Raw genomic sequence first — 72,089 nt, 5'->3', positions numbered from 1 at the left:
CCAAATATCTCATCAAACGAAAAAACTACAAAGAACGAAACTCGTCTAGCTTGAATGGAGAAACCAGATGGCTCTGTGGTTGGCCTGCTGCATTTTTTAAATAGGAACCCCCATTTTTATTACGTAAAGAAATGTAAATGTTTTAGTTGGACCACTTTTTTCGCTTTGTGATAGATGGCGCTGTAATAGTCACAAAGTATAAGTACGTAGTATCACGTAACATTCCGCCGTGCGGACGGTATTTGCTTCGTGATACATTAACCGTGTTATAATGGACCGTTTACCAATTGCAGAAAAGGCCGATATCGTGCTGATGTATGGCTATTGTGATCAAAATACCTAACGGGCGTGTGCTATGTATGCTGCTCGGTATCCTGGATGACATCATCCAAGTGTCCGGAACGTTCGCCGGATAGTTACGTTATTTAAGGAAACAGGAAGTGTTCAGTCACATGTGAAACGTCAACCACGACCTGCAACAACTGATGATGCCGAAGTAGATGTTTTAGCTGCTGTCTCGGTTAATTCGCACATCGGTAGCAGACAAATAGTGCGAGAATTGGGAATCTCAAAAACGTCGATGTTGAGAATGCTACATCAACATCGATTGCACCCGTACCGTATTTCTATGCACCAGGAATTGAATGGAGACGACTTTGAACGTCGTGTACAGTTCCGCCACTGGGCACAAGAGAAATTTCGGGACGATGAGAGATTTTTTGCACACCTTCTATTTAGCGACGAAGCGTCATTCACCAACAGCGGTAACGTAAACCGGCATAATATCCACTATTGCGCAACGGAAAATCCACGATGGCTCAAGTGGAACATTACCGACATTGGAGTGTTAATGTATGGTGCGGGATTATGGGAGGATGGATAATTGGCCCCCATTTTATCAATGACAGTCTAAATGGTGGAATGTATGCTGATTTCCTACGTAATGTTCTACCGATGTTACTGCAAGCTGTTTCTCTGCATGACAGAATGGCGATGTACTTCCAACATGATGGATGTCCGGCACATAGCTCGCGTGCTGTTGAAGCGGTACTGAATAGCATATTTCATGACAGGTGGATTGGTCGTCAAAGCACCATACCATGGCCCACACGTTCACCGGGTCTGACATCAACTGATTTATTTCTGTGGGGAAAGTTGAAGGATATTTGCTATCGTGATCCACCGACAACGCCTGACAACACGCGTCAGCGCATTGTCAATGCATGAGCGAACATTGTGGAAGGCGAACTACTCGCTGTTGAGAGGAATTTCGTTACACGTATTATCAAATGCATTGAGGTTGACGGACATCATTTTGAGCATTTATTGCATTAATGTGGTATTTACAGGTAATCACGCTGTAACAGCATGTGTGCTGAGAAATGATAAGTTCACATAGATACATATAACACATTGGAACAACCGAAATAAAATGTTCGAACGTACCTACGTTCTGTATTTAAATTTAAAAAACCTACCCGTTACCAACTGTTCGTCTAAAATTGTTAGCCATATGTTTGTGACTATTACAGCGTCATCTATCACAAAGCGAAAAAAGTGGTCTAACTAAAACATTCATATTTCTTTACGTACTACACGAATGTGAAATAAAAAATGGTGGTTCCTATTTAAATAAAAGCAGTTGATATCCGTTTGACCTATGGCAGCGCCATCTAGCGAGCCAAGCGTAGCGCCATCTGGTTTCCCCCTTCAAGGTAGACAAATTTCGTTATTTGTAGTTTTTTCGTTTGACGCTTATTTCATGAGTTATTTGGCCTGGTCACGATCCATGGACCACCATGTATATACATCACACATATTAGAGACCTGGAAAGGTCTTTTGAACCATATAGTTTCATTTGATTAAAAGCACGAATGCCTGGACGTTGAGGAGCTGTTCCATGACACTGGAGAGCCTGTCCAGTGCTGTCCGAGTTTAGCGGGAATACTAAAGTGGGCTGAATCGTGAATTCGAATTTGGCCTTAGGAGGGAAGCGTGTTAGGGTAGTCACTGCAGCTATCCGAAGATGCTGTGTCAGGGTGGCGTAGTGGTTATCGCATCTGCCTAGTGACCAGAAGCCACGCGTTCTAACCCTGGCCTTGATACTAATTTTCATTTCTCGCTTCAGTCGGCATACATAATTCTTTGTGCACTATAGAAGTAAAATGGTGACACGCACATTTGACAGGTTGCTTTTATCAGTAAGTGCCTAAATTTCCTTTGCTTAAATTCGTTTGATAAGGGTCTCAGTATTAAAGTAGCTTTAGGCTAATGACTATTACTAACTTCATTCGTTTACTTGCAAAGTTTGTAATGTAACGTTGAAAAGGAAGTCATTCAAAACATTGTTAGTTTCATTCTGGTCGAAAAACAATAATTGCATTTAATAAAAATAAAATGAACAGGCTTAATTTTAAAATATGTCTCTACCTGACTTAGCGACTGGTATTGGCAAGTAGAATTGCTGGGAGCGAAGCTCTCAAGGTGAGTTAGTATTGGTTCCTGGCTCAGTGCTAATGCTGACACTGTGCTTCGGTGGAAAACATTATCGGAACGATAACTGACGGTAAGAAGAGAAGTGTTTATTCTTATTCTTGATAGAACCCCCTAACTTGTCCACTAAATACTCTGGGGGAATGGAGGTGGCCGAACTACCATTCAGGCATGTACAAACGCAGTTGACATTACTCAGGCAGTTAAGTTTATTCTGAAACACAAAGTGTTAATGTTATGGCTTATATTAGAGAGCCCAAAGTAAAATGTCTGAAAGAGAGCCGAAGTTGTGGCAACGTCTCGCATCTTAACTGGTACGACCAGACGCTAGTAATAAAAGACGATAAAAGACTTATTTTCAATAAATGAAAAGCACCATTTGGCTTTTGTTCTACAATATTACTTTTATTGTTAACCGGTTTTTGGCTTACTAGGCCATCTTCAGACATTTACTGAGTATTGTCACCAAAGAAGTTAAATATTAGCAAACAACTTTGGATGAGAAGTAACACATCTAGACTGAAGTAGAAACATACAGTAAGTAACATCTTTCCAATGAAAAAGTAAAAACTGAACTGTACATAAATAACAATGGAGTAGACAGGAAAACCTTTAGCACAAAATAGGAATAGCATTCCTACATAACAGTTACTATTAATACACAAAACTAATAAATTTAGTACTAGACAAGGCTGCATCAGGAGGTATGAAGTATGGAGTGTGATACACAACCATTTAAAGAGACAGTTATCAATGTAACTATAGAATACATAAGGAACTTAAGCAATATCAACAAGATAAACTGAAATAAATAAATGTAGGAAAATGGAGGTGTTTTTGAGGGAACCTACAGTTTAAGAGTGTGGTGGTATTGCATTTTAACATAAACATTATAATCAAAGCAGTGGTTGTGTAACAGTTTTCATTAAATAAATGAGCAAAGTAAAATATGAACAGCATTTGACGAAGCAACTACAAGGGGTGTTCAACATGGGCAGTAATACAAGTACCAATTAAAAGAAAGTCTTAACTATTGAAACTACAGTCTATGTGGAATACAAAGGCAACTTCAACAAAACAAAAGAACTTAATGATTACAGGAAAATGGAATACGTTGAAGAGAGAGTGTGGGAAGTAATGAACAACAAAGATGATTATATCAAGATTAGGAGAAGGGAAGTGTATCACTCTCCATTTTTCATACCTCCTGATGCAGCCTTGTCTGGTACAAATTTTATTTTATTAGTTTTGTTTATTAATAGAAACTGTTACGTAGGCATGCTATTCCTATTTTGTGCTAAAGGTTTTCCTGTCTACTCCATTGTTATTTATGTACTGTTCAGTTTACATTTTCATTGCAAAGATGTTACTTACTGTATGTTTCTACTTCAGTCTAGATGTGTTACTTCTCTTCCAATGTTGTTTGGTAACATTTAACATCTTTGGTGATTATACTCAGTAAATGTCTGAAGATGGCCTAGTAAGCGGAAAACCGGTTAACAATAAAAGTAATATTGTAGAACAAAAGCAAACTGGTGCTTTTCATTTATTATAATGTTGTTCTACCAAGAACCGACGGAAGATTCTGTTAGTATGACTTTTTTTACGTATAGAGAAGAGGGTGTACGGTTTTTGGAAGACCACAGGTCAGCTCCCACTCCGACATTATTCCCTCATGCCGTACCTGGGTATCACAAAATAAATTCCCAATGTTCCTTGCCATTCATAATGTAGTTATGGTAATTGTACGCTGCCAGCATTTCGCATTAATGCATTGTAATTACGTGAGATGCTGGAAATTAATTAACAAATAGCTGGAACAGATGGTGAGTTAAAACATTATGCACCAATTACATCGCAGTAGCGAGTAACTCAAACAGCCAGCAGTATGATATCTCACTGCTCCTCAACGTAGCCGGCACCTGAATGTCGAAGTAAGTCATTATTATCGGAAATCTGTGTACGGAAATCGCTAATGATTCGGGTAGAAGAATTTAAAACAAGATTGCATAATAAGGTGTGTTTATATTAAAAATAAAATGTTTTGTATGCAGTAATCTTACACCTCCAAAACGGTTTTCAGTCCGAAACCGCGCTGCTGCCACGCTCGCAGATTCTAATCCTGCCTCGGGCGTGGATGTGTGTGATGTCCTTAGGTTAGTTAGGTTCAATTAGTTCTAAGTCTAGAGGACTGATGACTTCAGATGTTAAGTCCCGTAGTGCTTAGAGCACTTTGAAACATTTGAACCATAACGGTTGCGCGAGGTCTATTTGCCTCAATCTTCTAAGTACTTAGTAGAAGAGCTCACTATCATCGGACAAGCAGTTTGACTAAATATTCTTTTAGTTTTCAGCATAGTTTAATTGTAATTGTTTCCTTTCGTTGGAATTAAGGAACATAACTTACTATCATACTATACATAGACTACTTCATGATCGGATGAAGGTCATGTAGAAACTTGCTTGATCCTCAAGTAAAGGGTACTAACGAGAAAGTAGCCTTCAGTTGCGAACGGTGTCTATGTATGGTGCAAACTCGTTGATTACCCAGGTTTTTATTTACTTGTGTAGTGTTTTTTTTTTTTTACATAGGCCGTCTATTAGCTAATAATAAAGACTAATGTAGCCACGTTGTAGTTGCTGGACGCTAACTCCAGGGTACGGATTCGATATCCAGTGACTACTTTGAATTATTCTGTGGTGGTGAGGCGGAAATTCCTTGGTACATCACATGACAAGTTGTTTGAATAAACCCACTGAGGTTCAAGCACAAGACACCGATGACGTGAATTCTAAGGCTTGTGCAGGCTGGAAGATGTGCGATATTTTTTGTTTATTGGAATACACAAAAACGTGAAGAAAAGACATATCTAGTGCCAGTATGATGCTGTAAGAAATTTTTGAAATTCTTGTAAGTAATTGTACGTTGTGATCTAACAAACAAAATTATCTAAGAAACAAAATGATCTAAGAAACAAAATTCCTTTTAGCTCTCATGGACTTCTTCAAGTATTAATACAATTACTAAACAAACACACACACACACACACACACACACACACACACACACACACACACACTGTAACACTTGCATCGATTTGGAGTAGATTTAATTTATGTAACTGTGTATCTGCAATTTATGAAGCGTATATTCTGTGTTGTTTAAAATCGTTGATGTGAGGCAAGAAAATTAGAGGTTTGTAATGTTGATATGAAAAAAAGAAAAAATATGTTAAATTGTTCGATTATTATAATATGAATATGTTTATAAGAAACAGTATGTTTGTCAAAAGCTGGTTCACGCTTAGGGCCCCTGTATTTGTAACATGTAAACGCTGTAGGGAAGACTCTCCGCAACGAAAATGGCATGGTGCAATGTAAAAGGTGGCTTTAGCAGTCGAACTGACCGGCTTCTCTGTGTGAACGACACGCCGTGTGTGGCTAGCCTTAGCACGGTACATATCGACTGTGCTAAGAGAGGCAGTTGGAAGCTGCATTAGAAGGGATTTGCCTCGGATGTGGATCTGGCTATTGTTCGATATTCACGGAATAATAAAATGGTTCTAATGTGTTGAAAATCCGACGCCAAGAGGAGAATTATAGAGCATTCGCATATCACGAGCCGTGAGTACAATTGGCCGCCATTGTGCTTGCCACCAGTCTTCTTCCTTCCACAAACTTCATACATTCACTTAAGTTACGTACGAGGGTGTTTTGAAAAGTACTCGGAACGGAATAGGAAAAAAGTACTTACATCACTGAACTTTTTTCATTTTTCAATGTAGTCTCTTTGTAGATTGATGCACTTGGTTCAACGATCTTTCAGTGCCTTGATCCCACCTCGAAAATGAGTTTCCTCCAGGTCTGCAAAATAGTTGTCAACTGCGGCTATCAATTATTTGTTTGAAGTGAATCTTCGTCCAACAAGAAAAATTTTCAGTTTTCGAAAGAGATGGAAGTCTGACGAAGCCATATAAAGTGAATACGGCGGCTGTGGCAACAATTCATACATTAGTTCGTGTAATTTTGCCGTAGCGACCGCACGTAAGTTTTCGATCCAGCGTCAAGTGTAGCGGACCCATCTTACAGATAACTTTTTAGTTTCTAATTCTTCAGTTAAAATGTGATATACCTTTCAGATGACATCTGGCCACCGTGAGAAATTTCACGCATTTTCAATTGGCGACCCTCCATGACCATTTTGTGCACTTTTGCAATGATTTCTAGAGTAGTGACACATCCGACCACTGCGCGAATCATCATCTAAGCTCTACCGAACAATTTAAACTCATTTGTCCACTTGACAACATTTCAGTATGAAGGAGCAGAGTCCCCCAATGTCTTCAGGAAACCACCATTAACGTCCTTTGCTTTCATACCTTTCTTTACGAAGTACTTAATCACTGAAACTTCCTGGCAGATTAACACTGTGTGCCAGACCGAGACTGGAACTCGGGACCTTTACCTTTCGCGGGCAAGTGCTCTACCAACTGAGCTGCCCAAGCACGACTCACGCCCCGTCCTCACAGCTTTACTTCTGCTAGTACCTCATCCCCTACCTCCCAAACTTTACAGAAGCTCTCCTGCGAACCTGCAGAACACTTCGCCATCCCTTCCTCTCCCTGCGACGGAAACTGCGTATCCCATCTGTATCTAATCCATTTGGAAGTGCGAGAACTATTAGAAATGTTTGTGAATCGTGTAACTGCGGTGGGACGTGGGGACCAGCCCAGTATTCATACAATCGGATGTGAGAAACTGCTTAAACAACACCTCCAGGCTGGCCACGACACCGATCCGCTGGGCGAATTTGATTGGAAGTCGGCGCGTCACCCTGAATCCCGGAAGCAGCGTGCTAACGCTACTGGCTGTCTAGGAGGGCCTGCCATTTAAAAAAATACTTTTAGTATTAAAAGTTTCATTTCTAAATTCATCTAACAATCCTGTAATGGAACTGGAATCCTATGACCAGACCTTTTCTGCTTGGATGTTATCTCGTTATATAAGGAAAATTGGTAAATAAAATTGTTAAATTATTAGTAGCTGCCTCCGGTCTCGTGGAATCTGAAAGGAAGTTAATTGTCCTAACCGACGGCACGTCTCTTAGTTGAGCTAAAAGAAAAATGTTAAAGATTTTTCTAAGATGACGCCTAACAATGAAAATTCTCTGTTAAGGCCCATATCTACAGTCTAGGTACCAGACGATCAATTAATTGACCACATACACAAATTCTTTTGACAAAATAACCATTATACACTCCTGGAAATTGAAATAAGAACACCGTGAATTCATTGTCCCAGGAAGGGGAAACTTTATTGACACATTCCTGGGGTCGGATACATCACATTATCACACTGACAGAACCAAAGGCACATAGACACAGGCAACAGAGCATGCACAATGTAGGCACTAGTACAGTGTATATCCACCTTTCGCAGCAATGCAGGCTGCTATTCTCCCATAGAGACGATCGTAGAGATGCTGGATGTAGTCCTGTGGAACAGCTTGCCATGCCATTTCCACCTGGCGCCTCAGTTGGACCAGCGTTCGTGCTGGACGTGCAGACCCCGTGAGACGACGCTTCATCCAGTCCCAAACATGCTCAATGGGGGACAGATCCGGAGATCTTGCTGGCCAGGGTAGTTGACTTACACCTTCTAGAGCACGTTGGGTGGCACGGGATACATGCGGACGTGCATTGTCCTGTTGGAACAGCAAGTTCCCTTGCCGGTCTAGGAATGGTAGAACGATGGGTTCGATGACGGTTTGGATGTACCTTGCACTATTCAGTGTCCCCTCGACGATCACCAGAGGTGTACGGCCAGTGTAGGAGATCGCTCCCCACACCATGATGCCGGGTGTTGGCCCTGTGTGCCTCGGTCGTATGCAGTCCTGATTGTGGCGCTCACCTGCACGGCGCCAAACACGCATACGACCATCATTGGCACCAAGGCAGAAGCGACTCTCATCGCTGAAGACGACACGTCTCCATTCGTCCCTCCATTCACGCCTGTCGCGACACCACTGGAGGCGGGCTGCACGATGTTGGGGCGTGAGCGGAAGACGGCCTAACGGTGTGCGGAACCGTAGCCCAGCTTCATGGAGACGGTTGCGAATGGTCCTCGCCGATACCCCAGGAACAACAGTGTCCCTAATTTGCTGGGAAGTGGCGGTGCGGTCCCCTACGGCACTGCATAGGATCCTACGGTCTTGGCGTGCATTTGTGCGTCGCTGCGGTCCGGTCCCAGGTCGACGGGCACGTGCACCTTCCGCCGACCACTGGCGACAACATCGATGTACTGTGGAGCAATTCTGCAGTACGTCCACCCGGCCTCCCGCATGCCCACTATACGCCCTCCCTCAAAGTCCGTCAGCTGCACATACGGTTCACGTCCACGCTGTCGCGGCATGCTACCAGTGTTAAAGACTGCGATGGAGCTCCGTATGCCACGGCAAACTGGCTGACACTGACGGCGACGGTGCACAAATGCTGCGCAGCTAGCGTTATTCGACGGCCAACACCGCGGTTCCTGGTGTGTCCGCTGTGCCGTGCGTGTGATCATTGCTCCGGAGCAAGTATGGTGGGTCTGACACACCGGTGTCAATGTGTTCTTTTTTCCATTTCCTGGAGTGTATTTTTCGGGTCTTAAGTACAACTTACATTATTAGGTGGTACAGCAAGATGAGCTTTACACAAGAACTTCCTCTTAGATCCGAATCCAAGCAGATAAGCGAATGACAAAAGAAAGATAGAAGCACAAGAGTCCATGGAATAACATGTCCATTGTAGTTCTATCTCTTCTTCTTCGGTGTACTTGTGGTTTATTTACAAAATTTATCGTAATATTTAGTTTAAATTTTTTTGAACCCAAGGCCACCCATGGAGAAACGGTACAGAATGTTGAAGATTAGTTTCTCAGGTCAAGGTTTATCAGTTGTCTTTCCCTCCTAGAGCACGAGAAGACGCATGCCAGGGCAGTTGCGCCTGAAGGTCGAGTTTCCGGCTCGAGACGTGCTCCCTCCTCTGTGGTCGCCGTTTCGTGTCTGGTGGCCGGAATGATTGCTGTGGTTCGGCGCCTTCCCTTCAGCTGCACCGTCAGCAGAAGCAAGGGCGGACCGAAGGGTTGCCGCCGTCTCCGCCAGAGCGGTACGTGGCCGCGCTGTCCAGGGCTGAGCGAGGATTCCTCGCGAGCTCCTTCATCCGAATGCCCTCCGCCGACGTAAATCAGAGTTATCTCCTCGCGGCGCGCCGGCCAGAAGTGGAAAAACTTGTAGCCGTCCGCAGCGCCGGCGTAAGGGCTGCGCTGCAGGTCCGCGTAAATCCGGGGGTTGCGCTCGCTATCTGCACGCGGCCCTTCGGAGCAGCTTCCTGAAAAGACACTGCCAGCATTTCAGCTGAATGACCCGGGAAAAGGCATCACATCTATTCGCTGCGCAGACCGCTCCTGAGTAAATCGCTGCGATTTCGGTGAAGCATTGTTCCGTTCGCCGCTGCCCGACCAGCCTGGACGGAACGGTGCATCTAATGCTTACTGCTGATTTCGGAAAGTGGAGGACAGTGATATTTTCCCGTTCAGTTGGTGTGCCGAAAATGGTTTTCAAGCCAATAAAATAATAATCAATTTTCTGCTTAAAGTGGTGCAGATATTGTTAAGAAATTCTAATTACAAATATTTTTATTTTATTTTTCAAAGCTTTGTGCACGGTTGGAAAAGTTACCCAAATTATGATACGTTCGTATTCAGACTATCGCATTTCAGAAAACTTAGAGGTAGACGACTGCAGATTTCACTCTCCGGCAGTAGAATTTTGATCTTTCGATTGTTACCATTTCCGTAGCATAGAGCTCTCTCTACAGATAAGTTTTTGATCTGTAAGTTAGCGTTTTGAGTCTTGAGTTTCGTTTGCACCCCTTCGAAGTTTCTTGTTTATTTTTTGTTGTTTTTGTAACATAGTTTCTTCTATGTCCAAGAGTGTATGACAATTAGAAAGAAAATGGCAAGTTCCGCGGGAGTCGATTTACATACACCTTTCGTGTAAGTGATTCCGACGGGATTTCTTATCGCGCTATCAGTACAGACGTATCTCTGTAAAACTATCCTGTTGGAGTTCCTTATCGCCTGCCGGGGTGGCCGAACTGTTCTAGGCGCTACAGTCTGGAACCGCTTGATCGCTACGGTCGCAGGTTCGAATTCTGCCTCGGGCATGGGTGTGTGTGATGTCCTTAGGTTAATTAGGTTTAAGTAGTTCTAAGTTGTAGGGAACTGATGACCTCAGAACTTAAGTCTCATAGTGCTCATAGCCATTTGAACCATTTTTTGAGTTCCTTATCACCATAAAAATTACAATTAAGTCAATATATGGAGACTTGGAGCATCTTGACCATCTCACGAAATGTCTTCTAGGATGTAACTAGAACCAAAACTTGTCGTTCAATAATCTCATGCTGCCTCGTGTGTATAAGAGTGTATTTTTTTGGGATAAAAACTGTAATAGGGAGTAAGTGATACTGTTATTTCATTCAGTGATGGTAATCTGGATAGATCAAAGGTCATGAATAGGCTTAACATCGTTCGTGATGTTGACGCCATCAGAGGTCTTCAGCTAATCGACAGAGTGTTAGTAAGCAAGGCCCATTAGGCAGCTGAATTTAACACAAAGAAAGCAAGGGCAGCAAGAAGACGCAAGCTTCTAGGTGAATACGAAGAACCACAAGATGAAACTGATTATTCTACAGGACACATTTGATAGTAAAATAAAGAGATATTAGTCCATTTTCGTAAATAATTACTTTAATCGCTCTTTCTAGCATTTGAAATTTTCCGTGCTATATATGCCTTTATCTCACAAATCACTAAACCAATGAGGCCCAAATTTTTAGAAGAGCTTTAAAGTACTTAAAAGGTGGCACTGAACTAGAATCATGACAAGAACTAGCTTATTTTCTGGATTAGGGAGATTTGTATGGAATTCTTTCCCACTGAAAAATCATGTAAATGTTAAAAGTTAGTAAATATTATACCAACAAAAACAGAAACACTGATTCTAGATTTATATGGAATTCTTTCCTACTGAAAAATGATCTAGGGGTAAAAAGTTCGAAAATTTTATACCAACAAAAAATAAACATTGATTCTAGTTCAGTGAGCTACCAACTCTCAGTGAAAACAACTGTGAAAATTTCAATGTTTTAGGTATTGTTACAGAGGAAAAGAGTACATTACGTTATCAAATTTAACATTGACAAGATATTGCGTTTCGACTCCCCTCAAAGATAAAAGAAAAAAAAAAAGCCCTTCAGGTGGTACACCTTTTTTTTTGTTGTTCGGAAATTAATTTTGGAAAAAATGGGACAGTAGTGATTTTCACATCACGCACAGAGTATGTCTAGAAAAGAAGAAACCTTACAGATGAAGCTTACAACTTTCAGGTAAGGTAGCTTTGGTAAAGTTGGATAGCAGGAATACAGCAATAAATAGCAAACATACCACTGCAGAAAAATAAGCTGTTCACTAATGATACTTGAGCAGTAAATCAAATTTTTTACCGCTTTTAGACGGCGGTGGCTTATGACCTGTGTTTAATGTAGACTGACACTGAAGGACCGGTGCAGTAAGGGAAGAGAATGCTACACGATTAGACATACTAAATGTATTTTTACGCCATTTCCTTCATATTTGCGAAACACAATTTGTGACGTTAAAGAGTATCGGCATCTGCGACAGACTGCACAATGAATCTGCTGCCAAACAACATAACATGTAGTGTAAGGACCGCGAAGACAATATACGAGAAATCAGAGCTCTTACGGTAGCATATATGCAACTGATTTTCCCTCACTCCATTTAAGAATGAAATAGCTAAGGGAATGACTAACAATGTTACAAGGTACCCTCTGTCATGCAACATTTCACTGTTTGTTGAATACCTCTGTAGATGCCGATGTAAATTTTAACCACTGTTTTAAACGCTGTATATCAACATTTTGTAGTTCTACATCTCTATTTGCATGTGCAAGGATACTCTGCAACTCATATTTAAGTGCCTGGCAGAGGGTTCATGATGTCCTTCCCAAATCTTGTATTATTTCAGTTACACTCTCCCCTCTTCCACGATAACAAAAAAGGTGCTGCCCTTCTCTGAACTTTTTTGGTGTACTCCGTCAATCCATTCTGGTAAGGACCCAAGACCGCGCAGCAGTATTCTAAAAGGAGACAGACGAGCGTAGCGAAGGCAGTCTCTTTAGTAGACCTGTTACATTTTCTAATTATCCTGCCAATAAAACGCAGTCTTTAGTTAGTCTTCCCCTAAACACTTTCTATGTGTTCTTTCCAGTTTAAGTTGCTTGCAATAGTAATTCCTAGGTATTTACTTGAATTTACGGCCTTTAGTTTTTACTGATTTGTCGTGTAACCGAAGTTTAGTGGATTCCTTTTAGCACTCATATGGATTATCTCAAACTCTTCATTATTAATGGAATGGTCAATTTTTGCATCATACAGATATCATTTTTAAATCGTTTTCCAACTTTTTTTTCTTCTGGTAACTTTACTAGTCGACAAACGGCATCGTCATCTGCAAACAACCTAAGACGGCTGCTCAGATTGTCTCCAAAATTGTGCATATAGATAAGGAACAGCAAACGGCCTATAAAACTATCTTGAGAAGCGTCAGAAATCACTTCTGTTTTACTCGATGGGTCTCCGTCAATTACTGTGAACTGTGATCTCTCTGACAGGAAATCACGAATCCAGTCATATAACTAAGACGATATTCCACAAGCATGCAATTTCACTATAAGCCGCTTGTGTGGTACAGTGTCAAAGGCCTTCCGGAAATACAGAAATACGGAATCAATTTGACATTCCTTTTCAGTAACACTCAACAATTCATGCGAGTAAAGAGCTAGATCTGTTTCACGAGCATGATGTTTTCTAAATCCGTGTTGACCGTGTTTCAATACACCGTTTTCTTCGAGGTAATTCACAAAATTCAATAAATTTGAGGAAGTTGGTACTTAAATGTCTATGGTAATGTAACATAGTTTTGAAATTAAGTACAAAATAATAACAAAAACAGACACGGAAAGTGGTGTCCACTTAGGAAAAGCCCCAGTTACTAATACGACGAAATTCTCGAAAGCTGGAGGGTCCTACGTTTCTTCCTTCCACTATGTCCCAAAACACGTGGTTTTTGGCCGTTAATGCACACCTTAAAATAACCGTCGAATGCCACTCATACAGGAAGTAGAGGCAGTAAAAATTGTCTTGTATAAAGCATTCAAGCAAACGCCGTTAGCAAGCAGAGAATTCGTTGTCAACGGAAAGTAACGATACATATTCCGTACAAATTTCATCTAGCCGCTCCTGAAAGGCTCTCTAGAAAGTGAAATTTAATTCTAGCGCATTCTAATGACCCAGCTACTAACTTAACATGTTTTTACTACTGTGGGTGGAACAGCCAACGCTGAAAACACAGTGTATTTAACGTTATTAAAACATTAAAATTAAATGTCGATTAATAATGCATCAAAGCTTAACAGACTGATACCAAAACAGAGATTCGAGAGTGAATGTTCAATTATTGCTGATTACCATTCACTGAGAGTCGCGGAACGTAAGAATCATGTGGAGGTTTAGTTATCTGAACCTCCTAGAAACCCGTAAGGACTCTGCTCCGGAGAATTCATGATCCGAAATTCCACCACATGCAGCAAGAGGATTTCTTAGTGTAGCCCTAATATCAGACACTACCTGTTTGAAAAGCACTGCTTGATATCAATAGTTGAAAACAAGTTGATTGTAGTTACTTAACCCAACGTGGGAAATATTGGTAGTACTATCTAGTAATTTAAATTCTGTTAGATACAACTGAAAAACGCATTTTATGTGAAGGTAAGTAAAAAACCTTTTGTCCAATGTTTTCCTAATTTATGAAAATAGAACAAAATTGACAGTGGCTTAATTCAGTAACATAGTCATCCTGCTTTTCAATGCAGTCGGAGCATCGTTTCAAAAGCGTTCCAATATTTTCAAGAAAAAGAAGATACGGCTGAACAACAAGCCATTTTCTTACCTCTTCATCGAAAGTGAATCTACGGTCTTTCTAAGTGAAATAAACAAATGCAAACTGAAAATACCGAGAGCAGGACTGTCCGCAAGATGCTCTTCCACCTATAAATGCACATTTTGAAGAGTTTGTACGATTTTTGGTGGCGTTATGTGGACGCTTGCTGTTGGCAAAAATCGTTTCGCAGGAGACCACGATGTTGATATCAAATTTTAGACTCATTGACACTGTTACCATGTAACGTCCCAGAACTGGCCCATGTTCGTCCCAAAAAACTGTGAGCGTCACTTTCCTTGCAGAGGGCTGACTTTTAAATCCTGGGGATTCAGGAACTTTCTGTTTCCAGCTCTGGGGTTTACTGTGTCGTTGAAAATGATTACCTCAAAAACAGAACACGTTCAACAGTATGTCGGTCCCGTAGGTGAGGTGTTGATGAAGTGCGTGTCTCTTTCCCGTCTAGTATTGACTGAATGAATATTTCAGTTTCTTCTGAATGTGGCAACATAGTCAACAAGAAATCCTATACTGGAATGTATGTACAGGGTGGCAGAATTCCAAAACACGTAGTTCACGAAGTGCCCCCGAAGATAAGACTAATTACCCTTCTCTGGACTAATTATATTCTCTGGTTAGTGTGCAGAGGTGACACGAAATACAATACAGTAACACAATAAAGTGGAAAAGTAAGCCACGTGAAGAGGCCGTATTCAGTTTTTGCACAAGGTCTTGAAAGTGATATTTCCAAGAACGCCTTCCATCGATCTTCGCTGCTAAGAATTTGAAATGATCAATCCTGTTAGAGCACTGCCTTTTCAGAAAGTCTACTGCATTGCTTTTTGTAGCTGTTACGCGCTAATGTGATTCGACAAGGCTGAAACCTACCAGAAGCAAAGATAACGGTGCGTCCTGAAGACATGCGAACGCACTAAAGCATATTGTTACCCCAAGGGCGAACGGAAGTTCACATAAGCTCACTGGATACAAAATTAGTCTCTCCTAGAGAAATCGTTACAAGCATTATTTAAGGCCGCGTAATTCCACCCCTGGACTTGATAACAGCCTGGATTCGGTTAGGAAGTCACTCCATAAGGTTGTCGCATCCAAGTTGAGCCACTCACTGAGGATCTGATTGCACATTTCCACATAATTGGGGGTATGTTGATGTCAGCATTTTAACCACTGTTGCCACTTGTTCCACTGACACTCTATGTGGTTCAAGTCATGTGATTCTGGAAGTTAATCGAGATGTAATAAGGTAGAGTAGTGTTCAGAAAACCAGTCACATGCTCTTCCAGCCTGATAAACTTTGCTGTTGTCGTTCCTTTGTGCCTGGGTGAGCGATGGCCTGTTCTGAGGTGGTCAACTCCAAATGGTTATGCTTTGTCTCGGCTGGATCTACTGGTCGAAACCGGTAGCACTGAGCAGAAAAATAAACAGCTGATGGCCATCAACAATTAAATGTTACAAATATTTGTTGCATGCAGTTCCAATCGCAGTATTGCCTCGCTGTCTGAAGGGGACGGACATTTAACCACAGCCTGCAGCAGTTCCTGTCGGTTTTGGAAGTGGTTTTGATTCACAAACTATGAAACGCGTCTCCGGTTTCTCTCAGTCCTTTCCCTGGCGACGTGTTTCGTGACCACGTTTGTTGTACCACTGCACGATGAACAGTGTGCGGCAAAACACCAGCAGATCCAGCAACGTCACACACTGTACGGGCAAACAGGATTGCCTCTCTTTTGCCATCCTATCACGTCCTCACATTTTTCCATGTTATCGTACAACGTCCGCTTGAAACATAAATATCGCTAGTGCCTTGCGCTCACATAGAGGCAGTGCGTGCACGGTTGAGCACGTGACTCGATTGTTGCGACATCTGTCAAGACTTAACAATTCAGCTATGCGTGCACATTGGAGAGATCAGTTTTTGTTCAGTAACGTAACTGGTAAACTGATTGGCTGGGTGTCCCTTAAGAAGGATTTTCGGGCGTATACACTATTGGAAATGGAAAAAGAACACATTGACACCGGTGTGTCAGACCCACCATACTTTCTCCGGACACTGCGAGAGGGCTGTACAAGCAATGATCACACGCACGGCACAGCGGACACATCAGGAACCGCGGTGTTGGCCGTCGAATGGCGCTAGCTGCGCAGCATTTGTGCACCGCCGCCGTCAGTGTCAGCCAGTTTGCCGTGGCATACGGAGCTCCATCGCATTCTTTAATACTGGTAGCATGCCGCGACAGCGTGGACGTGAACCGTATGTGCAGTTGACGGACTTTGAGCGAGGGCGTATAGTGAGCATGCGGGAGGCCGGGTGGACGTACCGCCGAATTGCTCAACACGTGGGGCGTGAGGTCTCCACAGTACATCGATGTTGTCGCCAGTGGTCGGCGGAAGGTGCACGTGCCCGTCGACCTGGGACCGGACCGCAGCGACGCACGGATGCACGCCAAGACCGTAGGATCCTACGCAGTGCCGTAGGGGACCGCACCGCCACTTCCCAGCAAATTAGGGACACTGTTGCTCCTGGGGTATCGGCGAGGACCATTCGCAACCGTCTCCATGAAGCTGGGCTACGGTCCCGCACACAGTTAGGCCGTCTTCCGCTCACGCCCCAACATCGTGCAGCCCGCCTCCAGTGATGTCGCGACAGGCGTGAATAGAGGGACGAATGGAGACGTGTCGTCTTCAGCGATGAGAGTCGCTTCTGCCTTGGTGCCAATGATGGTCGTATGCGTATTTGGCGCCGTGCAGGTGAGCGCCACAATCAGGACTGCATACGACCGAGGCACACAGGGCCAACACCCGGCATCATGGTGTGGGGAGCGATCTCCTACACTGGCCGTACACCTCTGGTGACCGTCGAGGGGACACTGAATAGTGCACGGTACATCCAAACCATCATCGAACCCATCGTTCTACCATTCCTAGACCGGCAAGGGAACTTGCTGTTCCAACAGGACAATGCACGTCCGCATGTATCCCGTGCCACCCAACGTGCTCTAGAAGGTGTAAGTCAACTACCCTGGCCAGCAAGATCTCCAGATCTGCCCCCATTGAGCATGTTTGGGACTGGATGAAGCGTCGTCTCACGCGGTCTGCACGTCCAGCACGAACGCTGGTCCAACTGAGGCGCCAGGTGGAAATGGCATGGCAAGCCGTTCCACAGGACTACATCCAGCATCTCTACGATCGTCTCCATGGGAGAATAGCAGCCTGCATTGCTGCGAAAGGTAGATATACACTGTACTAGTGCCGACATTGTGCATGCTCTGTTGCCTGTGTCTATGTGCCTGTGGTTCTGTCAGTGTGATCATGTGATGTATCTGACCCCAGGAATATGTCAATAAAGTTTCCCCTTCATGCGACAATGAATTCACGGTGTTCTTATTTCAATTTCCAGGAGTGTATTTGCAAGTTCTTCTGCCATGTAAATGGAACCTGTAGCTAAACTTGGAATCTGAAGCAAGTTTCGTCGCTTTATATCTCAACACTGATAGGTGAATGCTAGCGTAAAAAGAGCACGATTTGACTACAAGACTTCTCGTTTAGAAGCACGCATCTTAGCATTTCTTCCCTCCTACCTGTTTCTTTGTCACTTCCAGTTAGCTGTTGTGTTCGGATGTCGCAGGACGTCTCTTACATCCGAATAGTGAAACTAAGATTTTTTATTCCGAGGGTTGCCAGTCCTCTGACCGAACACGCTGACAATGCACCATACTGACAGACGTATAGTTCACGATTGGGCTTCAACATACGTAAATAGGAAGACGCAACTCTGAACCGTTTTCGAGAAGGTTGAGTCTGAAAGTTTTGGTCTTGTTTGTATTATTTGAAGGGTCGCTAACATTCAACGTGTCCTCAGCCTAGCGAGTAATGGCGTAGTTTCATAGCCGCGAGGTCTCTGGATCGAATCTCGCTGCCGGTACTAGTTTTTTCTAATAGTCACTAACAACATATTTAATATTTTCAGAATATTTACCCTGAAGGATAAGAAAAATGTTTATTGGGAACGAGACTGGAAGTAAAAAGACCCTACATGCATTTGAACCTACATTCAAATCAGTACAGTCACTTTATTTATGTTATTTACGTCATTTTATCTAGATTTGCAATGAGTATAACGTGTAACAGACAGAGCACTGAACGCATCAGGATGGTACTGAGGAAACGTTGAAAACAACAATCAATCCAACATACAGAAAATGTAATGAGTGCCTAAGTTTTACATGTTCTTTTCGTGCGTCTATTGAAAAACAAACTTGGATTTCACCCATAAACGGTTCTCGATCATCACAAAATTTCGTGGTGTACCACTCGGCTGTAGACTACTTTAGTATTAGTGAACATACGAAGTAAACACACCTAAACGGTTGAGAGTTGCGGCTTCCTGTTTACATACATCGAAGTCCTGGTCGAACCTTACATAGCCGGTCAATAAAGAGTCGAATCGGTCAGCGGAAATCCGTAGGATCTGCTTGTGAACAGCCACGAATGGACCACCAGGACGCCCAACGTATACTCATCTCTTTCTCTTTCTTTTTTTATTTTTTTAATTTTTTTATTGTTTTTAGTAGCACACACAACCTGCGTCCTCGACTAATTGCTACATGTATTCCAATCTCTGTCTTTCTCTACAGTTTTTGCTCTCCACAGATTCCTCTAGTACCATGGAAGTTATTCCTTGATGTCTTAACAGATGCACTACCATCCTGTCCCTTCTTTTTGTCAGTGTTTCCCACATATTCCTTTGCTCTCCGATTCTGCACAGAAGCTCCTAATTCCTTACCTTATCAGTCCATCTAATTTTCAACATTCGTCTGTAGTACCACACCTCAAATGCTTCGATTTTCTTTTCTGGTTTTTCCATAGTCAGTGTCTCACTACCATATAATGATGTGTTTCAAACGTACCTTCTCAGAAACATCTTCCTCAAACAAAGGCGTATGTTTGATACCAGCAGATTTCTGTAGATCAGAATTGCCCTTTATGCCATTGCTAGTCTACTTTTGATGTTCTGCTTTCGCCGTCCGTCTCGGTTATCTTGCTGCCTAGGTAGCAGAATTCCTTAACTCAATCCACTTAGTGATCACCCTCTTCTCATTTCTGCTACTTTTCATTACTTTCGTCTTTCGTCGATTTATTCTCAGCACGTATTCTGTACTCGTTAGACTGCTCACTCCATTCAGTAGGTCCTGTAATTTTTCTTCACTTTCATCATCGCATAGTATCATTGATATTTTTACCTTTAACTCTAACTCTATTGCGGAACTCTGTAATTGCTTCCTCGATTGAGCAGCGTGGTCTAGGGCGCTATGTCACGGATTGCCCGGCCCCTGCCGCCGGAGGTTTGAGGCTTCCCTCGGGCATGAGTGTGTGTGTTGTTCTTAGCATAAGTTAGTTTACGTAATGTGTGAGTCTAGAGATCTATGGCCTCAGCATCCTGATCCCACAGGAATCCACACGCATTTGAACATTTGTAGATTGAACAGTAGGGGCGAAAGACTACACGTCTGTCTCATACCCTTTTTCATCGGAGTGCTTCGTTCTTGATTGTTCAGTCTTATTTTTCCCTTTTTGCTCCTGTGGATATTTTGTGTTACAGTCTCCCCCTATAGATTACCTCTATTTTTTCTCAGAATTTAGAACATCTTGCACCAATCACACTGTCGAAAGGTTATTCCATGTCGACAAATACTATGAACGACTCTTGATTTTTCTGTATTCTTGCTTACGTTATCAACTGAAACGTCAATATTGCCTCTCTGGTGCCTTTACCTTTCCTGCAGCCAAAGTTATCGTCATCTAACACATCCTCAATCTACTTTTGCATTCTTCTGTATATTATACTTGTCAGCAACTTGGATCCATGTGGTATTTGTGCGAAAATTTTCGCATTTGTTTGCTCTTGCAATTCGGAATTGTGTGGATGATGTACACTCCTGGAAATTGAAATAAGAACACCGTGAATTCATCGTCCCAGGAAGGGGAAACTTTATTGACACATTCCTGGGGTCGGATACATCACATGATCACACTGACAGAACTACAGGCACATAGACACAGGCAACAGAGCATGCACAATGTCGGCACTAGTACACTGTATATCCACCTTTCGCAGCAATGCAGGCTGCTATTCTCCCATGGAGACGATCGTAGAGATGCTGGATGTAGTCCTGTGGAACGGCTTGCCATGCCATTACCACCTGGCGCCTCAGTTGGACCAGCGTTCGTGCTGGACGTGCAGACCGCGTGAGACGACGCTTCATCCAGTCCCAAACATGCTCAATGGGGGACAGATACGGAGTTCTTGCTGGCCAGGGTAGTTGACTTACACGTTCTAGAGCACGTTGGGTGGCACGGGATACATGCGGACGTGCATTGTCCTGTTGGAACAGCAAGTTCCCTTGCCGGTCTAGGAATGGTAGAACGATGGGTTCGATGACGGTTTGGATGTACCGTGCACTATTCAGTGCCCCCTCGACGATCACCAGAGGTGTACGGCCAGTGTAGGAGATCGCTCCCCACACCATGATGCCGGGTGTTGGCCCTGTGTGCCTCGGTCGTATGCAGTCCTGATTGTGGCGCTCACCTGTACGGCGCCCAACACGCATACGACCATCATTGGCACCAAGGCAGAAGCGACTCTCATCGCTGAAGACGACACGTCTCCATTCGTCCCTCCATTCACGCCTGTCGCGACACCACTGGAGGCGGGCTGCACGATGTTGGGGCGTGAGCGGAAGACGGCCTAACGGTGTGCGGGACCGTAGCCCAGCTTCATGGAGACGGTTGCGAATGGTCCTCGCCGATACCCCAGGAGCAACAGTGTCCCTAATTTGCTGGGAAGTGGCAGTGCGGTCCCCTACGGCCCTGCGTAGGATCCTACAGTCTTGGCGTGCATCCGTGCGTCGCTGCGGTCCGGTCCCAGGTCGACGGGCACGTGCACCTTCCGCCGACCACTGGCGACAACATCGATGTACTATGGAGACCTCACGTCCCACGTGTTGAGCAATTCGGCGGTACGTCCACCCGGCCTCCCGCATGCCCACTATACGCCCTCGCTCAAAGTCCGTCAACTGCACATACGGTTCACGTCCACGCTGTCGCGGCATGTTACCAGTGTTAAAGACTGCGATGGAGCTCCGTAAGCCACGGCAAACTGGCTGACACTGACGGCGGCGGTGCACAAATGCTGCGCAGCTAGCGCCATTCGACGGCCAACACGGCGGTTCCTGGTGTGTCCGCTGTGCCGTGCGTGTGATCATTGCTTGTACAGCCCTCTCGCAGTGTCCGGAGCAAGTATGGTGGGTCTGACACACCGGTGTCAATGTGTTCTTTTTTCCATTTCCAGGAGTGTATTTCTTGATGTCTGGTGGTATATTTCCAGACACATACATTCTACACACCAGCGTGAATAGTCGCTTTGCTGCCACTTCACTTCCCCCCATGTTTTTAGAAACTATAACGGAGCGTTATCCATCCCTTCTCCCTTAAGCCTTCCGAATATCTTTAAGATTATGATTCTGGTACTGTATCCCCTGTCGACTTCTACTTCTTCTTCTATCACGTCATCATACATGTCTTCTTCCTCGTAGTGGCCTTCAATGTACTCTTTCCACCTATCCGCGCTCTCATCTGCACTTAACAGTGGAATTACCATCACACGCTTAATCTTAAGGTTTTTGCTTTTAATTTCACCGAATGTTGTTTTGACTCTTCCATATGCTGAGCCAGTCCTTCCGACAATCACTTGTTTTTCGATTTCTTCACATTTTTCCTGCAGCCATTTCGCCATAGCTTCGCAGTACTTCCTGTTTAGTTCATTCGTCAGCGCGACTTGTATTTCGGTATACCCGGATTTCTCTGAACACTTTTATACTTCCTTCATTCGTCGACCAGCTGAAGTATTTCATCTGTTACCCATGGTTTCTTCACAGTTATCTCCTTTATACCTACAGTTTCCTTCAAACTTTGTAACGTACTACGTTTGTCATCGAGCCATATATGTTATCTCTCATTTCTAGGTGCTTCTCTCACACAAATAATGATAAAAAATCAGAAATTCAGAGTCGCCACCAGCCAAAGCCCTTCCTAACCATTAAAAAAAACGGAACTGGAAAATTATTAGTTTAATTACTTTAATAATTTAATTACAAGTATGCATATTTCTTTAAGTAGCCATGTCATGCATGAAGCAACTTGATTAATTCAGGATTGGAAATCAGAGTGAATGGGTAAGATCAACACCATAGAGTTTATCTTTCACCTAGATTATTTACTGTATCTAAGTATTTGGTTGCACATCGTAACTACACATAACTGCTGCCTGACTAGAAATATGTAAGTAAGAATTACTTACAGAGCAAAATTTAACTACAGTGGGAAGAAACACAGAAAACAGGGGTGGGAGACAATGGTACTATCATCTCCATTGCATTCGTACCATAAAAATATCTCAGTGAGATTCGCATTACGATTCTACTCATGCACTATTCTGGTCAGAGGTTTAACCAATGCACGAGGCTGTGTGATAATTATTCAACACACTAACTGCGTCTGCTGCTTACAAACGGCCTAACTATAGCACGTGGTGCATTCCGAATCAAACTGTTGTGCTGCTTTGTAGAAAGCGCATGAGAGAACAGATATTCTTGCCATATTATAGCTCATCAAACAAGCAAACTGTTAAAATAAAGCCTATTGTGGTGCCGTGGTAGACCAGAAGGGTCATCGATTACCAAACACGTGGCACTAAATCGACACACAAAGACAAAAGCAACTTATTCAAAATATAAGATTAAAATCATTAAAAATCATACTCGCTTCGACACAGTATTACACTCACGTACGGTTGAAGTGATCCTAACCAGCTTTTACTAATCAGATTTACCGTTTGAAATTTTACTTCATCGTTGTTCAAAATGAGCAAAGTTACTTCCACGCTTTTAACTCAAACACCCAAAAATTGGCTATTGAAAGCAATATAATTATGACACATTTGTAAAAATAACTCGCTTCACACGCTTGAGGTAAGCTGAAGTTCTTAAGTATTTCAATAGTTAAACGCAACGAAGTCCTAACTCAACCTGCTTCCTATCACCTGAACCCCCCCCCCCCCCCCCCCAAAAGAGTGCCGCTTTCCCTTTCGAGGTTACCTAGCTCCCCGTGGAGCGGAAGCTACCAGAGGGGTAGCCCTCCTTCACCAACCTCACACACAGCCTTCGACTAAAATGGGTCGTGCGGTAGCGTTCTCGCTTACCACGCCCGGGTTCCTGGGTTCGATTCCCGGCGGGGTCAGGGATTTTCTCTGCCTCGTGATGGGTGGGTGTTGTGTGATGTCCTTAGGTTAGTTAGGCTTAAGTAGTTCTAAGTCCTAGGGGAATGATGACCATAGATGTTAAGTCCCATAGTGCTCAGAGCCATTTGAGCCATTACAATGGGTAAACCTCTCTGTTCAGGTATTGGAAACCTAAGTTGGTGATCCTGTGCTCTCCTTCGAACGAGAAGCAACATCTTCTGCTCCCAGCAGACGATGACCAACTTAGCGTTTCCCACAAGGCAAAACCGAAACCCCACATTAAAACACACATATAATATTTAATAGGCCTTATTTGAGTACTCAGTCTTTCTGGAAGAGTTCATGAATTGAGCTAACATCAGATGGTAAAGTGAATAAGTTTTATCGAATTCGACAAGCGTCTTATGAAACGCCTTCACGGAGACGATTCAACTTCTGTGAATGCCCTTTTTAGCAATGTCCACCCCTGTTCAACTGAACTGCCTACTGAGCTATTCCTGAGACGTTTCAGTCGGAATGGCGTCGTCTCAGAGCTCTTAATTAAGAGCCCCTTATATTTACTAAGATGGTATTTGTTCTTTCGGACAATGAAATGAACACCCTTAGCTGCTTACAGGCACTGTTTGTGCATTCGCACACAAGAAGAAGATGGTCAAGTGGCCGGTGAGCCTTAACTGAATATTTACTAAGACGGTATCTGTTCTTACGGGAATCGGCAACACGCCGCCAGTAATGAGTATAATGGGCGGGGGCACTACGAATGTAGTGCGGGACAATACGTTGAGAATGTGGGTTTCGCGGGAGGCGTGCCAGAGATAAGTCCCTGCAGTTGCGCTATCCTCTGTGTCCTCGGTGGCTCAGATGGATAGAGCGCCTGCCATGTAAGCAGGAGATCCCGCGTTCGAGTCCCGGTCGGCGCACACATTTTCATCCGTCCCCGTTGGCGTATGTCAAAGCCTGTAAGCAGCTAAGGGTGTTCATTTCATTGCAAGAGCCCCTTCTCAACAAAACTGTGATGGTTGTATGGTCAAATTTCGATAGTAAGGATTTTAGAAGAACAAGTCTGCATTACCACTGTGACTGTAACAAATAATTAGGTACAAAACTAGTGTAAGCCATAATGAGTCATGTGCGGCTACTGGCGATGTGAGAACGCAGGGGGTGCACAGTGTCGGGGCGTGCGAACGTTCAGACTCATTCCCGCCACGAAACGAAGTTTGCAAGTGAAAATACCCGGAGCTCCGGCCAAATTTCCGGTGCGACAGTGAGGGGACTCTAAATGAACGAAAGCCCGGCGATGAAAGGCGCTCCTTGAGGCGACCCCGCTGCCAAGTTAATTAACTGCCGGTGGCCGCGCGCCGCGCGGGGGTCCCGCCTGTGTTCTGGCAGCGGCGTGTCGCGCTAGGCGCGCGGCACGCAAAAACGGCACTGCTGCTGCCGCCGCCGCGGCCAGATGGCAGATAGGCCGCCGCGCCAGAGAGAGAGGGAGAGAGACACGCAGAGGGGAAACGCCAGAGGAGTTTCTTCTTCCGCGGCGGCGGCGGCGGCGTTATCGCAGCCGGTGGCTCCTCCCCTGCACGCTCTTTTATTTCGGGAGCGCGTGTTGCCAGCCATGCTTCCGCGATTCCACGACCCGCCCGCTATTATTCTCAGCGACCAGACTGCGACTTCTTTGTCCAGAATAAAAGCTTCTTTTGATCTTAGGCTCTCCGCAATCCGAAAAGCGATCTCCTTCTCGAGATAGCCAGCGTCTGTGCTCTTACGGCTAGCGCATAGTGATATGGTGCAGTGAAGGTTCTCAGCAGTAGAAGCTTCTCGGTTCTCTGAATAATAGGGACAGTCTGATATGCGTAAAATATGGGTTTACGAGTCACCCCATCACCCTTGCACCGAAGTGGCTGAGTTTAGGAAATGTATCCCACTGTATGTTCTTTGAATATACACTACTGGCCATTAAAATTGCTACACCACGACGATGACGTGAAATTTAACCGACAGGAAGAAGATGCTCCGATATGCAAATGATTAGCTTTTCAGAGCATTCACACAATGTTGGCGCCTGTAGCGACACATACAACGTACTGATACGAGGAAAGTTTCTAACCGATTTCTCATACACAAACAGAAGTCGACCGGCGTTGCCTGGTGAAACGTTGATGTGATGCCTCGTGTAAGGAGGAGAAATGCGTACCACCACGTTTCCGACTTTGATAAAGGTCGGATTGTAGCCTATCGCGATTGCGGTTTATCGCATCGCAACACTGCTGCTCGCGTTGGTCGGGATCCAATGACTGTAAGCAGAATATGGAATCGGTGGGTTCAGGAGGGTAATACGGAACGCCGTGCTGGATCCCAAAAGCCTCGTTTCACTAGCAGACGAGATGACAGGTATCTTATCCGCATGGCTGTAACGGATCGTGCTGCCGCGTCTCGATCCCTGAGACAACAGTTTGGGACGTTTGAAAGACAACAACCATCTGCACGAACAGTTCGACGACGTTTGCAGCAGCATGGACTATCAGCTCGGAGACCATGGCTGCGGTTACCCTTGACGCTGCATCACAGACAGGAGCGCCTGCAATGGTGTACTCAACGACGAACCTGGGTGCACGAATAGCAAAATGTCATTTTTTTCGGATGAATATGAGGTTCTGTTTACAGCATAATGACGGTCGCATCTGTGTTTGGTGACATCGAGGTGAAAGCACATTCGAAGCAAGTATTCGTCATCGCCATACTGGCGTATCACCCGGCGTCATGGTATGAGGTGCCATTGGGTCACCTCTTGTTCGCATTGACGGCACTTTCAACAGTGGACGTTACATTTCAGATGTGTTACGACCTGTGGATTACCCTTCATTCGATCCCTGCGAAGCCCTACATTTCAGCAGGATAATGTAGGACCGCATGTTGAGCCGGCCGCGGTGGTCTCGCGGTTCTAGGAGCGCAGTCCGGAACCGTGAGACTGCTACGGTCGCAGATTCGAATCCTGCCTCGGGCATGGATGTGTGTGATGTCCTTAGGTTAGTTAGGTATAAGCAGTTGAGTCCCATAGTGCTCATAGCCATTTGAAGCATTTTTGATCGCATGTTGCAGGTCATTCACGGGCCTATCTGGACACAGAAAATGTTCGACTGCTGCCCTGGCCAGCACATTCTCCAGATCTCTCACCAGTTGAAAACGTCTGGTCAATGGTGCCCGAGCAACTGGCTCGTCTCAATACGCCAGTCACTACTATTGATGAAATGTGGTATCGCGTTGAAGCTACATGAGTAGCTGTACCTGTACACGCCATCCAAGCTCTGTTTGACTAAATGCCCTGGCGTATCAAGTCCGTTATTATGGCCAGAGGTGATTGTTCTGGGTACTGATTTCTCAGGATCTATGCACCCTAACTGCATGAAAACGTAATCACATGTCAGTTCCAGTATGATATGTTTGCCCAATGAATACCCGTTTATCATCTGTATTTCTTCTTGGTGTAGCAATTTTAATGGCCATTAGTATAGATTCAATCATTATTTCTCTTAGACAACCAAAAAAAGAGATAACAACGATTCGCGTGCCTGTGCAGATGACGGTCAGTTGGGAACACTCTACCTCTCAAAAATACCTGGACACCTATTGTCTGACATTTATATGAGGTGCGTCACCCTTCGCTTGTAAGACGAATTGGAATCTGGTAGGGACACTTTAATTGAGTTCCTCAATATCTACAGAGGAATGACTGCCTATTCTTTTCAAGAGCCGAATACAGTCAAGATAGTGATCTTGGACGCTGCAGCGTGGAGCGAAGCTCATCTTCTACCTCACCGCAAAGGTAAACCTTTGCCTTCAGGAGTAGGCTAATCAATTTGAGAAATGTTATTTTCCACAAAATATTGTCTCAAAGATGCTTTATGACAACTTGCATTGTCATGTTGATAAGTCACGTTCTTTGCGAAGTGCCGGGGTCGAGAAGAATTTGTACCTCTTTAATTCAGACGAATCTTGCATGAGAACGAGACATGCACTCGACCCCCTTCTTATCTACCAGCTAATTAATTATGCACACAATGGTAACAGAAGGAAATAAAGGTGGACCCTGCTAGTTGGTAAAATAATTAGTGCAATTCACAATAATTTAATAAAAATCGCAATCTACTCAAAAAAGAGAACTTTGTCAGAATAAACAACAAGAAATGGGATTCTGCCTATTTCTAGGAAATGATATGCGGATTAAATATTACAATGACATTTATTATACCTCAGAAAATAAATGCACATGACTTTCGACACACACCCTAGGTTAAAGGGTAGGGTATACTGAAATATTATGAGAATAAGAGTTGGCTCGAGAATAAGGGGCTCCTACTCTCTGTGATGCAATAGATTGACGATAATGACTGGAGGTCCTAATCAAACAAATATTAATCTCCCACCCGTGTAGCACTACCGCAATTAGTTGTGAGAGCTCAAATGGGATCACATGGAGAAAACAAGCAAAGTGGACTTGTAGCAAAGTGAACGCGCGTGCTGCTGAGGGATTCAGTATAAAACTGATAGGGTCCTACAATGCCGGAGCCGCAAAATATTGTACCAGTACTGAAATCTGCAGCACGTCGTCGGTAGGCAGAGTCCTGATGATGTAGGCGCCGACTTCTGCTGTGCAGCAACTCTCTGTCAACCCCTGGGTGCGAAAGCTGCCCGAGAATTCTAAGTTTTTCCAAAAACGAGCGACCAAGTCGCAAGACTGTCCGACTCTGAGGAAGATCAGATCCCGAAATCCACTGCCCGCGGAACGCAAGAGCAAAGCCAACATTGCTCTGCTCCCTACTCTCCTCAAAAACTGCAAATCAGCATTCAGTTCTGACTCTACAATTCTCCCACACTGTCTCAGAAAATCATTCGCACCAATAGCAATCATTCCCTCCAATTTCTTGCAGGGCTTTATGACGTCAACTAGCCCCAATTTAAGTTGACCAATCACGCCTCTGCTATTCAGCTGTTGACACTGATCTTGCTGTTTGACCTGCCTAGACCACCGGCCATCTGGAGCCAGACAGTCACACCCAGCAGGGCACAGTACACAAGAATTCTCAGAATCAAGAGAACAATGCAGTCACTCTGTGCCAGAAATCTTCGTTTCGGACACGCTGGAACGGTGACACTCAGACGTCTCACAGGTCATTTCCCCTTGCATACAACAGGCGAAACTCGACCGACATCAGTCGTTTTGCCAGGCACTTAAGCCAATTGTACGAACTCCTCAGAATTCAGGAAATTGCAGCCCCCAACTGGAAACGCCTCGCACAGGCCACCCAGGGAAGTAAAACAACATTTTTAGGAATCAACTAAAACGTTTTTTTGAGCTCTCAGTGCAAATATTTTCATTAGAATAACCTTATTCGGTCTGTTACTGCCGTGGAATGACACAGAACATTGACAAAATTGATGAAAATGAGAGGAGACATGCAAAAGAGGGCATGGAACCTCTCATCTCTAAATAGTTACTCATAGTGTACGCAGCACACGACGTCATTTGATGGTATCATCCTGCATTTACCGTTTACTTAAGCGCAATGGAATGTCACACCCGAACCACGAAAAGTTACACTACCTCCTCCATACTCTACTCCATTGGCAGGTACCTTTCTCCAGGCATTCGCAAACCCCTGTCAGATTTGTATAGGGTGTATAATGATTTATCACCCCAAATTCACGCGTTTCCAGTTGTTCATTGTCCGGTAGGGTCGCTGTTTACACTGCCTCAAGAGTCACTTAGCGTTGACTACAGCAGTGTATTTCTAACGAAGAGCTGGTCGGAAATTGTACCCCATTCTTTTTAACTTCCTACGCAACTGTTGGTAGCCCTTTGGAACTCACGAATGATTCTTAGGCTGATTTCATGCGACTTTTTACAGGCTCCGTCCAGACTAGTCGACGGTCCATGTCCGTCAGTACGTGATCTCTGCCTGGTCTTGCTTTAGCTGTGGACGTCCATTCGCGTCTCCTCCTCAAAATCAAACCACCAACAGTCGACTTGGGCAACTTCTGGAAGATCATTATGTCCCTGATGGATCTGTTAATAAAGGTACTGGCCAAGGTAGCCGACAGCGCTAATGCACCGCTTCCTGGATTCGGGAAGGCGCGCCGGCCCCAGATCGAATCCGCCCGGCGGATTAACGAGGGCCGGTGTGCCGGCCAGCCTGGATGTGGTTTTTAGGCGGTTTTCCACATCCCGCTAGGTGAATACCGGGCTGGTCTCCAAGCTCTGCCTGAGTTACTCACAGACATTTGAAAACGTTCGCACTATTTCATGACTTACACTAGACGCAGACAGCTGGGGTACACTAATTCCGTCCCGGGGCGTTCGGGGTGGTGGCAGGAAGGGCATCCCGCCACCCTCTGCAACTAACACTGCCAACTCCGTCATAACAAAGCCGGCCCCGCGTTGGAGTGGGACAAAGGCCCGAGGAAGAAAGAAAGAAAGAAAAGATCTGTTAATAAAGTTGCATCCAATAACTGTCCGAAATCACTGAACTTTTGTGACGCCCCTATTCTTCAGTTACTGATTTTCTACTGGAAATAATCCCACCCCCTCTCCTTTTATATTAGCCGACTGGAATCTCGTGATGTAAGATAACTTCTACCATATATACGGCGGTTCAGATACATTTGATCAGATAGTGTACATGTCTTTATTTGCCTTAAGATTTTCTGCGAGAAATATATTCAAGAGGTTGTTTTTGTATGTTATTGGAATCGAACGTAATTTTTTTCTCTACGCACGAAATAGGCGAGTATCAACCGTTGGCCCTTTGAGTAAGGTTCAGACATTCGCGTAACACATTAGCTATGCGCGACTTCAACCTGGAAGTCTAAGGGAGGAAAATTTCACAAAAGATGCCAAGACCGTTGTTAGCAACGTAAAAGTATTCGCAGTTGTATGAAAATCGAAATTCAAGACCACAGCGACGTAGGAGACACAGTGCTGTCTGTTAGGTAGGTGCATAAGTTCGTAGAGTTTTTGTTTCGCATGATGGTATTCCGGTTGCTATGGGTCTATTTGTCGACTAGCATTTTTATTGGTAGTTCACTGCTGCTATCTGAGTTTACGTATACTCATTTTGGCATTAGGATATAGTAATATCGCTTGTCAAGTGGAGAACATTTCCGACATATTATTCTGCTTGAGTTCCGTAGAGGGCAGTGGGGAGTGATAGCAGTAGTGGCAGCCAGAAACATTTGCGTGTATCGGGATAATTCCAGTGGACAGAGCACGGCAAGGAAAATGGTTTTTGTCGTTTCATGAATGATCGTTTCGTCATTAGTGATTGTCCATGTTAAGGAAGATCTTCAGGGTTTTATGAAGGTAGCATGAACGCATTAATCCACAATGATCCACGTCACTGTACTCGATAACTGGCAGGTTTGATGAACTGTGATCATTCCACCATCGTGTGCCTTCCGCGTGCAATGGAGAAGATTCAAATATTGGGTGTAAGCCAAAATCACATTTATCAAGAGGCCCTACTCGTCTTCAACTGGCTCGTGAACAACACCGACCATTCCTGTCCTTTATCATTAATGGTGACGAGAAATGGTTTCTTTATGATAAAATGATAAAAAGAATGGAATGGTTGAACCTAAACAAAGCAGCATCTCCCCGTCCAAAGAGATCTTCGCATGGGGTAGCTGCGCGGTCTCGGGCTCCTTGCCACGATTCAGGGGGCTCCCGCTATCGGAGGTTCGAATCCTCCCTCGGGCATGGGTGTGTGTGTTGTCCGTAGCGTAAGTTAGTTTAAGTTAGCTTAAGTAGAGTGTAAGCCTAGGGACCGATGACCTCAGCAGTTGGGTCCCATAGGAACTTACCAAATTTCTAAAAAGACGTGCCTCATGCACGAAAGAGACCGTTATGAATCTCGTGCAACAGTGCCCGTGTAGTGTACTATGAATTGCTTCCCCGATGCGTAACCATCACTGCTGACATTTATGGTCAACAACAGAGACTTCTTGCAGACGCACTCCACAAAACAACGACCAACAAGACCGCATGAAATGAGTTGGGTTGGGAAGCCTTTCCGCATCTATGTTATTAACCTGATCTTGCGCCCTCAGGTTTTCACCTTTTTCGCTCTCTGTCGAACAACCTTCAAGGGACTTCCTCTCCAGATGAATATGCTGTGCGAACATGGCTGGAAAATTTTCTCCGCCTCAAAGCCACGTGATTTCTACAGTCGCGGAATCGATATTACGTCAGTGTTGGCAGAATGTCGTAAATAGGAAAGGAGAATATATTATTGATAACTAAAGTCTCTGTTTTGTGTACCTGTTGTGTTTATTAAACTTATGGAAAAAATCTACGTACTTACGCACTATCACTACACAGTGACGCCTGATAGTGTTTGTTGTGCAGTATACGAATTGGTGTCAGACTGCGGTTTGTGTTTACCTCAACCTCAGATTTACCCACCCAAGTTGAGCCTTACGATGACCTAGTTGGAGTGTGATTCGATGTACGTTCTCTGTCTACTCCCTATCGAGCCGACTACTCGCTGGCCGAGAATACATCAGTGGTACGCCACAGCTTACTTACCCTAAATTATACTGTGTCAACTTCTTCTACTACGAAAAGCTTTCATTGTAGCTCCAGTTTCGATACCATAAATCAATATAATTGGTTTGATGTCTCTCAACAAGGGTCTTCAGTTGCCTAAGCCCTTTCCATTGAACACTACTTCGCCGACTTGCGCGCCTTTAATACACCTCAATAAACATACCGGTGAAATAAAGAGCACATTTAACTATGCATCCAAACCGCATGTCATTCCTGGCAATGTCTTCACATTGAGAGGTGACAGCTAGCGTGAATGAAAAGTTTCCGTTGTGCGACTAGGATTTGATCACACGACCTCTCGCTTTCCAGGCAAGCACTTTACATTTCTTTTTTTTCTTTTTTTTTGTCTTCTTTCTTTCAGTCTGCTTCTTCATCGTTATTTTGTCAGTGGTTCTGTGCGGATATCGCATGATAGACATCTTTCAAGTTCCTTCGATGAGTAGTACACTAAACAGGAAACTTTTCAGTGTCCTTGTTAGGATAATACATGACGCTCACACACGCTCTACGGACTGTTGAAGAGGAAAATTATTCCTCAGAACCTGTTACAAGGAACACTTAAGTGTAGTGAAATGTGGCTGAACGTCCAGTACACACACAAATACTGTGACTGATATACTTCCTGCGCATCGTGCCTTTCTATTAATCGAAACTCGTAGCCGTATTCTGAATTTTTCGTTTAGATCTCAGGTTCTGCAATCACAAAACCTTCAGCACTCGTAACAAACACTGTGTTTGCTAAACTCTACCTCTAAAAATAAGTTACGATTGTAACGGACATCGGACCCTCGTTGACGCTCTGAGAATGGTTCAAATCATCTTGGCACACCTACATGTCCGAAAGCGTACAGTGCGTGGCAGAAAATGCATCACGTGAACATTATCAATTTTCTTTCCTCTTCCACTGGCGTACTGAAAGAAAGAAATATTATTCTTCAAATTCCTTTGCACGTTCTCTGATCTCATATGTTTTTCTCATCATTGCTACGTGAGATATGCTGTGGAAGCAACGAAATGGTTCACAGTCAACTTCGAATTTACTAAATTTACCCAACACAGTGCGCTAGAACTACGTCGTCTTATTCCGAGGATTCCCATGTATGTTCAACGAGCGTTTCTGTTAAACTGTCGTGATGGCTGTATCGGCCAGTTACTACCCTAACAGGTAGCCTCTGCATTTGTTTGTTGTGTACTGTCACGCCTACTTGATAAGAACTCCAAGCACGAGAACGATGTTCTAGAGTTGTGTTGTAGTCTTTTCTTTTGAAAACGAATTTATCTGCCAAGACCGCTTTTAAACACAGTTACTGGAGTACGAGTTTCCTCACTATGTATTGCCATTCTGCTCCATAAAACTGTGCAGTTGTAGCTATATCATAGAATGCGTACACAACTATCAAAAAATGGTTCAAATGGCTCTGAGCACTATGGGACTCAACTACTGTGGTCATTAGTCCCCTAGAACTTAGAACTACTTAAACCTAACTAACCTAAGGACATCACACACATCCATGCCCGAGGCAGGATTCGAACCTGCGACCGTAGCAGTCGCACGGTTCCGGACTGCGCGCCTAGAACCGCGAGACCACCGCGGCCGGCACACAACTATCATATGAGAACTATACAATATGCATGGACATGGCTTTGTCACAAAGCGCCACTATGTGTTCAAAGTTGTACATAATTTGCGATAGAACACCTGGAATGTCAATGTCATGCTAATGCTTCGACCCTTTTTTGAATATTGTATAGGCCTCACGTGACAAGTTGTGTAAGGACTGTATAATGTAGCTATGTTTGCCCGTTTTAGCGATCTGAAGATATATATTGCCGATACTAGTAAGCCAGTATTCGTGTTTATATGGCGATCTTGGCAAATGAATTTGTTTTCAAAAGAAGACCACAAAATTTTAGGTCGCCTGCTGCACTGACTGAAAATCTCAGGTAATCGTATTCTAGAACTGGCCGCACTTCTGTGTGATTTCTTATACAGATGTATCTCACTCTCCCAGAACCGTTTCCGCAAATCTCATTCATTCACCTTCCGTAACACTGATCTTACGTGATCATTGCATTTCGTGCCGTTCCTTACCCGTATTGTTCTTCTTCTTCCTATTAAGCATTAGACCTTACTGATATGTACTGGCTTTGTAGGATTTATTCCCGTCTTCTCTTTGGTCTTCTCACACTTGTTCGTTCGACTGGCTTATGTCTACTTGCTGCAATTGGCGGTCTTGTTCAAATGGTTAAAATGGCTCTGAGCACTATGGGACTTAACATCTATGGTCATCAGTCCCCTAGAACTTAGAACTGCTTAAACCTAACTAACCTAAGGACATCACACAACACCCAGCCATCACGAGGCTGAGAAAATCCCCGACCCCGCCGGGAATCGAACCCGGGAACCCGGGCGTGGGAAGCGAGAACGCTACCGCACGACTTCGAGATGCGGGCGGCGGTCTTGTTTTGCTCGTTTGTTACAGATGGTCTTCCATTTTTCTATGTAGCTACAGCTTATCGGTTGAATTATATTTTTGCAACTTTTCCTGATCTCTTCTTGTTTAAATTGATGTCGTGCAGAACATCCTTTTACAGACAATACAAATTCGATTTGAATTCTGTACAGTTGACAGTCAACAAAGTGCGCCACAGCTGAATGCAACCAACAATGCGAAGCTCTGTCGCAGATCCTCTAAACGCTGATACCGTGTGGGATACAGTGGTCTTATTATACACAGTATTTACTACAAGAGACCAATAGAGAACACAGCTCATTATGTCAGAAGAAAACTATTACTGTCATGCAACAAATATTAGAAAACACGATATTGCAGATGAGTTAGTATTTAACGGTTGTAAATTAAACGTCATTACAATAAGTGACACTTCACAAGGCTTATCAAACTCATTAAATGACATGACGAGTTTTTTTGTGATCTGAATTTGAATGTACTGTTAACCAAACGAAGCTTTCATGTCTTGTCGAGATTCGACTAGGCATCAAGATATGTTAGATACCATATCGTTCACCATTAACAGTTTACAAGAACGAATGTATGAAGCTGGAAATAAATGACGATACATTGAGCCCTCCGCCGGGAACCCCAAGAAGCTTACACTGCCCCTAAGAAGCAGCCACGAGATCTATGTAATAAAGTGCAATACACAAATGTGAAACGACATGAAGTAAAATTGTGATGATGGACAGGTAGTAGAACTCAGTACCTGTACGATCTGTTAACTTTGCGCAATCAGGTAAGATACCAAATAAGCTCATCAATAGGGTGATATTGAAACCTGAAACGATGATACAACTGATTTTTGCTTGGTAGGGATCTGAAACCGACGCCTTCCGCTATTGTCGTCTAGCTACAAATATAGATGAAATATTTAATGTTTCTTCACCAGTAGCGAGATGTGCACATGTTCGGCTAGAGGTAAGGCAACAGTTAGTTCTGTCCTGCCTAGGACTCCAACCCTGTGCATATGTCATTGTTGACCCCACACAAAGATGTGTCAACTGTAAGATTTCCATTTGATTGGGACCGAGTTTGTAGTATAACTTGTGCCATGACAACTTGAATATTTATCGTTTTATTTTATGAGAAGCGTCTTTTGCGCATTAGAAAACTGAGTCTAAAATGGAGCTAATACTAAAGTTTGTGGCATTGTGTTCTGTTTGTGTGTAATAAAAGGGTAAAAGCAGTGGAAGCAGTTCGAAACACCTATGCCCCGCCTGGAGTGGGTTGTATCGAGAAAGTCAAGTTGTACCGCTTCAGGTACGATTGTTCTGAGATAAATTAATCACCACATTCAGGAAGACAAACAAGCATTGATGAAGAACGTTCCTGCAGTTTATTGCTATGGTCAATGAGTGTAAGGTCCAATTATCCTTCATGCAACAATTGGATTCGCTTGCTGAGTGAGCTTAAAAGATAGGAACGTTGATTATGGTACAACATCTGTCGAAAACGAGATTAGACGTGAAGCAGAATCTTGAACTGGGAAGGATGGAGAAGGATGTCATCTGCACCCCTTCAAAGGACTGATCATGAGGTTTACCATAACAAATTTAGGGATGTCACCATGAACCTAAATTAGCGTGGTATGACCCCGACGGCGATTTTAAATACAGTATGGTAACTTCAAAAAAAGAGACAGTAGTGGGCAAGCCATAAAAAATATTATCTCAAACGTTGGTCCCTATATGTCCACAAGATGTATTGTTATTAATACAAATCTGGTGGCACAAAGAAGGTGTTTTGTATTACGAACTGCTTCACCGGGATGTATAGTTCACAGCTGACACTTGTTGCCACCAAACGAGATGCGTTGCAATCATAGAGTAACAAATGGCACCGGCAAAACAGCACCAAGGAGCTTGGTATGTAAACACATCTACCACATGTCTTCTACTCTGCCACTCGCATTTGTTTACATTTCTCACCCCTTACCGATCGACTTCCAAGAAAGTTTTTGTTTTATTTTGTTTGTTTTTGCTTGTTTAGTATTGATGATTTTGCTCCATGCGTGGCTTAACTCAGCATCAAGTCGCTACATGCGTGGGATCGAAATACTACCTCGCATGATCAGATGATTTTCGACAATGAGGTGGAATATATTGTTGACAATATCTCTGATATTTGTGTCTATTTCGTTCAATAACTCAACGGGAAACAATGTTAATATGCACTACGCTAATACAATTGGTGTCTCACCATAATGGGTATCTTAATTAAACGTGAAGTATTTTGTCACACTCAAGAAGCTTTACCAGACAACAACGTAAATACTACAATGAGTCTGTGACAGTAGTTGCAGAACAAAACACAGTTAACAAAGAATTCAATATGTGATTTCATTAGCAGATTTGTGTGTTTCCAGTAGCAGTTACGCAATATTTTATGTTTCTTATTCGTAGTTCTACTAGTTAATGTAGCGAGACGTCTTATAATAACAATATTTCTAAATATGTCGTTGCGAGTTCGATATACACTCCTGGAAATTGAAATAAGAACACCGTGAATTCATTGTCCCAGGAAGGGGAAACTTTATTGACACATTCCTGGGGTCAGATACATCACATGATCACACTGACAGAACCACAGGCACATAGACACAGGCAACAGAGCATGCACAATGGCGGCACTAGTACAGTGTATATCCACCTTTCGCAGCAATGCAGGCTGCTATTCTCCCATGGAGACGATCGTAGAGATGCTGGATGTAGTCCTGTGGAACGGCTTGTCATGCCATTTCCACCTGGCACCTCAGTTGGACCAGCGTTCGTGCTGGACGTGCAGACCGAGTGAGACTACGCTTCATCCAGTCCCAAACATGCTCAATGGGGGACAAATCCGGAGATCTTGCTGGCCAGGGTAGTTGACTTACACCTTCTAGAGCACGTTGGGTGGCACGGAATACATTCGGACATGCATTGTCCTGTTGGAACAGCAAGTTCCCTTGCCGGTCTAGGAATGGTAGAACGATGGGTTCGATGACGGTTTGGATGTACCGTGCACTATTCAGTGTCCCCTCGACGATCACCAGAGGTGTACGGCCAGTGTAGGAGATCGCTCCCCACACCATGATGCCGGGTGTTGCCCTGTGTGCCTCGGTCATATGCCGTCCTGATTGTGGCGCTCACCTGTACGGCGTCAAACACGCATACGACCATCATTGGCACCAAGGCAGAAGCGACTCTCATAGCTGAAGACGACACGTCTCCATTCGTCCCTCCATTCACGCCTGTCGCGACACCACTGCACGATGTTGGGGCGTGAGCGGAAGACGGCCTAACGTGTGCGGGACCGTAGCCCAGCTTCATGGAGACGGTTGCGAATGGTCCTCGCCGATTCCCCAGGAGCAACTGTGTCCGTAATTTGCTGGGAAGTTGTGATGCGGTCCCCTACGGCACTGCGTAGGATCCTACGGTCTTGGCGTGCATCCGTGCGTCGCTGCGGTCCGGTCCCAGGTCGACGGGCACGTGCACCTTCCGCCGACCACTGGCGACAACATCGATGTACTGTGGAGACCTCACGCCCCACGTGTTGAGCAATTCGGCGGTACGTCCACCCGGCCTCCCGCATGCCCACTATACGCCCTCGCTCAAAGTCCGTCAACTGCACATACGGTTCACGTCCACGCTGTCGCGGCATGCTACCAGTGTTAAACACTGCGATGGAGCTCCGTATGCCACGGCAAACTGGCTGACACTGACGGCGGCTGTGCACAAATGCTGCGCAGCTAGCGCCATTCGACGGCCAACACCGCGGTTCCTGGTGTGTCCGCTGTGCTGTGCGTGTGATCATTGCTTGTACAGCCCTCTCGCAGTGTCCGGAGCAAGTATGGTGGGTCTGACACACCGGTGACAATGTGTTCTTTTTTCCATTTCCAGGAGTGTAGTTGTTTGTAGCTCTATCACAGGAAGGTAAAATGTTACTCTCATTCCAATTTGGAACCGAGAGCTACTGCCTCTTTCTCTTTAAAATATGTTGACATTTTCATGAAGCAAGCCACCAATTGCAGCGTTCATCGCTTTCTCGTTGCCCTTGTGATAGCTAATACAGATAATTCGGAATGTAGACAACGAGATCAGCTGTAGTTGCCGCGTAACAGTAATCTTCCGTCTGTGTAAACATATATTTCATGAGTCGATGACACAATAAAGTGGAATTCTTTCAGAATGCTTGATAGGTGTACAACGAAAATATCAAGTGAATCTTCCAAGGTAATTCCCCGCCACTCCAGTAAAAAACAAAACTCTTCAGCGTTACCAGACATGTTCCACTATATTGTCATGAACCTGTCATGGTCGTATTAGGACAATTATGTTTCTACACGCAACATTTTCTTTGAGTAGGCAAAAATTTAAAATGGATCTTGTGCATTAACGACGCAGTGTCTAAATTGCTTTTCCTACGGCGTCATGAGACCTATTCGAGTTGTTATGGTGAGGGACAAGAATGGAATAGTTGCACAGACGACCGCAGGACATATGAAAGAAAGTAAACGTAATCCGCTGAGTTGGATGTTAATATTTTCTCGGAAATTTGGCCACTGATTCTGCTACACATACCTGAGTCTGCGACATTATAATCGCGACTAGTAGCGAGGAGTGTTCGAACGCAGCCTGCCATGGACAGAGGCCGCACGCCATGAGTCGTCGCAGCCCGTCGAGACTGAGATAGTAGCGCCAGTGAAGATTTTGGTATTAACTGAGGATTTTCGGTAGTTTGTCTTTTCGCTGCACGCAGTAGTTGCTTACTTTCGCACTGGAAGGATTTTGTCACGTTTTTCTATGCAAACACTGAAGGTGACATTCGTACCTTCGTTGTGACCAGAGACGTGATTATTGTTTATAGAGATTATGGGTGGGATAATTAAAGTAGTTGCTTATCCTACTGACGAAGAAATACAAAGGTCTGTGTACAGTTTATCAGTGTTTAAATCATTAATTTTCTGACGGTAAATTTAAGTTTTCATTGGTTTCTTTCATTTTTACGCAGCCTAAGGCTTGTTGACCGAACTCCTCCTCATCACTCAGTTTATCTACAAAAAAGTGGCCGTTCTTGTATCAGTAGCTGTGACCATGCATTGCACTCTGCATGGATCGCAATATTTCTTTTGAATTACAGTATGTTGCTGAACACTGTCCACAGCTCGTGGTCTTGCCGTAGCGTTCTTGTTTCCCGCTCACGGGTCCAGAGTTCGATTCCCGATGGGGTCAGGGATTTTTCCTGCCTCGAGATGACTGGGTGTTGTTGTGTCGTCTTCATCATCATCATTCATTCATTCCCATTACGGTCGGAGGAAGGCAATGGCAAACCACCTCCATTAGGACCTTGCCTAGTACGGCGGTGCGGGTCTCCCGCATCGTCCCCTACGCTTCTCAGTGTATGGGACCTCATTATCATCAGCTGGACACACAGTTGCAGCGTCAAGACGAGGCAAGATGTTTACTGCGTGTAGTAACATTGCAACATAGTTGTTCGGAGTTTTTAGTGAATATTTTAAAGCTCACAATCAGATACTGGAGAAGTGACTTCTTATATTTTGTAGAAAAGGTATAAATTAATGGTTTTTTTTTACTCAGAATGATATTACTGTTAGAGATAGCACTTCCACATTTATGTACGTCTTTCACCTGAACAAATAATAAATACACAAATGTACTGAAGATGATTGAAACATATAACTTCCACATGTCGACCTGTCTGTCAGGATTTCGTTTCTCTGGATGATTTCGCAGTTAGAGAAGTGTTGTCTTGCTAGTGTATATCCAATATTTTACGTAACAGTAATTGGTCAGTAGTTGCTGCCTATAATTTTTGGCTGCTTGCGAGCTGTTCCACATAAATTCAAAATTTCTTATTTCAGCCATTTTCTGGTACAGAATTCGCTTATTTACTTTGTAATTTTGTGATAGTTTCTTTATTACTACAAGGACAATGAAAACTGGAGGACTGGCAACAAAGAAGAAGTCTGTAGGAGTACTCCCAAACGAAACTGCAGAGAAATTGATAGATTTTCTAGAAAATTCTCTTCAGGATAATGAAGTCAAGAAACTTTCGAATAATGCCGTGGACAGAATGCAGGTCAATCGTGCGTGATGAAGGCAATTCAGGATTATGTCAGAGATTCGGGTATGGCTTCTACTTCTACAGAGCATAGTAATTTTGTCTTCCCCTCTTTCAGTAATAATGTTACACAATTAATACTAGCTTCTCTTGATGAGGTTAGAAAATCCAATAATGAAGTCAGAGTATTTAATGAAGAGATTTAAAAAATCTAATGACGATTTTCATAAAGAGATCAAAGACTCTCGTAACAAACAGAAAGAGAACTTCAGAGTGTTTCGGGACGAGAATTACGACAATTTAAATTGTAAATTCGAGGAGCTTTTACAACGCCTGAAAACTCAGGTACGCGAGGAACTCAACTCTGTTATTAATAATCTGGAATCCAGACTTGACCAAGCATAGCCTGTTGATACTAGTTGAGACAACAGACGTCACATCAAGAATTCCAAATAGATGAATTAGCACAAATATTCGAATCATTATAGTTATAGACTAACACTGAAGTTTCAAAGACGCAAAATCGGTTGATGATTGCCGCAAAACGAGTGGAATAATTGTCCTAGAGAGTGACGCATATGAACGATGATTCAGTTAAAAGGCCAGACGGCCGATTCCCTTCACTGATACCGAAGAATTTGTCCCTGCACCTTTTTACAGAAGCGTAGATGACGATTAACCAACAAAATAAACGTGACGTGAAAAAGTAGAGGAACAGCTTGCCAATATCGAAGAAAGGATCTGTTGCTATAGCGATACTAGCAGGTTCAATGATTGTCACGTTGGTAGTCACAATGGACTCACTAATTTTGGAAATGCTGATTGCTGATCACTTCTCCCGTGAACGTGATATGTCTGCAGGGCACAATGACTGGAATACGAGTTACGGCATGAGAGGAAACTAATGCGTTCAAAGAAACGATGGTTCTGATTATAAATATTTTCTCACAGTTGGGAAATTGAAAATTTTTATAATACCAGTAAACAAATTCACGCAAGGGAGCGTTTACAACAGTTCGACTATTCTTGGCCACCAACACGGCTACAAACTTGAATACATTTGCAGTTATCTTGTAGAAGAACCAGCGACAAGAATGAGATCAACTGCACGTGAATGTCACACGTACGGTGACTTTTATCACGCATTCTTGTCCATTTACTGGTGTGAAACGACACTATACCGCGTGAAACTTAGCATTATTTTGATGCAAACTAATGAACAATCGAATTTCTCAACTGCTGTGTAATACTTTCAAAATATGATGCACGTGAAAAGATATTTAAATAATCCTTACTGTCCGTAGGAATTAATCTGCATTTGTTTGACTAAATTACCTATCAAATTACTCCACATAGTTTTGGCAGAACGTAGTAAGGATGACTTGGGAGCTTTTCGAGAACTAGAATTTGACGACAGTGATCACATACAGAGATGCGGTAATAACCGGTGTTGGGAAAATTACCGTCATCTGTGTAACTCAGCTGTGTAACCAAAAACGTAGATGGAATTCGTGTGAAGGATATGGTGCGAGACACGACGAAAACATGCATGATTAAGACGTACAGACGCTCGGAAATTGATTCCCGTGACCGCCGGAATTACCAGTAAATGAATAGAGATCCAGATCGCATGTACACAGACGTAATGGCAGTCAAGACAATTTCAGACGTAATGTTAATGATAGAGTAAATCGAAACTGGTGTGACCGCACTAAGTGATGTGCTCAGGTTGTTGGAATCAGGGTATCGAGTCCACGGGACAATTATGCTGTTGACAGTTACGTAAGACGAAATAATTATGGTAACAGAGCAAACCAAAATTGTCGTGATCGTAGAAATTCAGATTTTGAACGTGGTGCAGCTATGGAAACCAGACCGCCCAACCCACGCAAGAATTCCAACAAAACGAACCGACACAATAATTACTAACAGCCACGCCTGCAAAGTCTACATACGAACAATGTTAACGTTGTATGTTTTGATGACGTTAGGGACACAATGTTACAAGGAAATGACGATTACCAAAATACACACGTACATCCTATTGTAAAAATTTCCTTGCCAAGCGTTTCACTTTCTGTTGTACATGATTCTGTACAGTTCTATACAGTAAATGTGATTATTGAGACAACGTTTAGTAAATGCTCTCGGTCATCTGTATGTCCAACGTTTCCACTATAAAGAATTAAATTAAAAGGATTCAAGGAAAGGGTGTAGATGTACGTAATCAGACTTCGTTTACTTTCACGTGTGTGAATTTACTGACCCTCTTTTGTCCACAGAAGTAGTTACGGATGTAGAGTTTCTACGTAAATATTCATCGATGTTAAATTTTGAGAGACTGAGGAAATGATACAAGTCAATCATGTACCAGTAATGCTTAAATATCAAGGTTGATTGATAAAAGAAGATGAAGATCTGAACTGTTCGCGCTTTCTCTTTCCGCCCGAGGCACAACACTCATTGGGTTTGTTTGCCGGTTACATGAATAACATAAAAACATCTCGTTGTGAAGGAGAACAATCCGTTAACACAGATAAGTTAATTACAAAGGAAGTACCCAGAGGTAAAGTAGATGCAGATGCAGTCGCACATGAATTATTTGAAATTTTAGAGTCACATTCTGAACGTTTTTCTCACAAGGAATGAGCTGTACGAAATTTTCTTTATGAATTCAAGATTAAGGAACACAAAAAAAAATATTTTGTATTACCTCATGCTATTCTGTTGACATACAGAGAAATAGTTAAACAGGAAATACAATTGATGCTAGATCAGGAATAATTGAGCATACTGTGAGCTCATACAAAGCCCGTTACGGGTTGTTAAAAAGAAGGATGATTCTATTGACTTGTTCTCGATTTCAGATAGATCAACACTATAATAAAATCAGAAACAGATCGATCATAAACACTAGACCAATTATTAAATAAATTCCATGGTGTAAAGGTAGTGTCTTCTCTAGATTTACGACTTAGCTTTTGTAAAATCAGATTACATCATGAATATAGGACCTAATCTGCCTTTCTCTGTTTTGGAAACTGCTTCCACCTTTGAAAATTACCCTTTGGTCCCAATATTCCACCAGCTGCATTTATACTAGGTCTGAATACTATCTTACCAAAGCATTCGAAAGACAGGATCACCATTTTTGTTGAGGTCATTTTGTTTGCTGAAAATTCGTGGACAGAACATAAACAGGTAATGAGCGAACTGTTACGGGCATTCCTTGAACACGGCTTTACAGTCAGTCTGGAAACACCAAAATCTGTAAAACGTAAATTAAATTTCTTGTACACATTGTCTTTACCGAAGGAATCTGACGTGCCAGAATGAGATTTTCACTGTGCAGCGGAATGTACGCTGATATGAAACTTCCTGGCCGATTAAGACTGTCTCCCGGAGCGAGACTCGAACTCGGAACCTTTGCCTTTCGCGGGCAAGTACTCTACCATCCTACTTTTATTTTGTTCCGCGTTTCGTGAGCGGCTGTCTTACAGACTTTTTTTTAAATTTATTTTGTGCTTGGACCACGATGTTCATTATAAAAAATACTTCTGGAAATGGTAAATAAGTGGACTTTTTTTACATAATGGTGTAACAACAACAATCTTAAACTGTTTTTAACAGATCAAAACAATAAAGGATCACGTCCCTCTTCTTGGGTGCGTTCCTCGCTAATCCCGTTGCACCTCGCGTTGAAGTTGGGTATGTATTCACGTATGGTGATGGATCCTCTTCACTTTCCTTATCCTCTCTTGTTCTGAATACTTATATGTAATAATTACATTATTATACCGGGCACACCCCAACTGGGTGGCGGACCAAGCAACGCGCTCCCTAAAAAGTTTGCGTAATTTTTTCGATATTTCGGATTTCTCATAATAAGTGAGTGATATTCTAGTAGTAAAGCCCAAAAGTCTAGTATATTCTTACTGCCCTCTAGGAAAAGGTAAAGCACAGTCAGACCCCGAATCCAAGTCATTGCATTTGTCTTCGTTCGGGGATAATACACTCCTGGAAATTGAAATAAGAACGACGTGAATTCATTGTCCTAGGAAGGGGAAACTTTATTGACACATTCCGGGGGTCAGATACATCACATGATCACACTGACAGAACCACAGGCACATAGACACAGGCAACAGAGCATGCACAACGTCGGCACTAGTACAGTGTATATCCACCTTTCGCAGCAATGCAGGCTGCTATTCTCCCATGGAGACGATCGTAGAGATGCTGGATGTAGTCCTGTGGAACGGCTTGCCATGCCATTTCCACCTGGTGCCTCAGTTGGACCAGCGTTCGTGCTGGACGTGCAGACCGCGTGAGACGACGCTTCATCCAGTCCCAAACATGCTCAATGGGGGACAGATCCGGAGATCTTGCTGGCCAGGGTAGTTGACTTACACCTTCTAGAGCACGTTGCGTGGCACGGGATACATGCGGACGTGCATCGTCCTGTTGGAACAGCAAGTTCCCTTGCCGGTCTAGGAATGGTAGAACGATGGGTTCGATGACGGTTTGGATGTACCGTGCACTATTCAGTGTCCCCTCGACGATCACCAGAGGTGTACGGCCAGTGTAGGAGATCGCTCCCCACACCATGATGCCGGGTGTTGGCCCTGTGTGCCTCGGTTGTATGCAGTCCTGATTGTGGCGCTCACCTGCACGGCGCCAAACACGCATACGACCATCATTGGCACCAAGGCAGAAACGACTCTCATCGCTGAAGACGACACGTCTCCATTCGTCCCTCCATTCACGCCTGTCGCGACACCACTGGAGGCGGGCTGCACGATGTTGGGGCGTGAGCGGAAGACGGCCTAACGGTGTGCGGGACCGTAGCCCAGCTTCATGGAGACGGTTGGGAATGGTCCTCGCCGATACCCCAGGAGCAACAGTGTCCGTAATTTGCTGGGAAGTGGCGGTGCGGTCCCCTACGGCACTGCGTAGGATCCTACGGTCTTGGCGTGCATCCGTGCGTCGCTGCGGTCCGGTCCCAGGTCGACGGGCACGTGCACCTTCCGCCGACCACTGGCGACAACATCGATGTACTGTGGAGACCTCACGCCCCACGTGTTGAGCAATTCGGCGGTACGTCCACCCGGCCTCCCGCATGCCCACTATACGCCCTCGCTCAAAGTCCGTCAACTGCACATACGGTTCACGTCCACGCTGTCGCGGCATGCTACCAGTGTTAAAGACTGCGATGGAGCTCCGTATGCCACGGCAAACTGGCTGAGACTGACGGCGGCGGTGCACAAATGCTGCGCAGCTAGCGCCATTCGACGGCCAACACCGCCGTTCCTGGTGTGTCCGCTGTGCCGTGCGTGTGATCATTGCTTGTACAGCCCTCTCGCAGTGTCCGGAGCAAGTATGGTGGGTCTGACACACCGGTGTCAATGTGTTCTTCTTTCCATTTCCAGGAGTGTATGTCAAATCTGTGAGAAGTAATATCCGTGGTTCTACTGCTTGCGGCACCACCCCAAGGAGGAAGGCTATCATTTTTGGGACCAAACACCACACGTCCGCCGAAGGCCCACATATCAGGCGATGTTCCTCTGTGTCTATAACAATGCACTGTGGACACAGTGGCGCATCCGTTATATGAATTGTATCCAACCTGGAACGAGTCACGTATTTCCCATTTACTACCTGACACCACAGTGCTTGCGTCCCCAAACCAAGGTGTACGCGGTGCTCTGTATCCCATACCACTGACCATGTCACTGTTGGTTGTCGCCTCGCTATGGCATTATTCGGTCGTAATGGAGTCAAGATGCGATACATATCACGTGCCGTTACCGTCCTGGCAGTCGGTAGCTCCATATGTACGGAACTCTGCTCCACAAAAAGATTCGCATGTGGGCAAGCGATGGTGAGATGTAAGCTACCGCTAGCGGTACCAGACGAGATAGAGCTAGTTCATCTAACAAGATACCTGTCAGACTTGTCTGATGTCGTGCCTAAATCTTTATCATCGTACTAACGTAAATATGCATTGATCGGTCGCGGACGTGGACTAGTCCAAAGACCTCCATGACTATTAGGAAGGGTGAGGGTTTCGTATCCGACCTTGAAAAGCAGCCCTGTGCTCAAAAAATATAAAAATGCCGCCAGGATTCGGAGCACCAACACCACTTGCATAGGAAGAACTTTGGCCAGGTGGGGGATACGAGAAGCTAGATAAGTGTTAACAAAGAGGACCCGTTGTATTATGTCCAGAGCCCTTAACCTGTGACTTCGGACACTCATATGAGCTACCCAAGCACGACTCACGACCTCTCTGGAAGAAAGGATATTTCGGAGAAATGACTTAGCCATACCTGGGGAATGTTTCCAGAATGAGAATTTCGCTCTGCAGCGGTGTGTGCGCTGATGTGAAACTTCCTAGTGTGCGTCGGACCGATACTTGAATCTCACCTATTCCAGAAAAACTGAAAGAAATTGAAGAAATCCCCGTACCTGAAAACAAAAGATAGAGCATTCTTAGGATTTTCAATTTTTATAGACGTTTCATCACCTTAGAGAGCTTGTCTACGAGTAGACTGTGTCAACTAAGAGGTGAGAATACAGTTTGGGACTGACATGACGTCGCCCAAACAGAACATATAAATCTGAAACTATCTTTGCACTGTATCAGGCACGCATATTAACACATTCTGATTTATCTCTTGATTTTTGCCTTTCGATGGATAGTTCAAATTCCGGTGTTGGTGTACACGTGCTCCAAGAAGTGCAAAAAATGGAATTCTAACGCAGAAAAGTATAGCTTTTGCCAGCCGGGTCTTAAACAAAGCCGAACGTAACCACTCTATCACTGAGCTCGATACATTAGCAATAGTTAGGGCATTTGATAGCGTTCGTTGATTTCTACAATATAAACACGCTAAGATATGTACCGATAATCGGGCAGTTCAGTTTCTTATGATAGCTAAACTAAATCATGATCGTTTAAGACGTTGGGCTTTGTCCCTTCAGGAATTCAGTTTCACTGTGGTTTACATTCCGGGTTCAGAAAACATTACTCGTGATTCTTTTTGACGTGTACCTGTTGGCATAGTCCAGAGTAATGCGGAAGACTGTAAACAATATAATTTTAGTTTGTTATATGTACAAAAAGTACCCTTTGAAAACTTTATTTCATCTTCATTGTGTGATATCCCCGATGAACAGGAGAAATAGCTCATCTGGGAAGACATAAAAGAGGAATTGCAAAACTAGTCAAATAACTGTAGTAAGGCAGTTTTAACTTGTACGTAACAATATTTTATTCACAAGTAGATGTCTTGACCGTCCTATTTGAGTATCGTGCATCCAAAAGGAACTCTCCAACAAACTCATTTCGCACACACATCTCAGTTACCCGAATTTCGATGCTAAGAAAAGATTTAAGAACTTACAGGATACATGTTACTTCAACAATATGAAACTAAGACAATAAGTTGCTGTTGAAATTTTCGGTCCAGTTACGAGACCTGAGCATGGTCATTCACCAAGAAAGACTTTTTTTTGTCATCAGTCTACTGACTGGTTTGATGCGGCCCGCCACGAATTCCTCCCCTGTGCTAACCTCGTGATCTCAGAGTAGCACTTGCAACCTACGTCCTCAATTATTTGCTTGACGTATTCCAATCTCTGTCTTCCTCTATAGTTTTTGCCCTCTACAGCTCCCTCTAGTACCGTGGAAGTCATTCTCACATGTCTTAGCAGATGTCCTATCATCCTGTCCCTTCTCCTTATCAGTGTTTTCCACATATTCCTTTCCTCTACGATTCTGCGTAGAACCTCCTCATTCATTACCTTATCAGTCCACCTAATTTTCAACATTCGTCTGTAGCACCACATCTCAAATGTTTCGATTCTCTTCTGTTCCGGTTTTCCCACTGTCCATGTTTCACTACCATACAATGCTGCACTCCAGAAGTACATCCTCAGAAATTTCTTCCTCAAATTAAGGCCGGTAGACTTCTCTTGGCCAGAAATGCCTTTTTTGCCATAGCGAATTTGCTTTTGATATCCTCCTTGCTCCGTCCGTCATTGGTTATTTTACTGCCTAGGTAGCAGAATTCATTAACTTTATTGACTTCGTGGCCCTCAATCCTGATGTTAAGTTTCTCGCTGTTCTCATTTCTACTACTTCTCATTACCTTCGTCTTCCTCCGATTTACTCTCAAACCATACTATGTACTCACCAGACTGTTCATTCCGTTCAGCAGATTATTTAATTCTTCTTCACTTTCACTCAGGGTAGCAATGTCATCAGCGAATCGTATCATTGATATCCTTCCACTTTGAATTTTAATTCCACTCCTGAAAATTTCTTTTATTTCCATCACTGCTTCCTCGATGTACAGATTGAAGAGTAGGGGCGAAAGGCTACAGCCTTGTCTTACACCCTTCTTAATACGAGCACTTCTTTCTTGATGGTCCACTCTTATTATTCCCTCTTCGTTGTTGTACATATTGTATATGACCCGTCTCTCCCTATAGCTTACCCCTACTTTTTTTCAGAATCTCCAACAGATTGCAAATTTATATCGTCGAACGCTTTTTCCAGGTCGACAAACCCTATGAACGTGTCTTGATTTTTCTTCAGCCTTGCTTTCTTATTAGCCGTAACGTCAGAATTGCCTCTCTCGTCCCTTTACTTTTCCTAAAGCCAAACTGATCGTCACCTAGCGCATTCTCAATTTTCTTTTCCATTCTTCTGTATATTATTCTTGTAAGCAGCTTCGATGCATGAGCTGTTAAACTGATTGTGCGATAATTTTCGCACTTGTCAGCTCTTGCCGTCTTCGGAATTGTGTAGATGATGCTTTTCCGAAAGTCAGATGGTATGTCGCCAGACTCATATATTCTACACACCAACCTGAATAGTCGTTTTGTTGCCACTTCCGCTAATGATTTTTAGAAATTCTGATGGAATGTTATCTATCCCTTCTGCCTTATTTGACCGTAAGTCCTCCAAAGCTCTTTCAAATTCCGATTATAATACTGGATCCCCTATCTCTTCTAAATCGACTCCTGTTTCTTCTTCTATCACATCAGACAAATCTTCACCCTCATAGAGGCTTTCAATGTATTCTTTCCACCTATCTGCTCTCTTCTCTGCATTTAACAGTGGAATTCCCCTTGCACTCTTAATGTTACCAACGTTGCTTTTTATGTCACCGAAGGTTATTTGACTTTCCTGTATGCTGAGTCTGTCCTTACGACAATCATATCTTTTTCGATGTCTTCACATTTTTCCTGCAGCCATTTCGTCTTAGCTTCCCTGCACTTCCTATTTATTTTATTCCTCAGCGACTTGTATTTCTGTATTCCTGATTTTCCCGGAACATGTTTGTACTTCCTCCTTTCATCAATCAACTGAAGTATTTCTTCTGTTACCCATGGTTTCTTCGCAACTACCTTGTTTGTACCTATGTTTTCCTTCCCAACTTCTGTGATGGCCCTTTTTAGAGATGTCCATTATTCTTCAACTGTGCTGACTACTGCACTATTCCTTATTGCTATATATATAGCGTTAGAGAACTTCAAACGTATCTCGTCATTCCTTAGAACTTCCGTATCCCACTTATTTGAAAATTGATTCTTCCTGACTAATGTCTTGAACTTCAGCCTACTCTTCATCACTACCGTATTGTGATCTGAGTCTATATCTGCTCCTGGGTACGCCGTACAATCCAGTATCTGATTTCGGAATCTCTGTCTGACCGTGATGTAATCTAATTGAAATCTTCCCGTATCTCCCGGCCTTTTCCAAGTATACCTCCTCCTCTTGTAATTCTTGAACAGGATATTCGCTATTACTAGCTGAAACTTGTTACAGAACTCAATCAGTCTTTCTCCTCTTTCATTCCTTGTCCCAAGTCCATACCCTCCTGTAACATTTTCTTCTACTCCTCCTCCTACAACTGCATTCCAGTCGCCCATGACTATTAGATTATCGTCCCCCTTTAGATACTGCATTACCCGTTCAATATCCTCATACACTTTCTCTATCTGTTCATCTTCAGCTTGCGACGTCGGCATGTATACCTGAACTATCGTTGTCGGTGTTGGTCTGCTGTCGATTCTGATTAGGACAACCCGGTCACTGAACTGTTCACAGTAACACACCCTCTGCCCTACCTTCCTATTCATAACGAATCCTACACCTGTTATACCATTTTCTGCTGCTGTTGATATTACCCGATGCTCATCTGACCAGAAATCCTTGTCTTCCTTTCACTTCACTTCAGTGACCCCTACTATATCTAGATTGAGCCATTGCATTTCCCTTTTCAGATTTTCTAGTTTCCCTATCACGTTCAAGCTTCTGACATTCCACGCCCCGATTCGTAGAACATCTATCCTTTCGCTGATTATCAATCTTTTTCTCATGGTAACCTCCCCCTTGACAGTCCCCTCCCGGAGATCCGAATGGGGGACTATTCCGGAATCTTTTGCCAATGGAGAGATCATCATGACACTTCTTCAACTACAGGCCACATGTCCTGCGAATATACGTTACGTGTCTTTAATGCAGTGGTTTCCATTGCCTTCTGCATCCTCATGTCGTTGATCATTGGTGATTCTTCCGCGTTTCGGGCCAATTTCCCACCCCTAGAACAAGAGAGTGCCCTGAACCTCTATCCGCTCCTCCGCCCTCTTTGACAAGGCCGTTGGCAGAATGTGGCTGACTTCTTATGCCGGAAGCCTTCGGCCGCCAATGCTGATTATTTATCAAAATTTAGGCAGTGGCGGGGATCGAACCCGGGACCGAAGATGTTTTCATTGTGAATCAAAGACGCTACCCTTTTTTTTGTATTCTAATTTTGTTCGTTATTGTTCGTTTCAATTGTTCGTGGCGGACGTCACCTGACGCCCATTGACGTTCGTTACTGATCCATTCACTCAGTTTTTTTATTACAGATGGCAGCTAACATCCATAGACCACGGGTACTCCTTGTATTAAAGAATAAACCACCACCCAGATCTTACAAAACAGTTAATAGTCTTCCCGATACAAGGACGTTTAATACATCGTGAAGTGATTAAGTTAGTATTGGGAAACATCAACACAACCGCAGAGTAAAGGAAAAAGCTACAGAACCCTTCACTGAACCTCGACAAGAGTTTACAGGTAGGCCAGAAAGTGTTTTTAAGTCGCATCGTTTATCTAATAAAGGAAAGCCTTTGAGTAGTTTTTCTTGGTGTATGAAGGTCCTCTTCGCATACGGTGAATCGCACATACAAATATTGTGGATCTTGAAACCATATGCGCACTTAAATCACGAGGTCTTCATCATGTTCTGAACTTCAAAGTATACAAGAAATAATACCCTAGGGGGTTTACTGTATTTTGTTAAATATGTTCAATGGCGAGGATAAGTGCCCCAGCTGTTGCAGTGCATTTTCTTACTTTAGCTTTCAGCATAGTTTCGTACTCTTCACCTAATCTGTGTATCTGTTACTGTATCTCTTACTCTCAATCTACTTAAGAGGGAATTTTAAGGAATAGTGATGATCTATGGTTTGTATTGTGTGAAGAAAAGCACTTTGAATTTGTTAAGCCTTGTCTGACAAGGTAATAATACAATGGAAATAGAAATATTTTGTTTTCCATCTACATTTGCAATATGACAATATTGAACGGTAAGTCGTCTGTGAACAATTTGTATTCGGCTGGTATGATTCCCAGATCACCGTTGAGGTATCTGATTGAAATGTAATACTCTTATCTGGTTTCTTGAGTTTGAAACTTTCCTTTTGATCTTGGTATAGCAGAGAAGACTTGGTTTAACCATTTTATTTTCTTCAGTAAGATAGCTTGCACATTTAACGAAGTTTGTTATGTATTGTGGTATCCTGTGATGTGATTTTTGCGTTAACGTTACCTGACATAATACTGCGTTATTTTTTAGGAAAGTGCATTGGATGATTTCTATGTAGATACATACTTTGTGAAGTAGGTCATCATTGTAGAGATATAGATAACTGCTGATATCACTGTGAATAAGAGATTGTGTACCAGCAGTTCTGAATTGAGAAAGGAATTTCTGATGGGAAGTAGTTTAACTAGGAACATATCTGACTGTTGCTAGTCCTGATATTTACGAAGTATCTTCAAGAGCGGTAATTTCAGAGTTGTATGAATACACATGACGAATCTATGGATTACTATGCGATTAGATATGGAATATGATGAGGAATTTTGCTTTACGACTTGTAAGGTGTCAGGCAAACCCACACCTTACATGAAAACCCTGACATGATAAGCAAATCCAGTAGTATGTCACATAGCTCCGAATAAATCGTGACATTAAATTAACCAAAGTAATACGATTGGAAAATTGCGCAGGTCGCACCAGTGTTCGAGAAGGGTAGGAGGAGTAATCCATTTAACTACAGACCTATATCATTGACGTCGGTTTGCAGTAGGGTTTTGGAGCATACACTGTATTCAAACATTATGAATCACCTCGAAGGGAACGATCTATTGACACGTAATCAGCATGGCTTCAGAAAACATCGCTCTTGTGCAACGCAGCTAGCTCTATATTCGCACGAAGTAATGGCCGCTATCGACAGGGGATCTCAAGTTGATTCCGTATTTCTAGATTTCCGGAAAGCTTTTGACACCGTTCCTCACAAGAGACTTCTAATCAAGCTGCGGAGCTATGGGGTATCGTCTCAGTTGTGCGACTGGATTCGTGATTTCCTGTCAGGAAGGTCGCAGTTCGTAGTAATAGACGGCAAATCATCGAGTAAAACTGAAGTAATATCAGGTGTTCCCCAGGGAAGCGTCCTGGGACCTCTACTGTTCCTGATCTATATAAATGACCTGGGTGACAATCTGAGCAGTTCTCTTAGACTGTTCGCAGATGATGCTGTAATTTACCGTCTAGTAAGGTCATCCGAAGACCAGTATCAGCTGCAAAGCGATTTAGAAAAGATTGCTGTATGGTGTGTCAGGTGGCAGTTGACGCTAAATAACGAAAAGTGTGAGATGATCCACATGAGTTCCAAAAGAAATCCGTTGGAATTCGATTACTCGATAAATAGTACAATTCTCAAGGCTGTCAATTCAACTACGTACCTGGGTGTTAAAATTACTAACAACTTCAGTTGGAAGGACCACATAGATAATATTGTCGGGAAGGCGAGCCAAAGGTTGCGTTTCATTGGCAGGACACTTAGAAGATGCAACAAGTCCACTAAAGAGACAGCTTACACTACACTCGTTCGTCCTCTGTTAGAACATTGCTGCGCGGTGTGGGATCCTTACCAGGTGGGATTGACGGAGGACATCGAGAGGGTGCAAAGAAGGGCAGCTCGTTTTGTATTATCGCGTTATAGGGGAGAGAGTGTGGCAGATATGATACACGAGTTGGGATGGAAGTCATTACAGCACAGACGTTTTTCGTCGCGGCGAGACCTTTTTACGAAATTTCAGTCACCAACTTTCTCTTCCGAATGCGAAAATATTTTGTTGAGCCCAACCTACATAGGTAGGAATGATCTTCAAAATAAAATAAGAGAAATCAGAGCTCGAACAGAAAGGTTTAGGTGTTCGTTTTTCCCGCTCGCTGTTCGGGAATGGAATAGTAGAGAGATAGTATGATTGTGGTTCGATGAACCCTCTGCCAAGCACTTAAATGTGAATTGCAGAGTAGTCATGTAGATGTAGATGTAGATGTAGATGTAGATGTAGATGTAGATGAGTAACGAGTGAGCAAATGGAATACCACAGACTAACACAAGAATGCCTAAATGCATGTCGTACCTTCCCACCGTGAGGCAGACGCAGTTCCGAGGGGAGAAACGAGGACAGAAGCCGAGAGCAGAACCGTGTTAAGCTAGGAGGCCCTACGATAACGGACGGAGTGGACACCCACGCCCCCTGCCTACCTGTACGACTACACAACCCGCACGTTTCAGCTGAGGCTTTTTCGCGTCTCAGGTACGTCAAGGACAACCCCCAACCGATGTTAAAAGCTAGAGCCCTCCAGAAAAGCAGTATAGATCTTACGATAACACAAAAAGGGCCACTACCACCCGCAAGTTTTAGCGTGAGACTTTTTCGCGTGTCTGTTACATTTGGACGATCCCCCAGCCCATGTTAAAAGATAGAGCCCTCCAGAAGAACAGTATAGATCTCACGATAACGCTAAAAGGACAACACCAGCAACAGGTTTTAGTGTGAGACTTTTTAGCGTCTCTGTTACGTTGCAAACTTTAAAAACATTGCCCCACCACGAAAAGTATAACGTTTCTCTTTGGATAGACAGAATTTTTGTAGGCGGAGCTTAAGGTTAACATTGAGACCCAGATTGGTCAGATGAAAACATAGCCAGATAGTTTTTTTAAACTAACTTCGGTAAATTGTAGTAAGGAGAAGTTAGAGGAGAGTTGGTTCCGGGACGGCGAGCTGGATGGCTGCTGCGCCGGCCGCTGCCGCCCTGACGCTGCCTAAACACCGACAAGGTAATGAACGCACGCGATGCCGCATTTTTGAGCGCATAAGGCTTCACTCAGAACTGCAGAAGTCTCATCTGTTACACCCCCTTTTTTGCGTAATACTAGTGTCGATCGTTAATTAAAACTCATGGTGTTCACATTTGCCACTTGAAGAACAGATCTGAAACGCGATGATTTTTCTTTTATATAGTTATTGAGAAGCCACATCTCGCCACTGTAATTTACGACAAGTTAGATAAGTTATTAAAGATAATTAAGGGTCACTGTAGACCATTTTGATAGTTTTCTCTTTTGTGAAACTTAAATTAAACCTAGATTATAGATGTGATATGGCATAGGTCATCCTTCGATCGATTGTAGAACTTGGAAACCCATTCAGGGAATATTCGTTCACATTTTTGTTGAACGCAGTTGGTTTTTACCATCCTGTATTAAAACATTTCCTTTTATCAATAGTGCAATTTATAAACGATGTTTTGTGAGTAGAATAAAGTTACCAATGGTAAACTTAACTGATTTTTCGACGTTATTTTACCAGGTAACTAAAAATAGGAAAGCCTTGAACTCTTTCCACTAAATTTAGTTAGTATTAAGATTCTTTTACAGGGAGTGCAGTGGAGCTGACGCTGAGATCATTAAGCATTTGATTATATCATCGCTAGTCTCACTGAACTCTTCTGAATTCTACATGTCATGGCATCTCCTTACCAGCAACAGGTCCCAGGTTCAAACTAGTTAATTCCCTAAAAAACACGCTCAGAGCGTCGTTGCGCGAAAGTTGTAGGGAGACACGATATAGAACAATCAGACACCACCATGAATGTTTAGAGGCTGCCATGTGAGGATTATAATGATATTATGGTGTATGATGGTGCAACTATGGTATATTATGATGCATTTATGGTACATTACTTTAAGTGGATTATAATTCGTACGATACTTTGCTGAAGGTAGAGTAACAGTGATATTTTCAAGAGACAGTTATTTTGTCATAAGTGGGTCAGCACTATTGACGATGTATTGAGAAATGTAAGAGCCATCAACAACGGAAAGAACACCAGTTACAGTTTGACATACCAATGATACCTGCTGCATACGTTGTAAACTCCAAAAGACACGGATCTTTTACCGGGATGAAACACTTGCGCTTGCTGATGACACATTTTCTTTACATCTCTTTGGAGATGAGTGATGTACCTGTCGAGAAATGTGCATGAATTGTTTTAGAAAGGCTATTTTCTACTGCTGAATTATGTGATGTAGATGTGAAATGAATTACTCTATGCTATCAAAAGTATCTAGAAAACTGGCTGAAAATGACTTACAAGTTCGTGGCACCATCCATCGGTAATGCTGGAATTCAGTATGGAGCTGGCCCACCCTTAGCCATGATGACAGCTTCCACTCACGCAGGAGTACGTTCAGTCAGATGCTGGAAGGTTTCTTGGGCAATGGCACTCCGTTATTCACGGAGTGCGGCACTGAGGAGAGGTATAGATGTCGGACAGTGAGGTCTGGCCGAAGTCGGCGTTCCAAAACATCCCAGAGGTGTTCTATAGGATTTAGATCAGGACTCTTAGCAGGCCAGTCCATTACGGGGATGTTATTGTCGTGTAACCACTCCGCCACAAGCCGTGCATTATGAACAGATGCTCGATCGTGTTCAAAGACACAACCGCCATCCCCGAATTGTTCTTCAACAGTGAGAATCAAGAACGTGCTTAGAACATCAAAGTAGGCCTGTGCTGTGACAGTGTCACGCAAAACAACGAGGGGAGCAAGCCCCTCCATGAAAAACACAACCACACCATGACACCACCGCCTCCGAATTTTACTGTTGGCACCACACACGCTGGCAGTTGACGTTCACCGAGCATTCGCCATACCCACACCTTGCCATCGGATCACCACATTGTGTACCGTGATTCATCACTCCACACAACGTTTTTTCCACTGTTCAATCGTCCAACGTTTACGGTCCTTACACCAAGCGAGGCGTCGTTTTGCTTTTATGGGCAATTTATGAGCAAGCTTTCGACCATGAAATCCAAGTTTTCTCACCTCCTGCCAAACTGTCACAGTACTTGCTGTGGATCCTGATGTAGTTTCGAATTCCTGTAAGACGGTCTAGACAGATATCTACCTATTACACATTACCACCCTCTTCAACTGCCGGCAGTCTCTGTCAGTCAACAGAGTAGGTAGGTCCGTACGCTTTTGTGTTGTACAAGTCCCTTCACGTTTCCACTTCACTATCATACCAGCAACAGTAGACCTAGGGATTTTTAGGAGTGTGTAAATCTCTCGTGCAGATGTATGACAAAGTGACACCCAATCATCTGTCCACCTTCGAAATCCGTGAGTTCCGCGGAGCTCCCCAGTCCGCTGTCTCACGATGTCTAATGACTACTGAGGTCGCTAATGTGGAGCACCTGGTAGTAGGTGCAGCACAATGCACCTAACATGAAAATAGTATGTTTCTGGAGATTTTCGGGTACATTTTATCCCATAGTGTATCTAGATTTGCGAAGTTCTGAAAAGAAATTGTCTTAGTGAAATTTTTTTCTCTACTTATTACTGTTTGCACTTGCTGTACTTTACTTTGTGTGTGTGATATAGTCATAACTAAACTTTTCCCTGTTCCAGAAGAAATAAAAAACACTGAATTGAATGTATTTCTATGATCTAAACAAAATTTTCAGATCGGAGTGTAACGTACGTAGCGAACGAGTTACATTCTAACAAAGCGAATGTTGGACTGGCCCCTTACGGAGCGCTAGACTTTCCAGAAGTTCCAATCGTGTTAGAAACACTGATCCATGACTTGTGTATAAATATGTTATGCATTTTGACCACTTTTCTTCTCTTCAGATTTTAATATTCTTACGCCTTGATGTAAGTTGATCTCCCACATTTTTATGCATGTTGTAATTAATTGATTAAATTAAGTTACTTTAATACGTAAGTGTTTTTCTATTTAAACAGTTATAATTTTAGAATTTCTCTTTTGGTTCGGCTATAGCAGTGATGCAGCTGCGATTCTATCATGTTAAGTTAATGATTGTAAGATGCTGATGATTTTTCTCTCGTCAGTAAGGGATACTGAAGCTTAAGAGAAGTTATTTACTTACTTTTCGGTTAATAAGCTATTTCTTTCAGCTACTACCAAATGTGATCCCCCTTCAGTTTACAGATTACTGAACAGTTGGACGATAAATCTTTTTTTCTGTTGATGTTAGAGTAAGTTCCGTCATTATTAGTTGCTTTATAAGATATGTTGAATCTTGTATTTATTTTGGTGTTATGATTAACTACGTATGGCCATACAGTTCTCACTGCACACACAGAAGAATTGACATTTGACATCTGGCGACATTACTCTTGTGATGCTACTTACTATTTTCTATTCAATGATTATCAGATAAACTACACTATGATTTTTGAAAAATGAAAAAAATTGTGTAATAAGAAACAATTTGTGGCAATCACTGACACAATACTCAATGACTAATGTGTAATAAATTTTGAGAACTAAACTGACAATGCAATAACAAGAAATGACATTCTTTACTAGCTAGTGTTGACTGGAGCTCAAGTCCCTCATACAGTACAAGAAGGAATTGCAGGTACACTCACATAAAGTTTTCTGAAATATCTACCACAGACATTGGATTATAAGAACTTCATATTTTGATTGTTTACTTCTAATTTTACTATGTATAGGAATGCATCTTCGAGCAATGCTGTTTTTCTATTGTATGGTAATTTAAATCAGATGTAATTCGTATGTGTATATGAACTCTGAGAACTACAATTAATTGTAACACGTTTTAAATACGTCCCCTTTAAAGTGTTTGAATAAATATGTACATCATTCAATGATTTTATGTCACATGTACTTCATCATACGCTCTGTAGTGCACCATCAGAAAATGAATTGGTGTAGAACAAGTTTGCTACCATGTGGTTGACCTGGACCTAAGATCTACAACTCTGCCTGCCACACTTATGTAATTATCTGTGGGCATGCATATTTTCCATTATTCACTGGGCACTGAGCTTATGTGCCAATCCACATGGTGTAGATTTTATATTCAGTTGTAAATATCACTACTATTCGTTTCTTCTTTAACAATTTGTTTCTGTTAAATGAGACTTTCGATCTTCTGTGTAAGTTACGAGAAACACTTTCTCAAAGGGATACAACTTCAATGATTCTAAGATTTTTATAAGAACTTTGGTATTCAATAAAGCATACTTGTGCCTCATACTAGTACTGATGGTTCTGTGCAGCATATTTATCTGAATATGAAGAGGAGTGATGTACTACAATATTTAAGTGTTGTTGTGAGAGAACATGGTGTGTGTAACGAGTTCCTGTGTGTCCTCAAATGAATATTAACATTTCTGTGCGGTTGTCAGCGTACACAACGCACACTACTGGCCATTACAATTGCTACACCACGAAGATGACGTGCTACAGATGCGAAATTTAACCGACAGGAAGAAGATGTTGTGACATGTAAATGATTAGCTTTTAAGAGCATTCAGACAAGGTTCGCTCCGATGGCGACACCTACAACGTGCCGATATGAGGAAAGTTTCCAACCGATTTCTCATACACAACCAGCAGTAGATTTACGTTGCCTGGTGAAACGTTGTTGTCATGCCTCGTTTAAGAAGACGAAATGCGTACCATCAAGTTTCCGACTTTGATAAAGGTCGGATTGTAGCCTATCGCGATTGCGGTTTATTGTATCGCGACATTACTGCTCGCGTTGGTCGAGATCCAATGACTGTTAGCAGAATATGGAATCCGTGGGTTCAGGAGGGTAATACGAAACGCCGTGCTAGATCCCAACGACTTCGTATCTCTAGCAGTCGAGATGACAGGCACCTTATCCGCATGGCTGTCATGGATCGTGCAGCCACGTCTCGATCCCTGAGGCAACAGATGGGGACGTTTGCAAGAGAACAACCACCTGGACGAACAGTTCGACGACTTTTGCAGCACCATGGACTATCAGCTTGGAGACCATGGCTGCGGTTCAATTGACGCTGCATCACAGGCAGGAGCGCCTGCGATGGTGTACTCAACGACGATCCTGGGTGCACGAATGGGAAAACGTCATTATTTCGGATGAATCAAGGTTCTGTTTACAGCATCATGATGTTCGCATCCGTGTTTGCCGACATCGCGGTGAGCACACATTGGAAGCGTGTATTCGTCATCGCCATACTGGCGTATCACCCGGCGTGATGGTATGGGGTGCCATCGTTTACACGTTTCGGTCACCTCTTGTTCGCAATGACGCCACTTTCAAAAGTGGACGTTACATTTCAGATGTGTTACGACTCATGTCTCTAGCCTTCATTCGATCCCTGTGAAACTCTACATTTCAGCAGGATAATGAACGACCGCGTGTTGCAGCTTCTGTACGGCCCTTTCTGGATACAGAAATGTTCGACTGCTGCCCTGGCCAGCACATTCTCCAGATCTCTCACCAATTGAAAACGTCTGGTCAATGGAGGCTCAGCAACTAACTCGTCACAATACATCAGTCACTACTCTTGATGAACTGCGGTATCGTGTTGAAGCTGCATGGGCAGCTGTACCTGTACACGCCATCCAAGCTCTGTTTGACTCAATGCCCAGGCGTATCAAGGCCGTTATTATGGCTAGAGGTGGTTGTTCTGGTTACTGATTTCCCAGGATCTGTGCACTCGAATTGCGTGAAAATGTAATCACATGTCACATATAGTATAGTATATTTGTCCAATGAATACCCTTTTATCATCTGCATTTTCTCTTGGTGTAACAATTTTAATGGCCAGTAGTGTATGTAATGAGTCGTTGAGTCTGCTCACTCGTGAAACTTGTGTGTCGTCAAATTAATACATTTAATTTCGGCGTGGTTGTCAGTGGACGTAGTGTGAGTTGTCCCTGAGTTTGTATAACCTAAAACATGTGTTTCTTTACTTGGTTTTGTATTTCCAGATGATTTTTACTATCTTGAAGACCGAGGAGTCACCGCCAGACACCACACTTGCTAGGTGGTAGCCTTTAAATCGGCCGCGGTCCGTTAGTATACGTCGGACCCCCTGTCGCCAGTATCAGTGATTGCAGACCGAGCGCCGCCACACGGCAGGTCTAGAGAGACTTAATAGCACTCGCCCCAGCTGTACAGCCGACTTTGCTAGCGATGGTTCACTGTCTACTTACGTTCTCATTTGCCGAGAAGATAGTTTAGCATAGCCTTCAGCTACTTCATTTGCTACGACCTAGCAATGCGCCATTATCAGTTACTATTGATATTGTGAACTATGTACCGTCAAGAGCGACGTTCATCCTTAATAGTTTAAAGTTAAGTATTCCACCAGCTATGTCCGTTGTCTCTAAATTCTAATTTCCTTGTCCTGTTCCAGACCTCACGCTAGCCTGCGTGAGCTAAATCGCGTGCCTTTCGGCCTCCTCTAGTAACACGGTGTTGGCTCTCCTGCCAACCACAACAAAGACCTGCACATAACACTTCGTTATCTTGTCAAATAAACTAACGCCAATGTCATGCAGATATGAGTGCTTACTTGCACATTGATACTTGTATATTTATTTTCTCTCGCTTGACACAGTTTCCAAGTTTACGTAAATTTTGTAACTGCACAACTGAAACACAGTTTCTTACACTCTTGAAGAACTACAAATAATATTTTGTTATATTGTAAAATGAAGAACTATCAATGTCACGTGGATATGAGTGCTTACATGCAGAAAATGATATTTGTGTTTTATTTTTCTTCACTGCATTGTACAGCTTATCAATTTCCTATTATGTACATAACTTATGTAAGAGTACGGTTATTAGTTCATGCATTGGACTGTACATGGATAGCAGTTTTTCTTTTGAATTATTGTAACGTGCTGTTGGTCACGGAGTTGCAGGGGAAAGACGCGGTAAGCTGTCTGTCGCATACAGGAGCATTATAGTACAGTTGTTCGGAGACGTTACAGAATATTTTAAGGCTTGCAGCCAGATACTAGACAACTATTTTTTTATGACTTGCAGAAACAGTAATTAACTTCCGTTTTTTTCTCCATCTGAATACTATTATTGTCACAGATATAACTTCACACAATCCCGTTCGTGTTTCACCATAAATGGTTCCAATGGCTCTGGGCACTATCAGTCCCGTAGAACTTAGAATTACTTAAACCGACCTAATCTAAGGACATCACACACATCCATGCCCGAGGCAAGATTCGAACCTGCGACCGTAGCGGTCGCGTGGGTCCAGACTGAAGCGCCTAGAACCGCTCGGCCACTCCTGCCGGCGTTTCACCAGAACAAATAATAATTACACAAATATGTTGAAGCTTAAAACATACAACTTTCAGTGTAGCAGAACGTGTGAGCAAATACTTAGTTCCAACGTTACGGAATACCCCGAACCGAGCATGGATTTCGAAAACATTACTCTCGTGTGAACACACAGCTGTGAAACACAGCTGTCTTCGTACTCGCACAGCGTACTTCGTATAGGTCCTATAAAATTGATTCTGTATTTATAGAGTTCCAAAAAGGCTTTTGATATCGTTCCTCACAAGTGGTTTCGAACCACATTGCTTTCCTACGGACAGCTGTCTCAGTTGTGCAACTGTATTAGGGATTTCCTGTCTGAAAGGTCAGAGGTCGCAATAACTGAAGGAACGTCACCTAGTGAAACAGATGTGATGAGTGTGATTCCGCAAGTAAAGTGATGTTGACCTACTATTACAAATGTAAATATACTATTTAGCGGGCAATAAGAACATTTCTCTTATATTTGTGGCTGTTACTGCTGCCGTCTAGTTAACTCCTCAGAAGAACAAAGCGGATTGAAAGATGATGTGTAAAATATATCTTCTCGGTGCAAAACGTCACAGTTGACCCTAAAGAATAAACTGTATGAGGTTGTATGTTATCGATCTAGCGAAAGTACTAGGGGGGGGGGGGGTACAAATATAAACAACGTATCTTGGCAAAACCACACGTTGTGGCGAAGGTGGAACGATATTGAGTTGTTGACACAGCTCTTAGAAGACCCAAGAAGTGACTGCCAGCACTACGGCTTTTCGATCTCTTCTGGAGTATTGCCGAGCTCTGCCCGATTACTTGACAGTAATGACGGACATCAAAAACGTTGAAAGAAGGCAGCTGATTAGCGAATTAGGGGAGAGATTGTTGTGGATGTTGTTCTTTTATTCCTTAAGAGGGGAATGTTGGAGGGGGACGAGTTTGGGAAGCATTATTAAAACAAATGCTTTCCCGCTACGGCACGTTATTTACACGACCTTTCAACTACCATCCTTCTCCTCCGAATGTAAACAGTTTTTGTTAATACCACCCTACAAAAGATGATATTACAACTGTAATAACACAAGAGAAATTAGAACTCGCACATGTTGATTTTGGTGTTCGTTTTTCTCGAGCTTCGTACGCGAGTCGAACGGTCGAGAAACTGAAGAGATTCTGTAAACACTTCGCGAAACACTTAATTGAATATGAGAGTAAACAATCGTTTACCATTCCGAGGTACATGAAGTGTCTCAGCAGAGTCCAGTTTGCCGGCCACGGTGGCCGTGGGGTTCTGGCGCTGGAACCGCGGGGCTGCTACGGTCGCAGGTTAGAATCCTACCTCAGGCATGGGTGTGTGTGATGTCCTTAGGTTAGTTAGGTTTAAGTGGTTCTAAGTTCTAGGGGACTTATGACCTAAGATGTTGAGTCCCATAGTGCTCAGAGCCATTTGAACCATTAGAGTCCAGTTTCCGTCGTGCAGCACTTATCGTTTCAGAGACACTGAGTACACTTTGTAAGTGATGAAAATGAAAATAATACGAGGGTTGGAACTTTAATAGTGGAAACTATTTATTTACAGCTCGTACAAAATAGATACGTGTTTCAAAAATTACTTACCTTCAAAGTAATCACCAGCATTGTATATAACCTTTTGCCAGCAAAGTGGAAGTCGTAGGATACACTTAGCAGTGCCAGTTGTGTTGACAGTTCGAGTGGCGCGGTCTGTTGCCCGACGAATTTGTAGCATTTCTGAAGCGAATGCCGTGAAGCGTATCCTTCAGTTAAGAAATGGAGTTGAACTTACGAGGGGAGTGCAGTAGGTGGTATGGCAATTAGCAGCTCCATCAGTTAAACAGATCAGTAACAGTTTGCACTGTACGTGCTTGAGCATTGTCCTGCAAAATGATGGTCAGGTTCTGGAGAAAGTATCACCACTTCTGTCTCCATTCTGTTCATTTTTGGAACACAACCTTCAACCAGCTTAGAGACAGAAGTGATGACACCTTCTGCAGGACCTGACAATCATTTTGCAAGACAATGCTCAAGCACGTACAGTCCAAACTGTTACTGACCGCGCGCGCGGTCCAGGTGCAGCGTCCGTTCTACCGCCGTCTGGGCGCTGCGTCCTAGGTCTTCTCGTTCAGGAGGGTCTGCCGGCACCGCTCTCGTTATTCTTCCCTCCTCCCCCGAAGTCGGTGCACTCTGGGAAATATCTTTTTTCTTCTTAATCTGGGTGATCGCGGGTTTCCACGCCTTGCTAAGAATGTAACCGCTGTCACGATTTAGTTGTGGCTCCCTTACTCTAATCTCTATCGCTTCTTTGATGACACAGTCGCAGTATTTGGAAGTCTGTGTCAGGACTATTGTTTGGTCATAATCCATGCTGTGGAGTTCCAACAGGCAATGCTCAGCGATTGTCGACTAACTGGGCTGTTGCAGTCTAGTGTGCCGTTGATGTTCTCGGCATCGGTCCTCAATGGTGCGAATGGTCTTACCTATGTGTACGCTCCCGCACAGCAAGGTATCTGATAAACCCCTGATTTACATAGACCAAGGTTGTCCTTGACGCTACCAAGAAGGCTCTTGGTTTTGCTTGGAGGACGGAAGATGGTTTTCACTTGGTGTTTACGTAAAATACGTCCAATTTTTCCGGTTAAGTCCCTACAAAACGGAATAATAGCCTAGGCCGCCCCCTTTTAAGGTTCATCTTCAGTTTCCGCCGGTGCTGCAGGTGTGGGATGTAGAGCCTTCAGAATTTGCCCTTCCTTGTGACCATTCCTCCACACTGTCTTCATGTGTTCCAATTCTTGTTGGAGACTGTCCCTGTCGGAGATGGTGTAAGCTCTGAGTACAAGAGTTTTGAGCACGTCACTCTTTTGTGCCGGGTGGTGGCAGCTATCCACATGTAGGTACAAATCGGTGTGCGTCTTCTTCCTGTTCACTCGTACCAGGCTGTTCACCCCGAGATTTTTTTCATCATAAAATACGCCTGGAGAAACTGAAGAATCACATCGACTTCATTTTAGATTTATCATTTATTTATTTTTAATTTCTTCTCCATTCTCTCTCTCACTCCCTCTCACCCCTCTTACGTTATCATCTCAATTGCCCTTCTACTCCATTCTTCCAAAACGCTATAAACTAATCTAGGTGTTCGGATTTCCTTTCACACAATATTTTCTATGTGACGAATACAATTTACGGTGTTCGTCACACCGTGGATCCTCGATATTTAGCTGAATCGAAAACCTATAAATGTGACTGATTTATCGCGAAAGAGAACTTTAATGGAATTGCTTTGGTATTCATGTAGAGAACCTCATTCATTTTACTGTTTATGGTCAGTTGTCAGGTGAAGTTATATTTTTAACGTTACTTGGCAATTCGCTTTGTTCTTCTGGCAGCATTACCTGCCACAAATCTAAGAGAAATATTCTGGTTGTCTGTTAAATAATTTGTATGTATTAGGAATACTAGAAGGCGTTTATCACTTTACTTGCGGAATCGGTCTCGTCACGTCCATTTCACTAAGTCTCGTCCATCAATTACTGCGAACTGTGACCTCTCAAACAGGAAATCACGAATCCAGTTGCACATCTCAGACTTCTCAAGGCCTCTGTATGTAGTACGTCGTTCGAATAAAGTGCCATATTCTCTCACAAGAGATATGCTTTCCAAATCGATGCTGGTTTGATGTCAATAGGTAATATACTTCGGAGTATCTCAAAACGCTGGAACAGAGCACTTGTTCACCTGTCCTGTTTCATGTCGATGTCAATGAAATAGATCTGTAGCTCAGTGGATTACTTTTATTTTCTTTCGTATGTATTGTGATGGTTTGTGCCACTTTAAATTCTTCTGCCCCACTGTAAGTAGAAGAATGCTCCTCACGACGTCGTAGAAAAAGTAGTTACGCCGTTGCATCGTTGATGTAGACGATGCACTGTTAAATTGTTAGCCCATCCAAGGAAGGCATTGCCTGTAGAAACGTAATCATCCTGCTACAACTATAATAGGGTCATGACAACATATTGGAACATGTCCGGTGACGCTGTGATAGTTCTGTTACTTCATGAAATGACAGAGAATTATCTTACAAGATTAGATTCATGTAGTCGTGATATATAAAACAAAGATTCTGAACGAATTCCACTGTGGTTATTAAATATATGTTTACAGACACAGGATACGAGTATTACTTTTACACAGTAGCTACAACTAATCTCGTTGTCTACATGGGAATTATCTGCACCACTCATCATAAGGGCAATTAGGAGGCGATGAACGCTGCAATTGGTCGCTTGCTTCATGAAAATGTCGACACATTGTAAAAAGTAAGAGGCAGTATCTCTCAGTTCTAAACTGGCGAGAGAGTAACCTTGTACCTCCTTTCTGACAGAGCTACAAACAGAACACAGAACATCTTTGGAAACTTTTTCATTATAACATGTCTCGCTATGTTCAGAAAATGGTAGATCTAGAGGTAAAAAAACATAGAATACTGTGGAGCTGCTTCTGGAAATAGACATATGGTGATTAAGTCGCATAACAGATCAGTCTATCAACTGTGCTTCATTCGGCAGCTACTCTCATAGCCAGGTTGTCGTATTTACTTTGTAGCTCGGCAAAGATACTTGAGTATGACAAAATACTTCACGTTTAATGAAGGTAGCCATTCGTTGCATGGTATTATGACGAGACCCAGTTGTAATGGTATATTTCATATTAATACCGTTTCCCGTTAGGATATTGATCAAAACAGTGAAAAATATTAGAGAAAATGTCAGCAGTAAATCCCACCCCTTTACCAAAACCGTCAGATGATTTTCGATTCCACATATGTAGCGACTTGCTTATTCTAAGTTAAGCCACGAACTGCCTTCTCTGCTTTCACTCATTTATTAAACACACGCAGAACGCAGTGTCACAAGTGTTAGACTTTACTCCGTTTTAGACCCCTTTTTGTAATGCATAAGTGATAAATATTCAAGATGTCATGACACAAATTATACTACAAGCTTGAACAAAGCAAGACCATGGTTAGGGATGTTTGTAGCAACACATTACACAAAATTGCTACGGAGCATGCTGAAACATGGTATTACATCATACGCAATGTTACACTCGCTAATTCGAGTGCAGAAAAGCCATCATAGTCTCCCTGTCAGATGCGTGGCACTTGGGCGTACACAGGTCTGTATCCTGCGTCCGCTGGCTGATGACACCCACGAGCTCTTTCACAATATGTTTCCGCAAGATTTTCCTGCTATTACCTGGTTAGAAAATGAACGAAACTGTCTGTGACCTACTCTTAGCAGACTTAGCAGACAGACGGAATACTGCTTTAAAAAATTTGATATCGCGGCTTTGCGTTGGCACTGCGTGACGTTGACTAGTAGACCACATATAGGTTATTCACAACAACAGCTCAAATGGAAGTCAAAATCTTTCGTACCGTGTGCTGAGACTCTCATTGTGACAAAAACATGATGCTAACACGTGTGAAGTTCTGTGGTTGGTTGGACTGAGAGTAGCTTGTAATGGCTAAGAAAATGGGTGTGAATTCCTAAGGGACCAAACTGATGAGGTGATCAGTCGCTAGACTTACGCACTACTTATACTAACTTATGCTAAGAGCAACACACACCTATGCCCGAGGGAGAACTCGAACCTCCAGTAGGAGGGGCCGAGGGGCCGAGGGGCCTCGCAGTTCATGACATGGCGCCGCTAACCGCGTGGCTGTAATGGCTATGGTGTCTGTTAGATTCCCTAAAAGGGGGGGGGGGGGGGATAGCAATGTTTAACAGCCATAAATGTACACTCTTCACTTCCAGTAACCGCAGGTAAGGAAGGCGCGACTATACCGTGGTTCCAGATCAACATTAAACATGTCGATTCGCTACTTATTTGAATAGAGTTGGTTTAGTTTTGGCTGTTGGAGGCGTAAGTCGCTGCTTGCCGAAATCCTGTCTCTAGTAAGCTTTCTTACACTAGTAATGTTATTTCAGTTCATGATCCAATCGTAATGTAACATGATATCTTCATTTGTAAGTTTAAGTGGCCTTTAAATTTTGAAAATATAGGCCTGTTTGGGATTCGAGTCCGATTCTAATTTTTCTCTAGATTTGAAACTTTCGAGATGATACTGTCCCATTATTTCGTTACTTCCTCACGATGCCAAACTTCTGTAGGTACCTACAAACGGCGCTACCCTCTCTGCTAATGACAGGGATTTTGATAGTTGACACCTCTTTGTGATATATGATCAACGATCATATGCACGGGTTTCGAATCCCAAGCAGTAGAGAATTCTTCATTGCAATATCTATTGCAGAACATGTGCACATGTGAATATTAATAGATATTTCATTTCCATTCGTAGCTATAAGACAGTAACAAAAGGTGCCGGTTTCGTGTCCGTACCAGGCACAAGTCATATCGTCGTATTGATGAAAATATTTAATATCTGACATCTGATGGTGTTCAGTTAACAACTCATGCAGGTACCCCTTGATCATCACCACAACTGTACTTCATTTATCAAAAGAATTTGCAATTGCGAATAAGAACTACAATCGGCTGTAGAATGAAATGATGACAATGAAAATTTATGCCGGGCCGGGACTGAAACCCGGATTTCCCGTTTATCGCCAGCGGTCGTCTTGCCGTCACAGCGCGACTCCCAGCTACACCCAAACTTCCGTACGTCATCAACCATGCGTCTACGTTGTCTGGCCGTGAGTCGTCACCCCATTCTGCAGTTGATGGTCGTTCTTATTCGCAATTGCGAATTCATTTGATGTGTATCGCAGCGGCCGTGGTAGCCGCAGTTTCTGATCCTTTGAACATGCATGCATGTACAAAGGAACTTCGCTTCATGACCAGAATGACACAAGCACTACAATATCTTTTACAACTTTACTTCATGGCGTTTCACACCTCTGCATTGCACTTTATAGCTTCCGTGGTCACTTCTCAGAGGCAGTATAAGCTTCCTAGTGCAGTGCTAAACGTATCATCATTTACTTCTGAATTCAGATATTTGGCCTTGTAAACTGATATTGGTGAATACTTCGATACCTGTGTCTCTTTGTGCCTAGTCGAATATCAGTCAGACGTACAAGCTTTGTTTGGTTAACAGTGGGTTTAAAATCGTATCACATACACTCCTGGAAATTAAAATAAGAACACCGTGAATTCATTATCCCAGGAAGGGGAAACTTTATTGACACATTCCTGGGGTCAGATACATCACATGATCACACTGACAGAACCACAGGCACACAGACACAGGAACCAGAGCATGCACAATGTCGGCACTAGTACAGTGTATATCCACCTTTCGCAGCAATGCAGGCTGCTATTCTCCCATGGAGACGATCGTAGAGATGCTGGATGTAGTCCTGTGGAACGGCTTGCCATGCCATTTCCACCTGGCGCCTCAGTTGGACCAGCGTTCCTGCTGTACGTGCAGACCGCGTGAGACGACGCTTCATCCAGTCCCAAACATGCTCAATGGGGGACAGATCCGGAGATCTTGCTGGCCAGGGTAGTTGACTTACACCTTCTAGAGCACATTGGGTGGCACGGGATACACGCGGACGTGCATTGTCCTGTTGGAACAGCAAGTTCCCTTGCCGGTCTAGGAATGGTAGAACGATGGGTTCGATGACTGTTTGGATGTACCGTGCACTATTCAGTGTACCCTCGACGATCACCAGAGGTGTACGGCCAGTGTAGGAGATTGCTCCCCACACCATGATGCCGGGTGTTTGCCCTGTGTGCCTCGGTCGTATTCAGTCCTGATTGTGGCGCTCACCTGCACGGCGCCAAACACGCATACGACCATCATTGGCACCAAGGCAGAAGCGACTCTCATAGCTGAAGACGACACGTCTCCATTCGTCCCTCCATTCACGCCTGTCGCGACACCACTGGAGGCGGGCTGCACGATGTTGGGGCGTGAGCGGAAGACGGCCTAACGGTGTGCGGGACCGTAGCCCAGCTTCATGGAGACGGTTGCGAATGGTCCTCGCCGATACCCCAGGAGCAACAGTGTCCCTAATTTGCTGGGAAGTGGCGGTGCGGTCCCCTACGGCACTGCGTAGGATCCTACGGTCTTGGCGTGCATCCGTGCGTCGCTGCGGTCCGGTCCCAGGTCGGCGGGCACGTGCACCTTCCGCCGACCACTGGCGACAACATCGATGTACTGTGGAGACCTCACGCCCCACGTGTTGAGCAATTCGGCGGTACATCCACCCGGCCTCCCGCATGCCCACTATACTCCCTCGCTCAAAGTCCGTCAACTGCACATACGGTTCACGTCCACGCTGTCGTGGCATGCTACCAGTGTAAAAGACTGCGATGGAGCTCCGTATGCCACGGCAAACTGGCTGACACTGACGGCGGCGGTGCACAAATGCTGCGTAGCTAGCGCCATTCGACGGCCAACACCGCGGTTCCTGGTGTGTCCGCTGTGCCGTGCGTGTGATCATTGCTGGTACAGCCCTCTCGCAGTGTCCGGAGCAAGTATGGTGGGTCTGACACACCGGTGTCAATGTGTTCTTTTTTCCATTTCCAGGAGTGTACAAGAACTCGTCATGTCGGTTAATGAAGGCGATAAAACTTCTGCACTGTCTCTTATTGTGATGAAGTTTAATTTTGAAGCTTTAAGGACTGTCTCATCTCTAATGAAGGGTTTTGTAGTATTTTTTGTATGACAGTATTGGTTTGAATCAGGACTGGCTCTCATTAACAGCAACGATTTCTAGTCGCCTCTTGTATCCATTGTGTATAGTGATATGACTGTACTACAGAGGGTGTAGAGGATCTGAAACACAGATATGCTATACCAGGTCCCTACCTTGGAATTCGGGGATGGCCCACTTTTTGTGCTGTCGTGTGTAAATGGCTTTCATATCTCTCTCTCTCTCTCTGTCTTATTATCCATGACTATCTTCCACCACTGGCACAAGCATCAAGTTTTAGAACCAGAGCTGGGTGTCCTTCTGGGTTTTGTGTTTTAATGTTCTTCTTATGGTGCCACATATCAGTTGGAAGCTGCTTATTTTAATGTGTTTGTGTTTTCTTTAAAAGATATATTCAAGGTAACAAAAGTTATTGATTCGTTCAGTTATTTGGTTACTATGCCTCTTAGTGTATTTATTCCTAAGAAAGCCATTGCCTTAGGTTTGTTCATGGAAATATGTATTTTGAGTATTTTGAGTTGAACAC

The sequence above is a fragment of the Schistocerca gregaria genome, chromosome 1 (genome assembly GCF_023897955.1).
Source record: "Schistocerca gregaria isolate iqSchGreg1 chromosome 1, iqSchGreg1.2, whole genome shotgun sequence".
Lineage (NCBI taxonomy): Eukaryota > Metazoa > Arthropoda > Insecta > Orthoptera > Acrididae > Schistocerca > Schistocerca gregaria.
The sequence above is the reverse complement of the archived record's forward strand: the minus strand, read 5'-3'. Positions refer to the sequence as shown.